The following is a 72,089-nucleotide window of genomic DNA, read 5'->3' on the forward strand; positions in this document are numbered from 1 at the left end:
CTCCTTGGGGGAAAGCCTCAGAAGAATATGGTGCACCCGAACTACAAAAAAAAGAGGGTTGAAAGGAGAACAAGTGAGTCAATGGATAGCTACATGCAGGTCTGCATGAAAATATGGATAGGAGTAGATAACGTTACAATCCAGAGGAGCAGACCAAATATAAGAGCCCATGTAGTTCAACTCTCCCGAGACAAAGAAGTACTGGGACTTCCAATTGTGTATAGAAGAGCTGTCCGGCGTAAAAAGCTTATAACTTGGTAAAGAGTTGAAGTAGTACAGCTCCTTCTCTACAGAGTGCGTTCACATCTGGAAGCAACTCCTGAAGAGAGGAACTGTAGGTTGATTGCCCAGACGAAGCAAGAGGACGGCAAAACAGGTGAGCGAAAGGTAGGAGTTCGGAACCAATTGTAAGGGCATTATTCGATAAAAATGTAATTCATTAGAGATAAAGGGGGGGAAAGGGAGTTTAAGACCTAGGTCCAAGTAATCTGTATACAGGCAGAGTTCCTCGGAACCCGGATCAAGGGCTAATTCTGAAACAGATGGCAACCTAACAGTAATACTCTGGGGGATGGCAAAAAAGTAATGAATATTTTGCAAATCGGAGGGGGTGAGGTTGCAACAAGCGCTCCTCATTGTAGTCGGAGCCCGCAAGGGCTGCGAGGAAGACTCCATCAGGAAAGCAAAATGTGAAACAAACAAAGCAAAATTTTTACAAACATATCAAATGGGCGAGCCTCCCGCGAAAATAGGGAAGGAAGGATGCCAAAACAGATCAAACCAACAAATTTTGCGTAAAAATAGCAAAGTTACCATACAAGAAAAGATCAAATAGGCAAAGTGAATGCAAGACCAGTGAAGAGCATGAAGAACAACAAAGCAAACATACAATTCAACACAAAGATGGAGAAAAGGAACAAGGGAGAGCGTACCTAACGACAAGTAGGGGACCATTTAGATGAAGATGAGAAACGAATGAAGGGAGGCCGTGTAACATCCTCAAAATCTTAATATAAAATGAAACATAAACAATAATAACATCAACCTGAACCCGTGGGTAACGGGGATAGCTTGACATAGACACCGAAAACCTAAGCAGTAATAATATAAATTTACATCCATCAACCATTAATTACATAATACCAGAGTTTACTACATTCCCAAAATACAGTATTTGAATACAATTTCCAAAGCATCAAAATAGACCTAGGATCTACAACAAAAATTTCCTAATCCTAGATCAAAGCTTACCCTTCTAGTAGGGAAGCTCAACTTACTCAATAGCGGCCACAACCCGCCGGTCTCTCAGGGTCTCCTGAAAAATTAATTAAGTTTGGGGGTGAGACACATCTCAGTAAGGGAAAATAAACTAAATACAGCTGTGTAGCAACATGAATATTTATTACAATTATACATATACAGTATATTTCATATATCTGCAAACATTCATCATAAAATACTGAATCATCATATATTTTCATATTTGCTCATAAATCATATCGTACATAAAAAATCTGTTATAACTGATAATACTAAAAACATACCTAGGATGAATAGCTAGTTGGTGCATGTATTACCCCCTATGACGTGTTGTTCAGCCCGAACGCTGGACCCGACAATGGCTGGCCGACTACTGCCGAGTCAAAAATGTTTGTAAGTACGATGGGCCCGCCACAACCTAGACCGGACTGTCAGGTGGACGTCCACACTCTACTGAAAGCCCTCATCGACTATCCATCTCCCACCCCCTCATGGGATGGTTAGCACTAATCTAATCAAAGATATCTGATCTATAAGCTATGGTACTGTGCTCCTGAACTGAACTAAACTAACATCGAGGTTCTGATAACATATAATACATGATAATATATCATCTTTCATAATTTCATAAATACGGCCTCGCGCCGAAATCATTTCATAAATACGGCCTCACGCCGAACATTTCATAAACACGGCCTCGTACCGATTCATAAATACAGCCTCACGCCAAAATCATGCATAAATACGGCCTCATGCTGAACCTTTCATATATACATGGCCTCATGCCAGAATCATTTCAGGTATATATACATTCTGAAAATAAATCAATTATCATGTCTTTGTCAAAATCATCATAACATACTATATCTTTTCGTAATACCTGAAAACATGCTTTTACTCGTAAAATCTTTCATATCATAATACTTTTCATGAAAAATAACATTGATGCCACACAAAACTACGTAGATCATACATTTCATTCTAAAATCATAATTTTCGTATAATAGCATTATTTTCTCAATAACATACATTTTCTCAATAATATTCAAATATTGTACATATTTTTCAGAAAATCAATTTTCTCATAAATAATAGAAATTTGCATGAAAAATATCTGCTTTAGTTTATTCCCTTACCTGGCTACTGAGAAAGCCCCTAAAATATCCTGATCTAACACTCGTAGGATTTCCTTATAAATACCCTAAAAACGAAAACTCTCAGTATTAAACTTTCGTATTTTCACGTGTATATCATTTCATATAACTACCGTAAGACCAAATTTAGCTTAAAAAGTCTTACCTCAACTCAGGGATGAATTCCAACTTGCTTTCATCAATGATCCGCTCTAGCATATTTGGAGAGAACTTCCTCAGGAGCGTCGTGGTGGCTTCAAATCGTCGATCCAGCGAGCGACGGAGCCAGAATAGAAGAAAGAAGAGAGAGAAAATGTAGAGAGAGAGAGAGAGAGAGAGAAATTTTTGTAAATTTTTTACGTCTAATCCGGGTTTTTGATATTTATAGGACTGAATTCATCAACGAGCCACGTCATCCCGTCAACGAGTCGTCCAATAATTTCGTCAACAAAACCCACTCCTCGTCGATGAAATTTAGACTTACTTCAAAACCTCTCTCGAGATTTTCTCGTCAACAAATCTTACCTTCGTCGACGAGGTCCTCTTATACCCTCATCAAAGAATCCCCTGTGTTCGTCGACGAGGCCCTAACAACTTCTCTCGATTATTCCTTCCAAAGTGCAATGTCATCGACAAAGTCGACTTCTTCCTTCTGTTACTATTTTCATTTCCCTTCCTCCTTATTATTTAGATCCCATTATTATTTGGGCTGTCACATTCTCCCCTCGTTATAAAATTTCGTCCTCGAAATTTACTATTCATGTAATTTATCACCCGATTGATCATCCTCAACGGAGAAATTCTTTAGGACTTAGAACCCTGCACTTGAGGACACTTCCTAAAAGGTGTCGAGACCTCATACCCAATTCATCATTCCCTATGCAAAGTAACCATTCTCCTCATCCAAATTGAGTCATCTACTTTGAAATTAGGGCATCGGCCCTAAAATCCAAAAATGGTGCTGTTCACGATGAAACCGAGGTCTTAGGTCGCCTCAAAGCCTTCTTGATTATCTCATTTATGCGAGTAGTTTCATCCAAATTATTTTGATTATCTTGTTCACTTTTGTTGACCCTTCGCGGTCCCACTCTTATTGACCCTTCACGGTCCCACTCTTATTGACCCATCGCAGTCTCACTTTTATTGACCCATTGCAGTCCCAACCTTATTGACCCATCGTAGTCTCACCTTATTGACCCTTCGCGGTGCCCCTCTTACTGACCCATTGCGGTCCTACTCTTATTGACCCATCGCGGTCCCACTCTTATTGACCATTTGCGGTCCCGCTCTTATTGACCCTTTGCGGTTTCACTTTTATTAACCCTTCATGGTCCCACTCCTATTGACCCATCGTGGTACCACTCTTTTTTACCCATCACGGTCCCACTCCTATTGACCCATCGCGGTCCTACTCTATTGACCGTTCGCGGTCCCCCTCTTTTTGACCCATCGCGGTCCCACTCTTATTGACCCATCGCGGTCCCACCTTATTGACCCTTCGTGGTCCCAACTTATTGACTCATCGCGGTCCCACTTTTTTAACCCTTTGTGGTCCACTTTTATTGGCCCATTGTGGTCTCATTCTTATTAGCCCTTTGCGGTCTCATCCATGTTGATCCTTCACTGGTCATTTTTAGGAAGTCACACTTTGGTTTCTTTTGTTACCTTTGGGTAGGTCTAAAATCGGCAACTTTTATCTTTGTAGGTTTGTTGTTACAACTAACATAGCAGAGTTCCTACTTTTACTTTGAAGTAACAAAACTTACAAAAAGGGGCAGCTGTGGACACCCTATTTTTTCCCGGGTCAAATGCAACAAAATTATTTTTACTATTATTACTATTATTATTTTTCTATTGTTATTATTACTATTATTATTAATATTATTATTATTTTTTTATATTATTATTATTATTACCTTATTATTAGTATTATTTTTACTATTATTACTATTATTTTTAATATTATTATTATCTTTAAATATTATTATTATTATTGGCATCATCACTTTTAAAATTATTATTATTACTTTATTATTATTATTATTATTATTATTATTATTATTATTATTATTATTATTATTATTCGCAAAAAAAAAAACAGCAAAAGAAGAAAAAAAAAAAAAAAGAGAATAGGGCGGCATATGCTTAGGGTTAGAAAATTTTTTCTTTATAAATGGCAAAGGAGAACATACACATCGCGGGTGGAGTCACGCAAAAATAAAAACCACATCTTTCTCTCTCGCACTGGCATCTCTCCCTCGCTTTCTCTGCATTCTCACGCTCCCAGCAGCCCTGCAACTGCAGCCCACCAGCCCAGCATCGCCAAACACGGAGAGCAGCCCAAGGCAGCCACTGCCCCTCTCCTTCCTTCGTTCTCTTCCTCAGCCTCTCAGCGTACTCCCATCTTCGGCCAGCTTCCAGCCTCCCCGAGCACCGCTGCAACTGTTGCCACACGCCCAGCACATCCACGCCGAAGCAAAACCGAGAGGCCACTCCTCTCTTTTCCCGCAAGTCGTCACACTTCTCTTCCCGCGCCGGACACCCATGGCAATCCCAAGTCGTCTCTCCTACAATGACGATCTCCAGCCACCCCACTGATATCAAATCGGCCCACTGCTTCGACGCCGCCGGAGTCACCAGTCGCCCCAACGTCCACTGCTCCGGTCATCTTCAATCTCACGGCCATCCCTCGACTATGCAGCAGTCAGACGCACAGAGCAACCAGTAGCGTTCGCCAACAACTTGCCTGCAAAGTCAAGCTCCGATCAGACACTACCACGGCCGTCTGCTCCCTCCACGCTGAACTCCAGCCACCACCGACACCCAGCAGCAGCTGCAGCCACTCCGGCGACCCTGATCCATCTCCGATCCAACCCACAGCCACACGGTCTATTATCTTTATGTTGCATATATTCATGGTCTATTATTCTTAGTTGTTATTATTATCCTGTTGTTGTATACTTATGTTATACCGCATTTTTGGGGCATTGTTATTTTGTTTGATTCCATATTTACATTTTTATTGTTGTTATATTAGGTACATATATATATATATTGGGTAATAGTATGATTTAGGGTCAGGTATTGATATGATAATATTTTAAGTCTTTTTATTATGTTTTATTATATATATATATATATATATATATATATATATGTTTAGTGTTCTTGATTTATTGTTATCATTTAAGTTAAACTTTTTATTATTGTTGTATTAGTCACGTTATATCGTGCTTATATTTATCTAGGGTTGAGATTATTATTTGTTGTAGTTTCAAAGTTGTTTTATGATAATGATTATATATATTTTAGGGTTGTTATTGTAAGGTTTTAGTATTGTAATGTTTGTTTTAATGTTTAATATCTATACTCTATTTTTCTTATTGTTATATTTTAATTAATATCCATGGTGTAGGATTTACAACACTATAAAATTTGTTTGAATCTTGACATTTATGTTTACATTTTTGTTGTATTTTTGGCTGAATGATTATTATTACTGTGGAATTTTTGGTCGTTTTGATATTCAAAATAGGAATTTTGTTATTGATATTAATATTCACATCGTAGGGTTTTTCATTGTTGTCGTATTTATGTTCACGTTCGTTTTTTGTAGTATTTATTGTATATATGTTAAATGATTAATATGAGTGTGGTAGAATTCTTTCGATATTATATATTTATTATATTAGTATTTTGGAATTAGCATTTCAATAATATAGTATATCTATAATTTTGGTAACGTTGTATTACATATTTAATAACTTAGTATTTTATTGATATCATATATTTAGTAAATTAATATTTTTATATGTATATCACATATTAGCATTTTGGTAAATATTACATAGTTAGTATTTTCCTATTTTTGTGATTTAGTGTTTAATTGATAGATTAGTATTTTAATCACATGTTTAGTATTAAATATTATATTTAGTATTAATTATCTTTAGTATCTTAATATATTTTTCATTAACTATTTTTAATATATTAATATATTTAGTATCTTAATATAATGGGTATTAATTATTTAGTATTACTTATCTCCAATATCTTAAATATATCTAGTATTACTTGTTTTTTTTTTTTTTTTTTTTTAAATGTGTAGTATGACGTATGTTTAGTATATTAATATTGTATTACTTTAGTCTTTTCCGGTATATATACTCATGTATTTTATTACCAATATATATATATATATATATATTTTGTATTTTAGCATGTATAGCATTACTTAATAGGGTATTAATATTTATCATTATTATTATTTTGGTTTATATCATAGGTTGTGTTATTTTTAGTATTTTATATTTGTATTAACTTAATCATCATTGTTATTATTATTATTATTATTATTATTATTATTATTATTTAATTATTTTCAATTTTATCCCTATGATTGCAATTAAAAATGGTACAAGCTCTTTCGGGTTTCACGTACCTTTGGTTCTGAGGGAATTTACATAAATATTACGTATATTTTTGTATAATGTGTTTACTTATTTACTTTGCATGTGTATTTGTAAATTCACAAAAGGAGTAATCTAAAGACTTTTTAAACTTACTTAGGAATAATTTCACAATTAATTAAGTACCGTTCGTCAGAACGGGCGCGTAGGGTGTGCTTGTACCTTCCCCTCGTGTAACAGAACTCCCGACCCCAACTTTGGTAACGTAGACCCATTCTACATTTAACTGGGTAGTAATTAGGTGTTCTAACCACACTAAAAGGTTAGTGGCGACTCCATTCTCTTTTTTTTTTTTTCAAAAATTTAAACCACAATTTTTATTTCGCCAGCCCGGGGCATACGCGCTCTAGGATGTTGCAACAGTTTGGCGACTTCGTCGAAGACCTTTGAGAGTTGAGCCAATAATTAATTAGGAATTATCCCAATTTAAATTTATTGTGTCTTTTAATTACTCCACTTCATTTTGTAAATAAAATACTCTCATATTTGAATAAAGTGATTTGTGAAAATTATAACACATTTGATTTAGTAAAGACATATGTTTCCATAGTTGTAAATATCTTTGAGTTAATATTTGTTACTATGTTTGAGTAATATTCCCATATATGTAGATATCCCTGGTTAATGAGAATATTTAGTTCCCATATAGGTAGGTATCCTTGATTAATATGAATACTATGTTTCCATATATGTAGATATCATTGATTAATGAGAATATTTAAGTTCCTAAGTAAGTAGGTATCCTTGATTAATGTGAATTAATGTTCCCATTTATGTAGAAATCCCTGATTAAATCTGAATATTTAGTTCCCATATAGGTAGATATCTTTGATTTATGGGAATATTTAGTTCCCATATAGGTAGATATCCTTAATTATTGTGAATATTTAGTTCCCACGTATGTAGATATCCTTGATCAATGTGAATATTTAGCCCCCACATATGTAAATATCCTTGACTTAATGTGAATGCTTGTTACTATGTTTGTAAATATTCTGGATTTAAGGTAAACATTTAGTTTCCATATTTGAAAATACCATCGATTTAATGAAAATATTTGTTTCCATGGATGTTTGAATAAGCATGTGATTAATTGTGAATAAGCGTGTGACATGCATATGGGGTAGCAGGGATTACTCTAAATTTGAATTCACACACTTTTACGCGCCTTCTACTTGGGCTTTACCTGTAATATTGTTTGTCCCCATGTGGCAGGGCTTGTGTGGACCCACGAACCACTCCGCTCAGCTTGAGATTTGTCCAAACCCCTTATGGGCGCGGATGAAGCTCAAATTGGGAACCTATTGTTAATAGGGTTAGAGGCTACCCACACATACTTGTTTATAGTTTTCCATAACTAGGATAGAGCCATGAAGAATCTCGTATATACTAACCCACCCTAAGTTGGGATAGAGGCCACATCATTTTTCACATTTATGTAATTGAGTTTTTTGTATATATATGCTTTTTGTGTTGTACGTGTTACACATTTTGCATCCATTTAAGACATGCATACTATTTAGCCATTATTCTAAAAAAAACCCAATAATCAGACTATGACCCATCCTTTCAAAGGAAAAACAAAAAAAAACAAAAAAACACTATCTTTAGGCATTTTAAAAGATGGGTTGGCTCAATCTTTTTCAAATAACTCGGACCCAACTTTAAAAAAAAAAAAACAAATCTAGGCCCGATTTTTTCTAAACAAAAACCTGGCCCAGGTTTGATTTTCAAAAAGAGGCCAAACCGAGATTTCAAAACTGGGTCTGGGTCCTATTACCTAAAAATCCAGGCTAACATTTTTTAGCGATCCAAGCCCAACTCCTTTTAAACTAGGGCTTGATCTCATCATAAAGTAGCCTGAAACCCATATTTTAAAATACTCGAGGTCTAAGTGCACATTAAAGTCCACAAGCCTACATTGAACAAACCCAATGGGTTGACTTGCCTGGGTTGACCCCGAACCCAGATTATAACCTGATCCTTCGTAGGATCTAAGGTACGTGGACCATCATCAAATAAAGGAATGGTCGAGGGAGAGATTGAATTGAATCAATAGTCGGCTTAATCATAAAACCTTTCATTAGTCGATAGGGATTTTTTCAGAATTCTAACAAACTAGTTATTTAGGTTACATCGCATTCATGCATTTCATGCATAATTTCACGCATCGCCATGCATGATAGGCTGCATACATGTTCATATCTCTATTTGTATGTATGTTTGCACTAGTTACATCCATGGATAAACACCCATTGCATTCCATGGTCATGCATTAAATACTCATGCATTCATGCATTACATAATCATGCATTCGTGGCACTAAAAGAGGAAGTTTTGATCTGCAACTCACTTAAAGAAAGAAGCAACTTGAGTAATCAAAATAAATATTGTGACCACCACTCACCCGTACAACACCAGGCAAAAGGCAAGAGAAATAAGCGAACAACTGGAAAATAGGGTCCTGGGCATAAAACAAGGACAAGAAGAATTAGTTGAGAAAATGAGAAAAATCCTAGAATTGTTGATGAACAAAGGAAAAGCTATACAGAATGATCCTGAGCAGATGCGAACCCCACTAATCCTCCAGGGTTCACCTCGGTTCATGGAAAAACATCAGCTTCACTACCTATCGTCATGGGGAGGCCAATGCTAGCACAAAGGTTCCCAATGGCGGGAACTTCCCCGTTAGTAACTTCTGATATGGGGATAAATAGATCTGAGTCAGAGCATCGTTGTGAAGTATTGGAGGAGCGCTTGAAAGCAATTGAAGGGTATAATACATTCGACTTCGTTAATCCTAATGACCTTTGCCTGGTGCTGATGGTCACTCTATAGCCAAAATTCAAGATGTCGAATTTCAAAAAATTCGATGGAACCCATTGTCCTTAGACCCACTTGCACCTCTATTGCTATAAAATAGATGTACACATAGACGATGAGCAGTTGATAATGCATTGCTTTCAGGATAGCTTGATTGGAGTGGCGATCTGATGGTATATTCAGCAAGATGAAGCTTGATTTTGTACTTGGAAAGATCTAGCGAATGCTTTTATAACTCAATGCTGCCATGTGATAGAAATGGGACTTGATCACATGACCCTACAAAGCATGCGAATGAAACCTAACGAAACATTCAGAGAATATGCGTATAGATGGATGAACATGTCCATCCAAGTGAGCCCTCCCATGGAATATAGAGAGGTCATCTCCCTATTCGTGAATACATAGAAAGATCCCTACTTTGGGAATATCTTAGCGGTAACCCCCTATGACTTCGTGGATATTGTTTCTACTGGAGAGAGAATTGAAACAACCATCAAAGTTGGAAGAACCAAAAGTGATGGCGTAAGAACTGATCTGAGCAATAGGAAGAAAGACGAGGAAGCACAGATGATTCAAGGGCATCCTTACCAAAAGGGTAAGACCCAGTGGATGAATATGAACTTTTCTTACGAGCCCACACTCCATCAGATAGTGTAGCCCGGTGTGTAACCCCAAGTACTTTCCCTCGAGCCTAGGTCTGTTACAAGGTAGCTGAATGTTTAGGACAAGGGAGGGGGACCCCCGATGGAAAGAAAGAGAAAAGAAATTCAACCTATTTCGATGAATTATGTAGAATTGTTCCTGCAATTGGTGTCAATTCAAATGGTTGCACCGGTACAAGGATTGTTACTGCAGTCCCCTTTCCCAAGGTGGTATGACCCAAATTCTCGATGCTAGTATCATTCTGGGGCAATAGGTCATTCAATTGAAAAATGTTGGCATTTTAAGCATAAAGTACAAACCTTAAGAGATTTGGGTCTACTGGCGATTGACATGAAGGAGCCCGTTGTGCAACGTTAAAAGAATATTTTTCAAGTTCAGATCAGTAAAGAAGTACAACAAGTTTTGGACCAGAGATATTCAGCATGTAGTCTGAATGAAAGGGTTTACTCTTTGACCATGGAAACTGAGATATACAATTGGAAAGCTTTTGATCGTCCGCCCCCTTTAGGGATGCTTTTATTTTCTTCTTTTTCTTTATTTTGGTGTAATTTGTTAACGATTGTGTCTTGAAAACATCCTTTTCTATCAATGAAATGAAATTATGCATTTTCATATATCACTTGCATCGAAAGTCCAATTTCCAAAATTTTGTTTGCTCGTATTTCATGCTAAGATAAGGAAAACAAGTATTCATGAGCCAAAAGCAGATGTTACTTATGGAAATTCAAGCTAGGAGATGGAAGTAAAGGAAGATGAAACAATGTTCATCACCTTATGAACTCAAATACTACAAAAAAGTGTTTTGAAAGCCTCAGCAAAATATCTGTTGGTTCCATGAATCTTATGTTGGTCTGGTAAGCATGTTTTGATCGAATGATAGATGGTCATCTTTGGCAGACTAGTTATCCCTAAAAAGAACCAAATATTGATTTACCATTTGTTAACCCATTTGAGCTTAATTGTTAAACTATTTTTTCTTAAAAGTCAGTTCACCAGAAATTTAACTTGGGTTTGGGTGTCTTAGCATTTGGCAAGTCATTTGAGACAATAATCATTACCAAAAAAATGGTAGGTCATTTTTCTACTGCCCAAAAGAAAAGCAAAGAAGAAACCCCTTGCAAAGCCCTTTTTGAGTATGAAAAATTCAATTATTAATTAATCCGTTAAAGGATCACACCCCATACTGGGGCAGTTTTAAGAAAAAAATCAGTCCTAAATGGAATTCAAATGAAAATAAAGTTAAGATTCTTTCATAAAAGGAAAAGCAAAAGTTGTTCTTAACAAGAAGAATAAGATGAAAAAGTGAAAAAGAAAAAAAGAAAGGGAAGGAAAGAGAAAGAAGAAGAAAAAAGGAAAGAGAGAAATGAGGGACATACAACATATGTGACCTTTGACCAAATTACCCTTGATAAAGTCGACAATTTTTGCCTTATTTAACTCTTTTCTTTTTTAACCCATACCCTTAGCCTACATTACGGTCCAAATGAAAGTCTTGACCAAATTGGTATACATTGTTGTCTTAAATGACCTTTTAGACTAAAAAAAATGTCTGAACTACGTAATAACCTGATCCTGAAAAAGTACGTAGGCAGCTTGTTCAAGTGATAAGTTCTGTTAATACCTTGTAGAAACCCCGAATTAGGGCAAACTCGAGTTCAGTCATATGAAGTTCCTGAGTTAGCTAAAAATATGAACTAGACACAAGATTAGATGACCAAAGATGGGGTTCAGATAACCGAAGAGTCGAGTTTAGATGACTGAGGTCCAAGTTCAGTAATCTGAACTGCTTTTGCCAGTTTCTATTTCTCACCAGAAAATCTTCAGACGTCTGAGCTTATTCTTTAGACGTATGAAGTAATTCTTCAATCATCTGAACATGAAGTTCAGTCATTCGAAGTTGTTACTTCAGGCATCTGATCAGAACTTCAGTCATTTGAATAGATTGCTTTCTAAATTTTCTATTTCAATAATAAAAAATGGTTTTCTCTCTTTCTTTTATTCTTTATAAAACTTATTCCGGGGTTTTTTAAATAGGTCTCTAAGTCCATATGATCCCCTAAAGAACTTCAAAATATATTTCAATAGATATTTAAAATTTGAAGTACTTACATAAAGACTTCTAAGACTTTTCACATTCTAGGTTTCTTGAGTCTTCATGCTTTGTCTTTCTTTGAGCTCTTTCTCTTTACTTTTCTTTTGCTCATCATCCATGTCCTCATTTTCTTCAAAATTTAAAATATCATCTTTAAATCCACGCTTTGGCTCTTTTATGCTTCATTTGATCCTTATGAGCACTTTGACCTTTCTTTCTCATATATGAGCCCTAAGATAACATTACTCACACAAATACTTTAAATTCCACTTATTTTTTAGCATAAAAAATAAGATAACAAGATTTTAAGCCTTGTAAGGCCAACAATGTCTCCCTTTTTTATGATAACAAATAAGGAGCAAAAATTTGAGTAAGTCTTAAAAAGGCTCACCCTTTCAATAAGCATCATATTAACAAACTTAACAATATCATGATCAATTTGAAAAAGTCTTTTACTATCATGCTCATTAATCAAAATCACATTATTCAATATTAATATCAATCAACATCAAGTACTTCTCCTCCTTTAGATATATTATTTCAATAAGCTTCCAATTTTTAATATCATGCTCAATTTTTGCTACCTAAAACTTCTCCCCCTTTTGACATCGATCAAAAAGAGTAAGACTTTAAATACTAAGGCTATGTGTAACAATAAAAAAATATAGTTTTTTAAAAATTCAGCATGCATAATAATTCATGATACCAGTTATTTATTTAATGATTCCAATTTAATAATTAGGAAAAAAACAAAATACAAGCAATAAGTCATAATACTCCCCCTGAATTTAATACATTCAGATTTGATACCAACTATGCTTATAAGTTTATTGTCCATGCTTCATATATTGATTCATATCTTGTATGTTCTCATGAACACACTCATCAAATACCAATATCATTTTATCATCAATATCACAACATGCTCATGAGTTCAATTATGCTTATCATTCTTAAATATCAATTTGTGATACCAATTGAGCCTTTTAAATTGTGATACCAATTAAAATTTTTAAAATGTGATACCAAAAATACTTTATAGATACCAAAACTAATATCGCATCATGCATAGTTCATGAATATCAAAAATATATTTCATAGCTCATGGATACCAATATAAGGAGCAGTAAGTATATCAATGTGATTCATCAATAGCATGTATGGTCAATAATTAATCTTATATCAAAATTCATGATTTTACTCAATAATCTCATGCTCAAATTTTCAACATAGTGAGCCACAAAATTTCAATATAAGTCAAGTCAAGTCATATCATACACATGTAGCATATAGCATATCATATAGGCATGTAAGCATGTAGCATATAGGCTTTCATTCTCAAATATCTTTTTCTTAATCAAGGCACTTATGTAATACGCTCAATTTGATAGTTCTTAATATTTTTCTTAAGTTAAGCCTTGTAAAAAAATCATCTTATGATTTTGGCCATCAATGTCATTTTGAATTCGTTATAATAAGCTCTTAAATTCATCTTTAAGTGTTTCTATTTAGTTACTTTCTCAATTTTTTAAAGGGAAATGACTTAATTCATAGAGTTTTTCATTTATGAACTAGTCTTTCATCTTGGTACCCATACTTTCTTGAGTCTGCTTGGTTTAATAAAGGATGTTTCTTTAACTCTCCATATTTGTTTAGTTTTCACACCTTTTCTCTTAAATGGACATTCAAATTTTATATGCCACTTTTTCTTACATTGATAGCATATTGTATTAGTGTAGGTATTAGAAGTTGTGCTAGTATAATCTTTGAATATTTTCGAAAAATAGCCCATATAAAGATTATTTTTCCTTATATTTTCAATTCCATTAAAACCAATGCCTTCTTTATTTAGAGACATTCTTTGTGACCCTATCATTTTGTCAAAGTTTGTTTTTCCTTTTGTAAAGTTATAAATGATCATTTCTTTATCTTCAATTTGATTTTTGAAATTACTTATTTCAATGTCTTTCTTGTTATCAACCTTCTTTTGTGATTTCTCTAATTTTAGAGATAATTTTCTTATTTTATTCTCTAATTCAGAAATATATATATATATATATATATATATATATCTTTCTTATATTCTATAGAAGATAGGAATCGAAGGTCTTCTATCATTTTTTCATGTTTGCATTCTAGTTCTTTAATTTTCAAGTTTTTTTCTTTTTCAGCAAGATTTTTACATTCTAACTCCTTTGTTATAGCTTCATTTTTACTTTCTATTTTCTTGTTTCCTGAATCCTTTTCTCTTTCAGCAGTTCTAAGAGATTCCAACTCTTTCATCATTCCTTCATTCTTGTTTTTCAATGAAGTATTTTGTTTAGTTACTTTAATTAGCATCTTAGGAACTTTGAATAAATCATTTTGAAGTTCTTCATAAGATAACATGCTTTCAACATTGGATTCATCACTACAAGAATTATTTGGAGATTTAGATGAGGAGCTTTTCTCATCATCCCAAGCCATAAAGCACGTATAAGCAACCTTTTGGTCACTTGATTCAATTTCAGAACTACTTGTACTCATCATGTCCCAAGTAATTGCTTTCATGGCCTTTTTCTTTTTCTTCTTAGGCTCTTTCTTAAGTAGTAGTCGATATTCTGGTTTTATATGTCCAACTTTGTTGCAATTGCAACATGTAGGAGTTTTATCCTTTGATTTCTTGCTAATATCTTTTTCTTCTGATTTGGTATCATGATTTCTTCTTTTAAATTTGTTTCTCCTTCTTAGTATCCTTGCTAGTTTTTTAGATATGAAGGCTTCTTCATCTTCATCGATTTCACTACTTGAGTTTTCTTTTAAGGCTTTAAAGGCTATTCATTCTTGGACCTTAGTTTTTCCACTCTTTTCATTCATTGTCATTTCATATGTGAGTAAAGAACCTATAAGCTCATCTAAGGAAGTGATTTCAGATTTCTTCCTTTCGTTATGGCAGTGACTTTTTTCCCATTTAGGTGAAAACCCTCTAAGAATTTTCCTTAACATCTCATAAGTAATGTAGGTTTTTCATAGTGCATTTAGGGAATTGATTATATGAGTGAACCTAATAAACATATTAGTTATGGATTCATCCGAGTTCATCCTAAAAACTTCATATTCACTTGTAAGCATATCGATCCTATTATCCCTAATATCTTTAGTGCCTTTGTAAGTGGCTTCAAGCTTGTCCCACATTTCCTTCGCTGATTTGCAAGCCATTACTCTATTAAATTCATTGGCATCTAAAGCACAATATAGAGCATTCATAGCACTAGAGTTTATTTGCAACATTTTATAATTTTTTTCAGTTATGTCTTTCTTTTTCTTAGCTATTTGTTTTCCATCTACTAATGTGGTAGGAATTAGATCACCATCCGTGACAACCTCCCAAGATTTCCCATCCATGGTTTGAAGGTATATTTGCATTCTCTTTTTCCAAAATATATAGTTGTGTCCATATAAGATTGGTGGCCTAGTCGAAGATTGTCCCTCTCCAAAGGGAGCTACATCTAAGTGAGCCATTTAGATCTTTTTATAGCTACTAATTAAGATTTGCTATAACCCCGCTTTGATACCAAATTGAAAAGTAAGGTGTAGTCCCAAGAGAGGGGGGGCGAATTGGATTATAAAAAATTCTTTTAATTCCTTTTAAGAATCCTTAACCTTCTTTTATTTCTTTGAATTAATTCTTGACTTGTTTGTTTAATTCTTTAATTACTCAAGAACTTAGTTATTTTAATTCAATCAATCAACACAACTATGTAAACAACCAAGCAACCAATCCAATCATTTAAGTAACCAAGCCAATCATCCACAACTTTAAAAACAAACAACCAAATGATTTGCTAAGCACAAGTTACCTGCAGCACAATTTAGATTGATGGAAATTTGTAAGATTCAACACTTTTTGAAATATAAACACCAACTACTCAATATCAAATTTTAAACCATTTAATCATAATATAGCTTTTGTTGTTAGCCCTGGTTATAAATTTGAATTAAGCCTTGTAGTGAATGATAATTTGTGTTTGCTAATGTGAAGCCTTGTATTAATTGATTTGCTTAATATGATATGTAATATAAGATCCAACACAATATTCACACTTTTCCCAATATTAAAAATTCAAATAAACTCTCAGTTAATTTATCTTTAGGATGTTTAACCAAGTAACGTACTTCCGTATGGTTTCCACAAGATATGGTTTAACCAACGTACTCCCTTTCAGTTTCCGTAACCCAAATCAAAATCAGACTTCAAGTTTACTTGATCTCCAAATATACGTAGTATATATGATTTCCAATTTAAACCATCCACACAATTTAAATATGCTGAAAATAAAAAGTAGGGAAAAAGAGAGTGAGACTGAGATTTTTACGAGGCTCGGCTAATACCCAGCCTACGTTCTCTCCTTTAGTAAACCACCAAAGGATTCACTAAGCCTATTCCTTTAATGGGCGGAACATACCTTTACACACTCCTTCAATAGGCTAGAGCCCGCCTCTCCAAACGATGTACCCTCATTCGATCACTCCTTCAAATAGGCTAAAGCTTGCCTCTCTAAGCAATATCCCTTTGCTTAGCCAACGATCCAAACAATCCTTGGAACGTCAAAGAACTACAAGAAACAAGGTATAATCTGCATACAAATATACTCTCACAAAGAACAAGTTAGTACAATTCCAGCACTATATACTTCAATGTAGAAATATCAATATGAAATATAATGAAGCCGAAGTGTTGAATTCACCAATATCCTTCTTGGATAAGGATTAGAAGTAAGGAATTTAGAAGAGGAAGGATCAACACTTTAGAATATCTTAGCAAAAGAGGTTTTTAATGAGTGAACAAAGGAACTTTGTAAGAACAAGAGTGCTTTCAGCTTCTCAAACATATTTTTCAATTTATGGTCTATTTTGATTTGCAAAACCATGTAATTATAGGCTTTTAAAAGGGTTTTCTTATTGCCCAAGTTTACTTGGAGTATTTCCCAAGTTTTTAGAAAGTTTGGAGCCCAAGCAACTAATATTTAAAAAGTAAAATTTTTGAAAAATATGCTCATTAACAGTGTTCAGAAGGCTGAACACTCGAGTTCAGTCATTTGAATTTCCTGAGCTAGATAAAAATATGAACTAGACACAGGGTCAGACAACCAAAGATGGGGTTCAGATGATCAAAGAGTCGAGTTCAGATGACCGAGGTCCAAGTTCAGTCATCTGAATTGCTTCTGCCAGTTTTTGTTTCTCACCAGAAAATTTTCAGACGTCTAAGCTTATTCTTTAGATGTCTGAAGTAATTCTTTTATCATATGAACATGAAGTTCAGTCGTCTGAAGTTATTACTTCAGGCATCTAATTAGAACTTCAGTCATTTGAATAGATTGCCTTCTGAATTTTCTATTTCAATAATAAAAAATGGTTTGCTCTCTTTCTTTTATTCTTTATAAAACTTATTCTCGGGTTTTTAAAGTGGGTATCTAAGTCTATATGATCCCCTAAAGATCTTCAAAATATATTTCAATAGATATTTAAACTTTGTAGTACTTACATAAAGACTTCTAAGACTTTTCACATTCTAGGGTTCTTGAGTCTTCATGCTTTGTCTTTCTTTGAGCTCTTTCTCTTTGCTTTTCTTTTGCTCTTTTGACTTCTCATTTTTCTTTAGCTTATCATCCATGTCCTCAATTTCTTTAAACTTTAAAATATCATATTTAAATGCATGCTTTCACTCTTTTAAGTTTCATTTGATCCTTATGAGCACTTTGACCTTGTTTTCTCATATATGAGCCCTGAGATAACATTACTCACACAAATACGTTAAATTCCACTTGTTTGTTAGCATCAAAATAAGATAACAAGATTTTAAGCCTTGTAAGGCCAACGACTGGCATGAAGTTTTTTCGTTGAAATAGCACGTGAACACAGTAAAACATCTATTTTGTGCATATGGCCTTTTGATTTAGTAAATTGATGTCCTAAATGCATGATCATTCACCATTCATTCAAAAAAAAAAAAAAAAAGACCAAAAAGAAAAATTTAATTCTTCAAAAGCTCCAAAAGTAGGACACATGGTCAAAATGGCTTAATCATCCACACATTTTCCAAAAGAGGATCCTTCTGAAATGTAGGTAAAATGGTTAGGAATAGTTACAAATGCACCTAAATGCAGCAAACTCCATGTTGAGTTCCAGTGAAGCCGATTTAGGCGTCTTCATGTCGGAGCAAAATTTGAAGCCAGGATCAGTAACGAACGATGGTAACTGGGGGCAAAATTTGGGTTGAGTTTTTTCTGGACTAATTTTGATGCCTTCATATCAGAGTGCATGATGAAAACATAGCCGAGATCTGTAGACGAGGATTAAAACTAGGGTAGTTTTTGAGTTCCATTGCAGCAAATTCAAGAGCTTTCATGATAGAATAAAAGTTGAAAATAGGGCCATGACTAGTGCCATGTAAACACTGGGGCAAATTTCGGGTGCCTTTTGGAATTTGAAACATGGTCAGAATCAGCGGCAACTTGGAATTTGAAAGCACACCCAAGATCAGAGATTGGGTTATCAATTACAAGCATGTGGGAAGAAAGAAAGTTTATGTGTCAGCATGCATTCTATGCCTTGCATAGGAAAGAAAATACAAAGGGCATCTCATGCAACATGCATACGCCTTTGCATTCATGTATCATTATGCACACATAAACATAGCAACATATGACTGTATTTTAGCATCTCAGGTAGCAACATGCATACATATAGCAATAGAGCACCATTCATTCATACTTGTCTGGTTGAATAAACTTTGGAATAATCCTTTTGCATCCTTGATTGAGTCATTCTTGTCTTGACATACTTGGAAACTGGGGCAGCTGACCCCATGCACAAATTGATATACTTTGAAACTGTGGTAGCTGATCCCTAGAATTAGTTAAGGCATTGGTGGTTGAGTCTCAAAGAGGGTAATCCGAAGACAGCCAAAGAACCTCAGTACTTCATTCCGAATGGATAATCCCTGGTGGAGTAATTCTGAGCCCTACACTTAAGGGCATTTTCCAAGAGAATCCCGGGATCGTGCACCCAATTAATCACCCTCAGTATGGTAACCATTTTCAAAAATATTGACCTTCCAAAAGATCTGGGAACCTAGCACCCGATTGATCATCTCTAGTGGAGCAAATTTTCAGGACTTTACACATGAGCTTATTCTTCAAAGAGTCTTAGGATCTTGCACTCGATTGATCATCCCTAATGAAGCTAATTTTCAAGACTTAGAACCCTACACATGAGCTTATTCTTCAAAGAGTCTAGGAATCGTGCACCCGATTGATCATCCTCAGCGGAGCAATTCTTCAGGACTTATAACCCTAGACTTGAGGACACTTCCCAAAAAGTGTCGAGACCTCGTACCCGATTCATCATTCCCCATACAAAGTAACCATTCCCCTAGTCCAAATTGAGTCATCTACCTTGACATTAGGGTATCGGCCCTCAAATCCAAAAATGGTGTTGTTCACGATGAAACCGAGGTGTTAGGTCACCTCAAAGCCTTCTTGATTATCTCATTCATGCGAGTAGTTTCATCCAAATTGTTTTGAATAACTTGTTCACTCTTGTTGACCCTTCGCAGTCCCACTCTTACTGACATATCGCAGTACATCTCTTATTGACCCATCGCGGTCCCACTCTTATTGATCCATTGCGGTCCCATCTTATTGACCCTTCGTGGTCCCCCTCTTACTGACCCATTGTGGTCCCACTCTTATTGACCCATCGTAGTCCCACTCGACTGCTATCAAACTGGCCCACTGCTTCGACGCCGCCGGAGTCACCAATCGCTCCAACATCCACTGCTCCGGTCATCTTCAATCTCACGGCCATCCCCCGACTACGCAGCAGTCAGACGCACAAAGCAACTAGTAGCATTTGCCAACAACCTCCCTGCGGAGTCAAGCTCCGATCTCACACTACCAAGGCCGTCTACTCCCTCCATGGTGAACTCCAGCCACCACCGACACCCGGAAGCAGCTGCAGCCACTCTAGCGACCCTGATCCATCTCCGATCCCACCCACAGCAACACGGTTTATTATCTTTATATTGCATATATTCATGGTCTATTATTCTTAGTTATTATTATTATCCTGTTGTTGTATATTTATGTTACACCGCATCTTTGGGGCATTGTTATTTTGTTTGATTCTATATTTACATTTTTATTGTTGTTATATTAGGTACATATATATATATATATATATATATATATATATATATTGGGTATTGTATGATTTAGGGTCAGGTATTGATATGATAATATTTTAAGTCTTTTTATTATATTTTATTATATATATATATATATATATATATATGTTTAGTGTTCTTGATTTATTGTTATCATTTAAGTTAAACTTTTTATTATTGTTGTATTAGTCTCGTTATTTGGTGCTTATATTTATGTAGGGTTGAGATTGTTATTTGTTGGAGTTTCAAAGTTCTTTTATGATAATGTTTATATATATTCTAGGGTTGTTATTGTAAGGTTTTAGTATTGTAATGTTTGTTTTAATGTTTAATATTTATACTCTATTTTTCTTATTGTTGTATTTTAATTAATATTCATGGTGTAGGATTTACAACAGTATAAGATTTGTTTGAATCTTGACATTCATGTTTACGTTTTTGTTGTATTTTTGGCTGAATGATTATTATTATTGGGGAATTTTTGATCATTTTGATATTCAAAATAGGAATTTTGTTATTGATATTAATATTCACATCGTAGGGTTTTTCATTGTTGCCATATTTATGTTCACGTTCATTTTTTGTAGTATTTATTGTATATATGTTAAATGATTAATATGAGTGTGGTAGAATTCTTTTGATATTATATATTTATTATATTAGTATTTTGGAATTAGAATTTTAGTAATATAGTATATCTATTATTTTGGTAACTTTGTATTACATATTTAATAATTTTGTATTTTATTGAAATCATATATTTAGTAAATTAATATTTTTATATGTATATCACATATTAGCATTTTGGTAAATATTACATATTTAATATTTTTGTATTTTTGTAATTTAGTGTTTAATTGATAGATTAGTATTTTAATCACATGTTTAGTATTAGTTATTATATTTAGTATTAATTATCTTTAGTATCTTAATTTATTTAGCATTAACTTTTCTTAGTATATTAATATATTTAGTATCTTAATATATTGGGTATTAATTATTTAGTATTACTTATCTCCAATATCTTAATACATTTAGCACTAACTATTCTTACTATATTAATATATTTAGTAACTTAATATATTAAACTATTTTCAGTGCATTAATATATCTTAATATATTACGTATCTTTAGTATATTAATATTGTATTACTTTAGTCTTTTCTGGTATATATATACTCATGTATTTTATTACCAATATTTTATTTTAGTATTTTAGCATGTATAACATTACTTAATAGGTTATTAATATTTATCATTAGTATTATCAGTACTATTATTTTGGTATATATCATAGGTTGTGTTATTTTTAGTATTATATATTTGAATTAACTTAATCAATATTTTATTATTATTATTTTTTTATTATTATTTTTGATTTTATCCCTATGATTGCAATTAGAAATGGTACAAGCTCTTTCTGGCTTCACTTACCGTATATATATATTCCCTCAAAACCAAAGGTAAGTGAAGCCAGAAAGAGCTTGTACCATTTTTAATTGTAATCATAGGGATAAAATTGAAAATAATAAAAAATATATATATTACGTATCTTTTTGTATAATTTGTTTACTTATTTATTTTGCATGTGTATTTGTAAATTCATAAAAGGAGTAATCTAAAGATTTTTTAAATTTACTTAAGGATAATCTCATAATTAATTAGGTATTGTTCGTAAGAACGGGGGTGTAGGGGGTGCTTGTACCTTCCCCTCATGTAACCGAACTCTCGACCCCAACTTTGGTAACGTAGACCCATTCTATCATTTACCGGGTAGTAATTAAGTGTTTTAACCACACTAAAAGGTTAGTGGCAACTCCATTCCTATTTTTCCCAAAAATTTAAATCACAATTTTTATTTCGCCACCTCGAGGCACACGTGCTCCGAGACGTCATGACATTTATATCAGCTGATCATTCAACAATTCATGTTTCAAAGCTTTAACTAAACAATGAATCCAACTAATTTCCTTGATTCAAATTAGTATTCAACAATATCCCAACTTTAAGCAAGTTCTCAGTAAATAGTTAAACAATCACGTAATTAATATGTTTGCAATAATTTAAAGAGACTAAGGGAAGAAGAGAAGAGTACTAGATTTTTTACAATGTTCGGCCAGCGGCCTATGTCCTTGCCCCAAGCAATCGCCGTGAGGATTTTCCATTCCAACTTATTTTCAGGCTAAGTTACAACCTCTCCATATTAGGTGGAGATCCCTTTCTAACAAGAATACCCCTTCTCATTAGCCAACGATTCAACAACCTTGAATCGTAAAAAATAACAAGAGAAACAAAAACAACTTGTGTACAAAAAAACTCTCAAAAAGAGCATATTAGTACAATTTAAAATCAATATACTTGAATCAATAATCTATATAGGAAGAAGAAGCTCAGATGATTATCACCAAAATTCTGATTTAGGATTGAAATTCTCAATAGAAAATTATCAGAAACCGTGAGTAGTATCAGCAAGAACACCATAGGTACTTCAGCAAAAGTATTAGCAAGATAGCTTTGAGGAGTAGAAAGAATTTTCTTGAATGCTGATAGTTGTTGTTATGTAATTCTTGAAATTAACTTGTATTTATTGAGTTAAAAAATAAATTTTTTGTATTTCCCAAGTTACTTGCAGTGTTTCCCAAGTTTTGACAAAGTTTGGAACCTAAGAAATCAATTTTGGAAACATTCCCTCGCTTTTTTATAATTTAAAATCCTGAAGGTCAATCGACTGTGACCTGTGGTCAGTCACCTGATCTTTTACAGTTTAGTTCAGCATATTTTCTAAACACAGAATAGGGCAGTCGACTGATCTTGAAGGGTTAGTCACCTATCTTAGTTTTGTTGACTTTTTGAGTCTCATCTCTATTTTGATGATAACAAAACACAATTATCTCATCTGTGCATTTAGTACTTGAATAGGTTTATACTTCAAGCATGCACACATGACAAAGGAAAAATGGAAGCTGTAAGGAATATAAAGGTCACATACCTTGGCCCATTCCATACAAGAATTCTAGAGCAAATAAGTGAAAATGTGTTTTTATTTCAGTTGTATTGTTTTGAATTAAATTTGTATATGCATGATCACATGATTTAGTTGGAAGCTCGAAATGACATATAGATCGACCTTAGGATGCATGTTTTTCATGACATATTCACATGCATTCACCTAGGTTGGATCAGGCTGATTAACAGGTAGCTCGTTGATGATTCCCCTAGTCTCATCGACGAATGACTAAAGGCCACTCGTCACTAAATGCTTTGCTCTCATTGACAAGAAAATACCGAAAGCTAAAAAATCTTAGACAATCCACCCATCAAAGAACCAATGTTCTCGTCGACGAGTCTGTCGGGAAGAATGGCCCTCCAGCGCTCAACGGGAAAATTTTTTATTAACAAAAATATCTTATAATGATACAACAGTCAGGATATGCCCATACGAGAAGATGCTTATAAATATCAAACCCAAAACCTAGTGTTACATCCTTTTGGCCAATACTCTTCACATAAAAACATTCTTGGGCATTCTTTACATTGATTTTCAAGATCAAAGGGCATTCACCCATATCTTTTGCAAACATCTTGGGTATTGAGGTTTAGTGAAACAAGCTTTAGTTTTTGAGCATTCAATCATCATATTAAAAGTATTTCTTCTTTCACATTCTTTTATTTTTAATATTTCTTATTGAGAGCAAGAACTCTAGTTCTTCATCGATCTATCATTTGAAATATTTCTTTGGGAAAAAGTTTTGCTAGAGTTTAAATCTTTGAAAGCATTCGTGTTTATACTTTTTTCAAATATTTCATCGTATTCCATTATTGCAAAAACTGAAATCTCTTAATATATATTTTGTGGAGAAATTTTTTAAATAAAGTTTAGATCTTTGGAGCAAATATATCATATATATTTTTATATACAAAGATCATATAATTGATTGTTGCAAAAATATTATTGACAACATCACATACATTCATTGAGCTTTCAAAGTTTTATCATTTGAGTATGTATTAGGATTTTATTGTACTTATTAGCTTGTTGAGAAGCATTTGAGTGTTTAAGAATTTTATTCATCTATTGTATTAACGATTCGAACTATGAACTGGAAAGAAGGAAGCTACGCCTTTTGTAAGAAGTAGAGTAGATTGCCATGCCCCGAACCCGCGAGTGGGTCCTAGGTGTGAATATAGTAACCTAACCTGTCTCTGTATCAATTCAAACATACTTGATACGATACAATAAAAGGGGTCCGACCCCTATACATATACACATACAAATCCATGCTCATCCGATACGCAGCAGAATACGGTCTTTTTATACACATACAGTATCATACCAGAGTCTATATAAGCTAGGATATACATTCTCATATTACAAAACATACCCCGAGTGTCTACCGAAACCATCACGACGACCCGGTGACAAAACTCGTACCTAAATAGGCACTAATAGTAGCTAACAACACCCTCGCTTCCAACTGCTAGGATGTTAATTGTGGCTACCTGAAGGACCTGAAAAACATTGTACGTACATTTGGGGTGAGACACTTCCCAGTAAGGAAGAAAATAGGTTATATCAGAGTGTGGCACACCGGTGTTATTTTACATAATTCATAATACTATAAAAATACGATACAATTCGAAACATTTTCCTACAGTTACATACAATTACATACAATTCCAATATTTTCACAAAAACCATTCTAGTACATACGATACCCAAAACATACGGTCAGTGTCGTCACACTAGTACACAACTACACAAGGTCACCTAAGTCTCACAACGATTACATTGCTACATATGTAACTACGCTGCGACGACCAAGGCCCACAGTGATTACATTGCTCCATACTTAACTACACAAGGTCACCTAAGTCTCACAACGATTACATTGCTACATACGCAACTACGCCACGACGACCAAGACCCACAGTGATTACATTGCTCCATACGCAACTACACAAGGTCACCTAAGTCTTACAGCGATTACATTGCTACATACGCAACTACGCTACGACAACCGAGGCCCACAGTGATTACATTGCTCCATACGGTGTAGAACACACCCATCGGTGACCAGACGGAACATACTGGTGATATTTCACACCCCGGATATAGAGCCGGCTACTCTCGCCCACGATAGTTAACCGGTACATGGCGTAGCGTATGGTAATTAGCCACTACAGAGCTATTTCGGTGTACGATAATTAGTTGCCCCTAGCCGATTTCACAAAACCTGGAATCATTTTGGATCTCACGTTCCTATACATTTTAGCGTATGATAATTAGCCGCCACTAGTTGTTTTACAAATACCTGGAACAAATACGTACAACCATACATACCACACTTATTTTGTTTACTATAAATCATATCGTTTTCCATTTTCAAGTATACAATTTATGCAAATATGGATAAAATTCATCTCAATAATATAGTTTAAACAAAACGAACGGTTTTCCAAACAAAGTAGAGATGATACCCGAAATCCTCAAACTTTCCTAAAAACTGTAATTCGATAATCCCATATTTTACCCTATAGATTTTCCCGCATAAGTAGCCAAAACATACATACGATCGTAACCTACAAGCTTACCTATCCCGATTTCAAAAATAAACTGATATAAACAGAATCCCCATACCTTAACTTGAATTCCAACTACGAACTCTACGGTCCCCAAAACTATGAACCGAGACTCCAAAACCTACAAACCATAGTACAATACCTAGTTACAATTCGTACTACTATACAAATATTGATTTAGAAATGAAATCAAGCCTTACCTCGATTTTAGCCCGAAACCCGAAAACGCTCAAACGAGATTTTGATCCATTAGAAATGTAGAGAATCCTTCCCTGATCCTTGCGGTAGCGTCCGATTTACGAATCAGGCGACAAACTGTGAAGAAATCGAAGAGAGAGAGAGAGAGAGAGCGCTTCGAATTCTAGCGAGAGAGAAAGAGAGAGAGAGAGAGAGAGAGAGAGAGAGAGAGAGAGAGAGAGGATATTAAGATTACTTAGCTTAGAAGCAGTGGAACTGATATTTATAGCCCTTGACCCGAGTGGATTCGTCGACAAATTGGTGTCCTCATCGACGAGCCGGATATTTCATTTCCTCCGAACCTCTTGGCATTCCCTCATCAACGAGTCTCTGAATTTCGTCAACGAGGAGCCTTCAACCTTTGTCGACGAACCCTGGCCTCATCAATGAACCCTGCTCAATTTACCATTTTATCTTTCTTTTACATAATAAATCCATATATCACGGTTTGGGTTCTCACAACCTCCCCCCCTTACAAAAATTTCTTCCTTGAAATTTGCAATCTCTCATTATGAACACATTCATACTACTACATACATACACACTCAGGCGAAGCGGCGACCATTTATACGCAGTCCCTCTACGATACATACATACATGCTCTAGAGAATACGATGGCCATTTATATGCAGCCCCGTCATGATACATACATACATACTCTAGAGAATACGACGGTCATTTATATGCAGTCCTGTCATGATACATGCATACATACTCTAGAGAATACGACAGTCATTCATATGCAGTCCCGCCATGATACATACATACATACTCTCACTTATGGCGGAGGAATACCGTGATTACATACATACGTGGCCTCGGGAGTTTACATTACAACAGGACTCTCCCAAAGACTAACCCCAAAATACAATGTGATAACAGAGGATTGCATACATACATACATACTCATACCACTCTGCTATCCAACTACTACTCAGATCAACTGCGGATACTTCGGCGTATTTCTGTTTCTAGTTCACAAGAAGCTTCCTCAACCTCGTGGTTTCACCACAATACCTTCACCAACAGTATTTATTTGGTACAAACCTTCTGAACTTTATGGTTCAGAACCTGAACAGGTATTTTCTCATACGCTAAAGTATCCTCGATTTCCAACTCATTATAACTGATAACATGAGATGGATCCATCACGTACCTTCTTAGCATGGATACATGAAACACATCGTGGACCCTCGAGAGTGCTAGGGGTAGTGCAACTCTGTAGGCTACCAGACCCACTCGTTCAATAACCTCGAATGGTCCGATATACCTCGGGCTCAACTTGCCTTTCCTTCCAAATCTCATCACTCCCTTCATCGGAGTGATCCTAAGGAATACTTTGCCCCCTATCTCAAACTCCAACTCACGGTGGCAAACATCCGCGTAACTCTTCTGCCGACTCTGAGCCGCTCTAATCCTCTCTCAGATCAAACCTACTTTCTCAGACGCCTGTTGCACAAGTTCAGGTCCTAAAACCTGACGTTCACCGACCTCATCCCAATACAAAGGAGATCGACACCTTCGACCATACAAAGCCTCTAACGGTGCCATTCCGATACTAGACTGGAAGATGTTATTATAAGCGAACTCTACAAGTGGCATAAACTGTATCCAGCTACCACTGAAGTATAACACACAAGCTTGCAACATATCTTCTAATATATGTATCGTCCTCTCTAACTGTCCATCAGTCTGGGGGTGGAATGCTGTACTGAAAGTAAGCTCTGTCCCCAGTGCTTCTTGCAAGCTTCTCCAAAATCGAGAAGTAAACCTCGGATTCCAATATGAAACAATGGACATCAGTACACCATGCATTCTCATAATTTCATGCACAAACAAGTCTGCTAGCCTACTCAAAGGGTAGCTGACCTTCGTCGATACAAAGTGAGCAGATTTCATCAACTTGTCCATGATTACCAAAATAGCATTCTATCTGTGACGTACTAGCGGCAATCTGGTAAGAAAGTCCATAGAAATGTGCTCCCATTTCCATACGGGAATAGGCAAAGGCTGCAATGACCCTGCCGACCTCTGATGTTCAACTCTCACCTATTGACATGTCACACACTGTTCCACGAACCGGGTAATATCCCTCTTCATACCACTCCACCAGAAGGACTCGTGCAAATCCCGATACATCTTCGTACTACTCAGATGTACCGTATACAGAGAACGATGCGCTTCCACCAGAATCATCCTTTTGATCTCATCGTCATTTGGAACACACAGCTTGGTCCCAAACCTCAACACACCTCCATCAGAGATGTTAAAATCTGCAGCCAAACCCTGTTGCACTTTCTCCACAATCTCAACTAACTCCACATCATTAGCCTGTGCGACTCTAATACGCTCATACAAGGTCGGCTGAATCACCAAGTTAGCAATGAAAGCTTGATGATCACCGGACACCAACTACACGGCAAGGCTTTCCAGATCCCGTCTGACATGATGCTAAGCTACAACTACAGTTACTGCTGCATGCTCTGACTTCCAACTCAACGCATCTGCTACCACATTAGCCTTTCCCAGGTGATAGTTAATCGTGAAGTCGTAGTCTTTAATCAACTCTAGCCACCGCCTTTGCCTCATATTCATCTCCTTTTATGTGAAAAAGTACATGAGGCTTTTTTGGTCAATGAAAATCTTACACTGAACACCGTACAGGTAGTGTTGCCGGATCTTTAGGGCATAAACTACAGCAGCTAATTCCAAATCATGCATAAGGTAATTCTTCTCATACTCCTTAAGTTGCCGAGAAGCATAAGCTATCACCTTACCTTGTTGCATAAGCGCACATCCCAAACCCTTCAGGGACGCGTCGCTATAGATCACAAACCCCCATCCCTCAAAGGAATGGTCAATATTGGAGTAGTAACCAGCTGGTGCTTCAATTCGAGAAAGCACTGCTCACAATCACTAGTCCAGCCAAACTTCACCCCCTTCTTAGTCAATTGTTTTAGAGGTCCAGAATATTTAGAGAAACCCTCCATGAATCGATGATAATAACCCGCCAGTCCTTGAAAACTCCGAACCTCTTGCACACTCTTTGGTCTAGCCCAGTCGACCACAACTTCAATCTTTTTAGGATCAATGGGGATATCGCCCCTAGACACCACATGGCCTAAGAACGCGACCTAATTCAACAAGAACTCAAACTTCTTTAGCTTGGCGTACAACTTCCTTTCTCGTAGAATCTGTAGCACCAACCTCAGATGATTCTCATGCTCTTTCGAACTCCTTGAGTATACCAAAATGTCATCAATGAACACCACTACGAACTGATCTAGGTACTTATAAAACACCCTGTTCATCAGATCCATAAGTACTACTGGCGCATTGGTCAATCCAAACGACATAACCAAGAAATTATAGTGGTCGTATCTGGTTCGGAAAGTGGTCTTTGCTACATCCTCAGACCTAACCCTCACCTGATGATACCCTGACCGTAGGTCGATCTTCAAAAAGATATGCTTTCCCTCCAAGTGATTAAAGAGATCATCTATACGAGGTAAAGGGTAACGGTTCTTCACCGTCACTTTGTTGATCTCATGGTAGTCAATGCACAAATGCATCAACCCATCTCATGGTAGTCAATGCACAAATGCATCAACCCATCCTTCTTCTTGACAAATAATACTGGAGCTCCCTAGGGCAAAACACTCAGTCGAATAAAACCCTGGTCCAATAGTTCCTGCAATTACTCCTTCCACTCTCGAAGTTTTGTTGGAGCCATCCAATACGGAGTTTTAGAGATCGGTGCCTTGCCAGGTTGCAACTCTATCGCAAACTCCACCTCACGATCTGGAGGTAAATTGGGCAAGTCGTCTGGGAACACATCTGGAAACTCATTGACCACCCGAGTATCCTTAAGTCTCAACACATCCCGTGGAGGCTCCTTCACGCAAGCTAGGTACCCGTGACAACCATTCAAGAGTAACCTCCTCACCTGTAATGCCAATAAAATCTATGGTGTCGAACACACACACAATCCCACAAGCTCATACTGCTGCTTCGCAGGAGGTCTCAACACTACTACCTTCTTACGACAATCAATCACCACATAGCTGAAGAACAACCAATCCATTCCTAGTATAACGTCGAAACCCGACATGTCGTATACTACAAGATTTGCTGGTAGCAGTCTCTCCTGAATGACAACTGGGCAGTTTCCTAACATCTTACTACAAATCATTACACTCCTAGTCGGCGTAGTCACAGACAACATCTCATTCATCACACAGGTTTCTGCCTCACACAACTTCATGAATCTAGCAGATATGAACGAATGGATTGTCCCCAAATCAAATAAAACAACAGCTCTATTCGAAAGCAACAACATGGCACCTGTCACCATGTTCCCAACGTGTTTCGCATCTACTGGAGTAAGTGAATATACTCTCGCTGGAGCCGTGGTTGCCTGGTGGTTCCCCCCAAGGCATCTAATTACTCCCACGGTTCTGACTCTGTGTAAGCATAATCCTACTCTGTTCTTGAGAGCTCTTAGCAATGTTGCCTGACTTTCCATAGTTGTAGCAGACACCCCAGAATGGCTAACATTCGCCATCCTTCCATTTACTGCACTTAGCGCATGGTGTGAAGGATGGATCCCCTTGAGAACTCAACCGCTCTGTGTTTTGCCGATAACCAGAGCTGTAGTTCTTCTTCTTCTTCCACTGACCCTGCTAAGGACCACTCTGAGGACTAGAAGATACTGGCCTCTTCCCTTGATCCTGCGCTCCTTCATCTCCTCGAAGGTCGGTCTCAACTATGATGGCTTTATCCACTAGAACAGAGAACTCATGAATTTGCAGCATCCCCACAAGATGGAGGATGACTTTCCTTAGACCCCTCTCGAACCTCCGAGCATTCTCGTGCTCATTCGGAATCAAGTATGGCGAAAATGAAGACAACTCGATATATCTTGCAGCATACCTCTGCGCTGTCAAAGTTCCCTGCGTGAGGCCCGAAAACTTATCAGCCTTCGCGTCCTGAGTGGAGACTGGAAAGTATCTCTCGAAAAATACCTCTTTGAAGCAGCCCCAGATGGACCAGCTCTCTGCCTCTCAAGTAGACTCACTGCCGTCCACCATTACCTTGCCTCTCCAATCAATTGAAAGGTAGCGTACAAGACCTTCTGCTTCTTAATGCAGTGGAGGACTTCCAAAATCTGCTCGGTCTTCTCGACCCAGTCCTCCGCCACTATTGGATCAAGTCCTCCAATAAATGTCAGAGGGTGCATGCATGTGAACCTCTTGATGGTACACCCCGCATCAGTAGGAGAGCCCTCGCGTCTCCTAACACTCTACCTAATTTCTCGGATCACCTGTCTCGCTAAACCATGAGACACAGAAGGAGACTCATCATGTCAACTATTACTTTCACAGGTCTAAGCCTGTCCTGTCACACCGACACGAATCCATCAATGGTCCGCCTTACCTTTACTGGAATCGTCATTCTAGGAAAAACACGGAATACCGCTGACAAATCTTGATCTAGCAACAGAACAACCCTCGACCAACACTACCCATTTCTTACATCCTATACTCTGTTATGTACACATCAATACTCCTAGCCAAGTCTACATAACCTAGTAACCCAGTTAGCTCTGATACCAAGCTGTCACACCCTGAACTGGAGAGTGGGTCCTAGGTGTGAATATAATAACCTCTCCGTATCAATTCAAATATACATGATATGATACAATAAAAGGGGTTTGACCCCGTGGGGTACATAGATGCCCTATACACATACACATACAAATTCATACTCATCAGATACGCAGCGAAAAATGGCCTTTTTATACATATACAGTATCATACTAGAGTCTATATAAGCTAGGATATACATTCCCATATTACAGAACATACCCCAGGTATCTACAAAAACCACCACGACGACGCAGTTACAAAGCTCGTACCTAAATAGGCACTAACAGCAGCTAACAACACCCTCGCTTCCAACTGTTAGGATGCTAATTACGGTTACCTGAAGGACCTGAAAAACATTGTATGTACATTTGGGGTGAGACACTTCTTAGTAAGAAAAAAAACAGGTTATATCAATGTATGGCATATCGGTGTTATTTTACATAATTCATAACATTATAAAAATATGATACAGTTTGAAACATTTCCATATAGTTTCATACAGTTACATACAGTTCCAGTATTTTCACAAAAACCATTCCAGTACATATGATACCCAAAACATACGTTCAGTGTCGTCACACTAGGACGCAACTACACAAGGTCACCTAAGTCTCACAGCGATTGCATTGCTACATACGCAACTACGCCGCAACGACCAAGGCCCCCAGTGATTATATTGCTCAATAAGCAACTACACATGGTCACCTAAGTCTCACAGTGATTACATTGCTATATACGCAACTACGTTGCGACGACCAAGGCCCACAGTGATTACATTGCTCCATACGGTGTAGAACACGCCCATCGGTGACTAGCCGGAACATACTGGTGATATTTCACACCCCGGATATAGAGCCGGCCACTCTCGTCCACGGTAGTTAACCGGTACATGGCGCAGCGTACATTAATTAGCCGCCATATAGTTGTTTCGGTGTACGATAATTAACTGCCCCTAGCCGATTTCACAAAACCTGGAATCATTTTGGAACTCACGTTCCTATACATTTCAGCGTACGGTAGTTAGTCGCCACTAACTGTTTTACAAATATTTGGAACAAATACATACAACCATACATACCACACTTATTTGGTTTACTGTAAATCATATCGTTTTCCATTTTCAAGTATACAGTTTATGCAAATATGGATAACGGTAATCTCAATAATACATTTTAAACAAAATGAACGATTTTCCAAACAAAGTAGAGATGATACCTGAAATCCCCAAACTTTCCCTAAAATTGGAACCTGATAATCCCATATTTTACCTGATAGATTTCCCCAAATAAGTAGCCAAAACATATATACGATCGTAGCCTACAAGCTTATCAATCCCGATTTCAAAAATAAACTGATATAAACAGAATCCCCTTACCTTAACCTGAATTCCAACTACGAACTCCACAATCCCCAAAACTACGTACCGGGACTCCAAAACCTACAAACCACAGTACAGTACCTACTTACAATTCGTACTACTATACACATATTGAATCAGAAACGAAAATCGAGCCTTACCTCGATTTTAGCCCGACACCCGAAAATGCTCAAACGAGATTCTGATCTATTAGAAATGTAGAGAATCCTTCCCTGATCCTCATGGTAACGTCTGATTTGCAAATCAGGCGACAAACGGTGAAGAAATTGAAGAGAGAGAGAGAGAGCTTTGAATTCTAGAGAGAGAGAGAGAGAGAGAGAGAGAGAGAGAGATGATATTAAGATTACTTAGCTTAGAAGCAATGGAACTGATATTTATAGCCCTTGACCCGGGTGGATTCGTCGACGAATTGGTGTCCTCGTCGACGAGTCCGCCATTAGCTTTGTCAACAAGTCAGTGGCCTCGTCGATGAGCCAGATATTTCATTTCCTCCGAACCTCTCGGCATTCCCTCGTTAACTAGTCTCTGAACTTCGTTGACAAGGAGCCTTCAACCTTCATCGATGAACCCTGCTCAATTTACCATTTTATCCTTCTTTTACATAATAAATCCATATATCACGATTCAAGTTCTCACAAGGAAGCTGTGCATCTTGTAAGTAGCCGAGTAGAAGGAAGTTATGCCTCTTGTAAGCAGCGGGTTTGTAACGGGAAGCTCCGCCCGGGTTTAAGGAGCAAATTAGTGGAATCCTTGGGTGTTTTGCCCAAGGTGAGGATGTAGGCCGAGTTTGGCCGAACCTTGTTAAAAATTCTATGTTTGCACTCTCTCTCTCTCTCTCTCTCTCTCTATAAATATATATATATATATATTACTCTTTATTTTTTTGCACTTATACTCATCTTATATCTATTGTGCATGTTTTAAATATTGGTATATATGAATATCTAAAATAAGTGAGAATAATTGGGTAATACTTAATTAATTGATATATCCACTGATTAAATCAATTAAGTTGTATAATACTGAAATCGGTGTATATCCAAATGTGTGCTTTTGTGGTTGGGTTTTCAATTAAGGATTGAAATACCAAAATATTTTTAAATACCCAATTCACCCCCCTCCCTCTTGGGATTACACCTAAATTAATGTTGGTATTAGAGCTAGGTTGCTTAAACTTAGAGGTTTCTTTTTAAAGGATCACGATGGGTTATGTTGGTGTATTCCCACTCGGTGAGGGACAGTCTTATCTTTGTCCTCCAATATTTTGCAGTGAAATTTGTTTGATTTGGAAACTAAAAATGAGTGTTTTTATAAAATCAATGGACTGGAAGGCATGACAAGAAATAGTTAAAGGAATTAGTATGCTAATAACTAGAAATGATATGCATGCAAATTCAAATGCCATGGATATGCCATATCGTGCTTTATAGCCTAATATTTTTCATGAAATTATGGCATGTACATGTGCGAAAGATATTGAGGAATAACATGACAGGGATTATGGAGAAACCCAGGAGAAAGAAACCACAATTCTAGAAATATCAAGTTCAAATGATCAAGAGGTGGCAAATTGTAAACAAACTGAGTTAGTTAAGGAGGAGGTATATGTATCTTAGCCTATTTCAATTAATGATTCATTTATTGATTCATGTGATGATTTTTGCAATAAATCTTATGAAAAATCATGTGATGAATCTTGCATTATATTGTGTAAAGAATCATGTGTTGCATCATCTATTGATAATTCTGATAGTGACTCATGTAGTGTCTCTTGTGACAATATTTGCCATTGATGCATGCAATAATTGAAATGATGGATATTATGACAATTATTGTAATGGATCATGTGTGGAATCATCTGTTGATAATTCTATTAATAATTTGTGCAATGATTCATGTGATCTTTACTTTAATAAATTTTATGTTGAATCATGTGTTGAATTGTATAATGAAAGCATCTCTTCGTATGGAGATCTAGAAAAAGGCTTAGTTAAACTGCATAAGCTTCTAGCTAGGATATCTAAGAAGAAAATGTGTTTGAAAAATGAAAATGAATGGATAGCTAAACAATTAGAGGAATTAAAAGATTATCCTGCTATTCTAGAAAAGAAGAAAATCATGAAGATTCTGAATATCACTTGTTTAGATGGAAAAATATATGAACATCCTTAAACAATTTCCAAGGTTACAAGTGAAAATAGTTTAAATAAACCCTTAGAAGTTAAAAGAAATTATATTTCCAAAAAGGGTTCAAATCTATCTAAAAAATCTCATAGCTATGCCTCATTAAACAAGAAGAGAAGAAATAAGCATACTTTCTCACAAATATACAAAACTTGCTCATTTTGTAAAATGAAAGGGCATACCTGATATAAGTGTCCATTTAGGGGTGTCCGAGACAAAGACAAGAAAATGACATGGGTAATCAAGAAAGGTTCCAATTGGAATGACATGATCATTTTGTTCTCTATTTTTTTTTTTTAGGAATAATTATGGGATAGGTGATGACTAAAAGCTTAAAAATGGTTTGTGTCTAAAAAGTCAAAAATTAGTATATGCATTTATTATACAAAATTTTAAATACGAAGAATTTTAGAAAATCAAGCCAATATGATTTCTTTTGAGTAATATCCAATCTGAACTTAATATATATATCATAATAATTGGATAAAATATAAAAATATTGGCTAAAGCTTGCTAATGTTGATTTGTTCAAAGCAAAAGGTCGTAAGCTTACCTAGATAAATTATCAAGAACCTTACACTTCCAAAATGAGTAAAATAAATCATAATTTCTATATCAATCAAGTGCTTATTAAAAGATATCCCATTATAATCAAATCAGTAGAATTCTCTAAGAAATCCAAATGGTTTATCAAGACATTTTAATAAATATTCCTTTGTGCTTAAAATATAAAATTCCCTATTTTTGATTTACGCTAAAGCTATCTCTTCCATAATAAATCTTTACCATACCACAATCATATCCAATAAAGATTCATCTATCCTGGGCTCGTACCCGTGCTTAAAATTGAAGACATACTTATAAGGTACGGTCCAATTGTGGGATAATCAAAAATAAATTAAGAGCAACATTTGTCTTACCTAACAAGTTGGACATATTCACTTCCGCAAAAATATTACGAACAATGTCCACTCATTATAATTACTCTTCCAAACTTAATAGCAATTTAATTGATAAGAGTATTTGTAAAATTTCACTTCACAAGAACTTTAAGTCAAATCTATTAGAAGCTTTTGAATATGTCAAATGGCTAAGTTATTTGCAATAGGTTTCAATATATATAAAAAATGCTAATATCTAATAAACCTAAATGTTGAGATCCATAAGAAAAGAGACAATATAGGCTCTTTCGTCCTTTAAGCTAAAACATTCAACGCTAAGCTCAAATCATTGAAAATCTTAAAACACTTGGCCACAATCTTGAAAAATGGTAAAGGCATAAGAAAGCAATAGTGCATAACTCAGGAGGAGCATTCTTTTTAAATTCATGACTCTATGCTCTCATAATTTTTTTTTGTGCCCATATGTATTTATGAAAACAATAGTGTAAATTACTATCCATATTATACTATATGATAAAACTTCTTTAATGGATAGTTTATAGTTTATGATTTGTTAGTTGAGCTACCTGATGACATGCTTAATCCGAAACGCCACATGCATGGCTGATGCAGTGATGAAAATTGCATGCTGGTAGATATTTTAGGTTGTTGCATGCTTAAGATAAATTACTTGTTGAAAGCAAACATATTTTAGGAACATGTTTTTATGGAAAATGATCAATTTATAGACAGCATGTTGCCATAATTTCGTTAAATCTTTCCAAAATAAAACCATGCGATAAGATGATTTGATAGAATAAATGTTAAAATATTTTTGAAAGGATGAGTGAATGTAAAATGAAAATTTTATCATCATTCGATAATGCATGCTTGAAAATTATTAGGGGAGCTAAGCTCCGTTCCTAAGGAAAAAGCATAAAGAACTCATATGTATCATGGTATCAAAATAGTTGGTGTAAGATATTTTGATTGCTTATACGACTTGAAATTATTAGTGAAATTAATCCTTGATAAGTATAAGCATTTCATTTCATCAAAGCAAGTATTCAAACTCATAGAGGGAGCATTTGAAAATTATTTTTTATCTTGTAATGCTCATCAATATTTTTATGCTTAGACATGCATTGCTTTGTATTGTGGTATGTGCATTAAAGTCTGATAATTTTTCTATAAATCTTAAATGAACATATTTTACTTTGCCACAAAGGTTCAAAAGTTTCCGTATGATCTTGCATTTAAATTTTCTATATTTATGATCCATATGGTTAATCTTTCTAACTATATTTTTTTTTTTGGGAATGCTTGTCTATGATTAACTAGAAAATTGATGCTTGCTTGATCATTCTTATTAAAGTTTTTTTAAAGCATCTTCCCCAGTATTTATTGAAAATCATAAGGGAATATTTATATAGATGTATGTGTATTTGATTTTTAATTGCAGGAAATGAACTTATATATAACATATCTTGGTTTTTGCTTGTGAACTTAAATGCTTCATGACTTATGCTATTTCTTTTCAAAATCTTATCTCATAAAATTTTTAAAATACTAAATTTGTTAAGGGGCAAAGCACTACTGATTTGTTGATTAAATATGAAAATACATGTGAACTAGTTATACTAAAATTATTTGCAAACCTACTCTTTGCTATCATAAGCCGCATGTTTTGAACTCCATTCGTTTGCGGGCCTACGTATTGTTTGAACTGTAATGGCTTGTGAATATTTCCAATATGAGCTGGTTTCACTTATCATTTTAGACTTTTAATGGCCAGTTATACTTTCTTTATGAGCTTAAATGGCAAAAAGGGGGAGAGTTTCAAAAAAAAAAAGGGGGGAAGTTTTTTTTTTTTTTAAAGCTAAATAAAAAAATTTTCAAAAGGGGGGAGTTAATTTTTTTAACGCTAAGAAATTTTTTCTCAAACTTGTCTTTCACTTAGCTTAACGCTTTTGCTGATACCAATGGGGGGGGGGGGGTTTGTTGAGCAAAATGACAAATATTTTATATACTCCTTGCATTTTAAATTGAGTTGAACTCAAAACTCTCAACTTGAAATTTTTCATTGTCTTCTCTCTTGATATGATTAAACTACAACGTCTACTTTGAATATATACATTTTGCTATTGTTTTTGTCATGATGAAAAACGGGTAGATCGTTGACTTTTTGAGCCCTATCTCTGTTTTGATGATAACAAAACATAATTATCTCATCTGTACGTTTAGTACTTGAACAAGTTTATACTTCAAGCCCGCACACATGGAAAAGGAAAAATGGAAGTCGTAAGGAATATAAAGCTCACAACCTTGTTGCCCATTCCATAAGAGAATTAAAGATCAAATGAGTGAAGATATGTTTTTATTCGAGTTATATTGTTTTAGATTAAATTTGCATTTGCATGATCACATGATATAGTTGGAAGTTCAAAATGACATATAGATCGACCTTAGGATGCATGTTTTTCATGGCATATTCACATGCATTGACCTAGGTTGGATCGGGTTGATTAACAGGTAGCTCGTCGATGATTCCCTTGGTCTCGTTGAAGAATAACTGAAGGCCACTCGTCGCCCAATGCTTTCCCCTCATCGATGAGAAAATACTGGAGCTCAAAAATCTCAGACAATCTACCCATCGACGAACCAATGTTCTCATCGACAAACGAGTGTTGAACACTCGTCGACAAACGTGTGCACTTGTAGATGAGTCTATCTGGAAGAACGGCGCTTCAGTGTTCAACAGGTAGATTTTTTATCCAATGGCCAAGATACGCCCATACGTGAAGATGCTTATAAATATTAAACTCTAAACCTAGTGCTACATCAATTTTGTCAATACTCTTCACATAAAAACATTCTTGGGCATTCTTTACGTTGATTTTCGAGATCAAAGGGCATTCACTCATATCTTTTGCAAACATCTTGGGTATTGAGGTTTGGACAAACAAGCTTTAATTTTTGAGCATTTAATCATCATATTCAAAGTATTTCTTCTCTCACATTCTTTTATTTTTAATATATCTTATTGAGAGCAAGAACTCTTGCTCTTCATCAATTTATCATTTTGGGAAAAAGTTTTGCTAGAGTTTAAATATTTGAAAGCATTCATGTTTATACTTTATTCAAAGGTTTCATCGTATTCCACTATTGCAAAAACTAAAATCTCTTGATATATCTTTTGTGGTGAAATTTTTTAAATAAAGTTTAGATCTTTGGAGCAAACATATCATATATATTTTTATATATAAAATCATATATTTGATTATTGCAAAAATATTATTGAAAACATCGCATACACTCATTGAGCTTCAATGTTATATCATTTGAGTATGTATTAGGATTTTATTGTACTCATTAGCTTGTTGAGAAGCATTTGAGTGTATACAAATTTTATTCATCTATTATATTAACGGTTTGGGCTATGAACTAGGAAAGAGGAAGCTACGCCTCTTAAAAGCAGTGGAGTAGGAGGAACTTTTGCCTCTTGTAAGCAGCGGAGTAGGAGGAACTTGTGCCTGTTGTAAGAAGTGGAGTAGGAGGAAGTTGTGCCTCCTGTAAGCACTGGGTTTGTAATAGGAAGCTATGCCTGGGTTTAAGGAGCAGATTAGTGGAATCCTTGGGTGTTTTGGCCAAGGTGAGGACGTAGGCCGAGCTTGGCCGAACCTCATTAAAAATTCTGTATTTGCACTCTCTTTCTATCACTCTTTATATTTTCACACTTGTATTCATATTATATTTATTGTGCATGTTTTAAATATTGGTATATATAAATATCTAAATTATGTGGAAATAATTGGGTAATACTGAATTAATTGAGATATCCACTTATTAAATCAATTAAGTTGTATAATAATGAAATCGGTGTATGTCCAAATTTGTGCTTGTACGGTTGGGTTTTCAATTAAGGATTGAAACATAAAAATATTTTTAAATACCCAATTCACCCCCACTCTTGGGATTACACCTAATTTAACAAGTTATGTTTGTTGTTCTTAAAAACATAGAAAATTTCAGTTTCCTGATGATGTTTCATCAGTTGTCTGTCCTCCATTTAGCTTACGTGTTTTTCAAGTTTTGATTTCAAAACTTTACTTGGATCTTGGAAAAAAATATAAGCAAGACCTTAAAATTTTTTTTTGTGATTTTAAAATAAGGTCTCTAGGTCAAAGATAATTCTTAATAGCTTTATACATCAATATTGAGTTGTTTGAAGTACTTACATATGATAGAGCTTCTTAAACACTAAGTCTTCATGCTTCAACTTCCATGCTATGTCCAATCTTGAACTTCTTCCTTCAGTATGCTTTAACTTCCTTCATAGCTCGTTGACTTGAGTGCATACTTCATCAACCTCTTCAAACACATAATCTTGATCTCATAAGCTCTTTTTGAGGTCCTCAAATATGCTTTAACAATCATGTTAAATACTCTTAATTTTTTATCATCAAAACAAGATTAAGCTTTGTAAGGCCAACAAATCTTGCTTTATTTCTAGTTGGGACTTTATTGTTGTTCAATATCTTATTTGAATTGATTGTTGGATCGACTATTATTTTTGTTTAAGTTATTATTGTGTTGAGTTTGTTTTATTATTGAATGGCTTTTGTTAGATTAATGAAGCTCTTACTATTAGGTCATTATTTGAATATTTAAATATTTAGTTGTTGGGTTTATTAAATTTCCTTATAGTCATTTTATTATTTGAATGAACCATTCAATGAGTGATATTAGTTGTGCTGGTTTTGCCATCGTTTATTGACCATTATCTGTTTCTTGCTATTAACTTTATGCATGTTATGTTCATAGTTTATGTTTTGTGTTGTTTTAATTTCATTATAAACTCTCAAAAACCCAAAAATATGAATCTGAACCGTGTTCAGTAAATGTTTTTTTTTTTAATAAATTTTCTCCTTATTGTTTTAACGCAAGTTTGAAATTAATCTACATTCCTTGAGAAGACGATTCGGCCTTTTGGACTAATTATTACGCAACATAACTCCTATACTTGGGATAGCCTTTGCGCTGCCCATTTTAAAGTGAGTCAAGTTTTTAGCACCATTGCTAGGGAATTTCATATTTAGTTTCAAACTAGTGGTTTCTCTTTATTTTGATTTTTCTCATAATAGAAAAAAAATTTATGCTCATTTTGAAGAAATTATGGTTGTACCTACACCATGCACTCTTAAAGATTTTTTTGCAACCCACACGAACCACTACACCATCATGCATTTCTTTACCTAATGATGGACATCATTTTGTGATTAAGCGTGGGATGTTGTTAGTGATATCTCAGTTCCACGGGATGAATTCTAAGAGTCCTTACTAACACCTGACGGACTTTGATTTGGCTTGCACTACTTTTATTGCTAGAGCTGGCATTGATGAATTTGTCAAACTTCATTTGTTTCCTTTCACTACTTTTATTACTAGAGTTGGCACTGATGAATTTGTTAAACTTCATTTATTTCCTTTCTCTTTAAAGGATAAAGTGAAGATTTTGTTTAATTATTTGAGGCCTAATTCTGTCTCTAGTTGGACTAATATGCAACATGAATTCTTACATAATTTTTTTCCTTTTCATAGAACCCAATTTCTTCAAGAGCAAATCATTCAATTTATACATAAAGGTGATGAGAGTTTCCAAGCTTCTTGGGAAAGGTTTAAGGAGCTGATAAGCATTTGTCCACATCATGGGTTTGATTCTTGGAGGCTAGCCAACTATTTGTACATAGATCTCACTCCTAAATGCAAACAGCTTGTTCAAACCTAGCCAATTATTTGTACATAGCTCTCACTCCTAAATGCAAACAGCTTGTTCAAACCATGTGCAACTGGGAATTCTTTAACAAATAATTGAATCAAGCACTCTCATTTTTTGATTACCTAGCTGAAAGTGCCCAATAATGGAATACATGATCTGATCAAGTACCAATGGCAATACAACCTCTCAAAGCAATTGGTGGTGGAGGTGAATATGAAATCAAAGAGGAAACTGATCTCTAGGCTCGTATTACTACTTTAACTAAAAGGTTAGAGGTTATAGAATTAGAGAAGGTGAAAGCTGCGAAAGCAATGGAGGTGTGTTCTCTATGTGCCGATTCTAGCCATAAGACTCAGGATTGTCCGATTATGCCAATATTACAGTAGAGTGGGTCTAATTAGATGCAATTAGTGAATTAAGTCAACAAAACACCAATCGGCCTTTCTCTAACACTTGTAATCCGGGATGGAGGAGTCATCTAAATTTTTTATGGAGGAATGATCAACCTAGTAAATATTCTTCACGTTTTTAGTAGCCTCTCCAGTCCTATGCACCACCTTCTCAGTCGACATATTATCAAGCAACTTCTCAGCATCAAATTTCTCTGAACTATTCACCCCTAGGATTCCAATCTAATGTAGCTGCTCAAAATTTTCAGGTCCTAAGACCAGCTCCATCGGAGAAGTCTCTTAATGATAGCATGGCACAAATGGCTAATACACTTAAAAAATTTATACAAATTTAGGCCACAAATAAAACTCAGACTTCTCAAGCCATCAACGATATAAGGGCCTATTTGACTAGGCTAAACACAACATTGAGTGCATTAGAGAAAGGTGACTTCCAACTCGTTTTGAATTGTGCTTCCAAGTGTAGAAGTTTCAAGTTGTATCAAGGACAAGCCAAATACCATATTCCATAGGGACCACTGATTATCAAAGTATTTGTAACAGTTTAATGAAAACCTATTGATGTAAAATGCTATGTGAAATTCTTTTTGGATTTTTTTTATGTTTATGAAAACAGTAAACAAAATGGGAGGTACTTTAGAAAATGCTAAAATGAAATTGAACTTTCACTAAGATTCCAAAAATATAAATCCAATGACGCAGCCAAACAAAATAGATTCACTAAAACAATTTATCAGACACTTGGGTTACGGGTTCAACATCTTTTTTCTTCCACTATTTACTAATTTCCTCGGCTTTACTCTTTTTCTTATTAATCCAATCAAGGCATTAATAAGATGAAATTTTCAAACATAAGCTCGTGTAAATTTTCCACATCAAAATGAAATAAAATAAACATGAAGAGTAAGGTGTACTCCCAAAAGGTGGGGTGAATTGGGTATTAAAAAAATTCTTTACAAATTCCTTTTAATAAGTTCCTTTAATTACTTTTAAATCCCAGCTTTTCTTTTCAGCTATCACACCCAAACACAATGATTAAGAAATCCTTTGAACTTTAACCAATCTCAATTACACAAGTATAATTGGTTTGCATTGGCCTAAAATCAATCCAATCAATAAGATAAGCTTAACTATGCAATAAAATAGAAATTTCAATAAGCCTTCAAATTCAAATTTTGATATCGAACAAGTTACTTCCGTTTAAATCTGTCAGAGTACTTTGATATTTATCAACGTACTTCCTTTAATCAAGATTTCCGCAAACAACGTACTTTCTTTAATCAAGATTTTTGTAATTGGCAAAGTCAAATTAATTTTTAGCAATTAAACTAAGCATCCATGCAATGTATAAATGTAGAAAATTAAAAAGAGTAGGGTAAGGAGAGTGCCACCGTATTTTTACAAGGTTCGGTCCAAGACCTACATCCTTGCTCCAAGAAAACTACTATGAGGATTTTCCTTTCAAACTTTTTTATTAGGCCAAAGTTACGAACTCTCTAACAAGAATCCCCTCTCGTTAGTACAATGATCCAATCCCCTTAACCATGAACAAATCTACCTAGCAAGAATCCCCTTTCTCTAGTCCAACAATTCAACAACCTGAGCTGACAAAAACAACAATATACAATTTGTGTACAATGACACTCTCAAAAAAGCTAATTAGTACAATTGAATGCACAACAGAAACTACTTGAATTAAATATCAATATAGAAAGAATTGAAGCTTAGAATTTATCACCGAGTTCTCTTTTAGATTTGAATTTCTCACTATGTGAGCAAAAAATCATGTGATTTGACCAGCAATGATTTCAACAAAGAAAAAACAAACTTCCACAGAGTGTATGCAGTGAGAGTTTGAAGAGTATAAACAATATAGCTTGAATGTTGTCTCCAATTGATTGGCGTGTGAAATTCTTTAGTTTCCCATGTATTTATAGATGAAAAAAAGCTTCTATTTCGTGTTCCCCAAGTTGCTTTGAGTATTTCCCAAGTTTTCATAAATTTTGGGGTCCAAGAAATTAAATTTGGAAAATTTTATTTGCTGTTTAAATCTTACCGTTACAAAGCATAGTCGATTGCACTATCGGGGTCCGTCGCCTATGCTTTTAAAAGCCAACGAGATTTCAAAGTCATAATGGGGTCAGTCACTTGTACTCATGGGTTTAGTCGACTGTGCCTATTCTGTTTGCACAATTCATTTCAATACAAATGTATAGTCACCTATCCAAATCAGGTCAGTCGCCTGTACGTACCACAACATATGCTTTTTCAAATTTGTTTCCAAAACTTTTGTTAACTTTTATACTTGTCATATTGTTTTGAGATTTTTAAAATTATTTTTTTGGGGTTTTCAAAAATTTTCATCTCTTAGTCAATAGTGAAACCTAAAAGCTGCAATGCATCCATATCAACATTAAATGAAGTACTTACATAAGACTCTTTAAAACTTAAACATTCTAAGAACTAACTCTTCATGCTTGTTTTTCTTGAGTCCATTTTGTCTTCATGCTTCAATATGCTTTAAAATTCATCAGATTTTTCTATCTCTGAGTCTATGCTTTAAATATACTTTAAGCTTTCATTTGGCCACTTGTCTTTGGAACATTATATTTTAACAAATCTTGTGAGCACTTGATCTTTGAACTTACATGCTTGATTCCGGAAAATAAGATTCGTAAGCCTTGTTAGGCTAGCAATCACCCCTTTTTTATGATGAAAAATAAGGAGCAAAATTTGAGTGAACCATAATAAGGCTCCCCCTTATAATAAGCATACTCTTAACAATATTTGGAAAGTAAGACAATCATTCTTATGATAGTATATCAGAGAGTATCAAATTTAGTTCTTATGATAGTATATCAGAGAGTATCAGATTTAGTTTTAGATTCCCCATGTAAGTTCATTTGTCAAGATCTATGGTCAAATAATAATATATGTCTCTGTTGTGCCATATTTAAAATTTTATATGTCTTAGGTTTGTCACAGTTTTGCTAAAAAAGTTCTCCCCCTTTTGACATCAATCAAAAAGTGTTGACCTTATAGGTTACACCCGATTTTGATAAAGACAAATACTTGTTGTATTTTGTTAGCTTTGGTGCAACCCCAAGAAGGGGGGGGGGGGTGAATTGGGTATTTAAAGTTTATCACCTAGGTCTACTGGTTTTAACAATAGTGTAACACGACCTAGGGTCATTCTATGCGATTAACAAATAAACATACACGTGCAGTAAAGAAAGTGCGAAAATGTAAAGCACATGCATGATATGTTATCGAGGTTCGGCCAAATTGCCTACGTCATCGCCTAGGCAAACAAGCACAAGGATTACCACTATAATGCTCACTTAAACGGGTGGAGCGGCGCCTAATACAACCAGGTCAATTTAAGGGGCTGACCTCAACCGACAGGCCTTAACAGGATGGCGCACCTAGCTTTCCTAACCGGGTCTAATCCAATCTGGGACTATTCCACAGAGCTAGTCTCCCTTTTCAGGTCCGCACCTGGAATACAACCAATGTGTGTTAAAGTTTGTACATAGAAATTTGCTTCTAGACAAGCAGATGTGTGCACCAGTATCGCTCAATCAATTATGCAAGCACAGATGATACGTAAATATGCTCAGTGCTTTAATCTGTGCTAAACACTCAATTAACATATAAGATTTCAGTTCAGATATAGAGTGTATACCCAAACGATATTTGAAACATACTATGTGAAGAATGCAATATCAAAATAGGGTTTCAAAATATGCTAAGCAAGTTCAAGCAAACAAACTCAACAATATACTCTAATATTCAAAGCACAATAGAGTTGTTTATATCACTAGCTTGAAAATAATTTTTGCACACACAAAATCTAGGTTTAGGTACCTTGCAACAACAATGCAAGAACCACAACCTTCAAGGTTGTTCCACACCAAATTTATCAAGTGAAATTGGTGGAAGAACCTTAATGCTAAACTCTCTAAGAAAATCGATCAACCAATAATACAAGTGAGAGTTTAAGCTATGGATATTAAACACACTAGCCTTGGAAAATACTCACAATGCTTGGAGAAATCAAGAATGAGGAGTATGTGAGTGTTTGGAAGTATTATTTGGCTAATAAAAGGTTTTGAAAGATAAGAGAATTTTTGGCCTAATCAAGTTTTCTAATCCTTGCTAATTACGACAAATGAGTGAGTATATCGCAAGGAGGAATTTTTGACCATTGGGGATATAATGGGTATAATTTTAATTTTTTTTTAAAAGCATTAAGAATATTAAACCCTTTTACCTCATTTAAAAATTTAGTAAAAATTATTTTAACCTGCGAGTTTTGGGTGCCTGACCAAAGGTTCGAGTGCTCGAACAGACACAATCAAAAATACAACTTTTAATGATTTGGGTGCCTGAATGATGAGACGGTCAGCTGAAACAAAGTCAGAAGCAAATGTTTGATAGTTCGGGTGCCCAATTCATAGTTCGGTTGATTGAACCAGGCAGTTCGATCGCCCGAGCTTGTATTTGAACGTAAACCATCAGTCGTACGAGTAGTTGAAAAGTGCCCTAATAGGCTTTCTTGTGCTTGAGGAAGGTATGTTCAAAAAGGTTCAGGTGCCCAAATACCAAGTCAACATGTTGACAGGTTCGATCGCCCGGGCTGCTTTACAAGGTAAAGGTTCAGTCGCCCGAACCCTCTCAGCTTTTCCCATTAAGTGCATTTTATCCTGATTTTGATTCCCCTGATTAAGATAAGTGATGTAGGGGAATTTGTGCCCTTAGTGCAGGTACCAAAGGTTCAACTAAGGTCGTTTTGAGCATACCTACCTACCATGCATGATGCAAATTATTAGAAGCCATACACATGCACAGTTCATAATAAATTACATCCCAGAATGAAGAAATAATCAAATGAGTATAAATTACAACACAAAGATCTTCATCCTTTGGCAGGAACACCGCACGCCATCATGATATGTCTTTTAGTCTTGAAGCATGCACAAGGTGATCCTACATGCAATTCTCAATACAACCATTAGTACCAAGAGTATTTGTCATAATCAAAACTGGGTGTGACCTATAAGGTAAACAATCTCCCCTTTTTGGATGATGACAAATACTTTATACAAAAGTGGGTTAAGCCAAGAAGAGCTCCCCCTGACTTTATGCATAAATATAGTTAAAGTAATGGGTAATAAGAGATGTAAATAAAATGGAGCATAGTAATACCCACTTTTGCCTCTTCTCCCCCTTTTGGCAACAGCAAAAGGGGTTAAGAAATAAAGCGTGAAGGCAAAGTATGTCCTTTAGATACAAAAGATATATTGGGAAAAAAAATTCAGCAACAAGTCGCTTGAATATAAAACAATCCCAATTATAACCGTGTACCTAAGTGACCTGTTTGGAGTTATAATGGATAGTATATAGCATATTTCAATCAATTAACCCGAACAGAATATGCATCGAGGAAGTATAAGTGGCATGCAATATATTAACAATCTCAATGTTCTATGCTTCCCCAATGGATGATTATTCAAGGACGAAGATTAATTTTTCATTTAGCTTTCACTCATCCTTTCAAAAATATTTTAAAGTTAATTTAATCATAATCATCTCTAGTTGCCAAAACAAACATGTATGCCCAAAAGGTATAGTATAATTAAAAACATGTGAGTCTGATACCAATTGTTATAACTACGTGGTAGAGAAGATAAGAACTATTAAAATACCACTAGTTATAAGGACATATTGTTTTGATACCAATTGTTATTGTATTTTCCAAAGGATATAAAGGTGAATGCAAAATACATATTTATTTTCCCAGAGCCTAATGATTTTAAAGGTAAAAGATTCCCCCTAAGACTATGCATTTTTTGTTATAAATTGACTTGAGTAAAATTCACAAATTATTTTTGAAACACACTGAAGTTTTAAGGAGTTTAGCATTAAGAAAATGAAATTAGGTTATGTGCAAAGGTTTCAAAATTTTTTGGTAGCATTTTGTCTAAAGATGTAAGCAATCCATAAGAATCTCCCAATATTCAAGCGCGTTAAATAAATACGCACAACCAGCCCCAATGAATTTAACAATTTAACGCAAATGAGCCAAGCATAAGTATCTCGACTTTAAGAATAAATCACATTTGCACACAACAAAGAAAATCATCTCAATTATTTTGGGCAAATGACTGCAGAAAATTCGGTAGCATGCTAGTTGTAAACAGGACATTTCCCAAAATTAACCTACACAAAAACGATTCTCAAACAAGCAGTATTTCAAGAGTACGGCATGCTAGAACCTATAATCTACCAGCAGACAATTCTCATCAACTGCTTCCTCCATGAAGGAGGCTTTTTATACTAAACATATATTTCAATAGAATAGTCTTTTAAGCACAAGCACATGCAAATAAAAATACTACAGATATATATCATAATCAAAAGCACAGTCACCATATCATAGTATCTGCGTGTGTGTGGTGAATGTGATCATCAAAAGAAACAAATATAAAAGCTACTTTAAAATAAAATACCGACCAAATGAAAAATGTATCTAAATAAAACATAACAGATGATCAAATAAGGAGCTCTAGCATGACGGAATGGATCCTTATGAAGCACTCCTAGTTCTCCCCGTCGTCCTGATCATCATCCTCCTCCTCATCGCTCACCTCCATCTAGTCATCCTCCCCAATGTCCTCGTCATTCATCTCTCGCAGCCACTTACCAAGGATATGGAAGTTAGCCCGAACTTCATACTGGAATCCGATGAACTCGCTGTAAAGGGAATCAAGTGTGACCTGTGATGAAGACACCTACTCAGTCATGGAGACTCGGAACTCCTGAAATGAGGCACAGAGATCAGTGATGGCCGCCATGATCTCGGTGCTAGATGGTACATGGGGCAACTCCTGTGGAACCTCCTGAGCTCCTAGGTCTCTCTCATGTGCAGTGGGTAACCACATGTTGCCAATAAGCTCGTAACCCATCAACTTTAAGGTGGTGACCTATTAAGTCTCTCTCTAACAAATATCTTGGACAAAATCCCACCATAGGGTAGAATGATCCTCTTTCCAATGGTTTTCACAAATATCCACCATAGGATCAATCTAGGCAGGTCTAGCTTTTTCCTGGTGAAGAGGCACCATATAACAAAACAATCAAAGTAGGACATATGATCCCTTGATCCTGACTTAGGCAAGATGTTATAGGAAATCAAGTGGTGACCTTTGCCTCTAGAGTCAAGGATATGTAGCTAAGGGTATAGTTCAAATCAGCTACATGGTTTGTCATAACTAAATTGAAGAAAGTGCTCACTGTGAAGTCTTGCTCAGCCATCCAGGTGGAGGAAGATTCAGGACAGATGAAATCGCCATGCTGGATCTCAAAAGTCTCTACCAGGTAGGCATCATCAAAGTGGAGATCCGTCTGGAGTACCCTGGAGTAGTAGCCTGGCCATCTTGAGCAAGATTGACATAAAAGAGCCGGATGAGCAGCAGGTACATCCACCTAGGCTGAAAGGCAATGAACTCATACCATCCTTGATATAAAAACATGTCAAGAACGTTGTTGAAGTGAGTTTGCATGAATTTGATATCAAGAAATTTTCCCATAATGGGATCTCTGAGGCAAAAAATTTTCTCGTACTTAATTCATCGATCGGGTGTGGGAAATCACTCGTCTAATGCAACACCCATGAAAACACATCTCTGTTCTCTAGCCAAGGAGAAAAATCACAAGTAAGACTGGGCTAGGATGTGAAAGGAAAAACTAAAAAGGCTCTCAAATTTGTGGAAGAAATGAACCAGTTTTTGCAGAGAACCAAATATATCAACACGGCTCGGACGTTTGAACATGAGTTCAGTCGCCCTAATAGCTTTAAATATAGGAACCCTTTAAGACTTTTTGGTAGCCCGAACACTGGTTCAGTCGGCTGAATATTAAGCACGATTTTGTATTTTCGAGAGTCGGCCGCCTGAATTGATTTTGAACTATTCTAATCGGTCGCCCGAAATCTCGGTTTGGTAGCCAGAATATGTGGTCAGGGAGTCGATGACAGTTCAGCAGCTAGAGATGATTTGAACTTGAAGGTTAAGCCACCCGAAGTGTGGTCAACGGCTTGGTCAAAATTCTAGTTCGGTCGACCGAAGTACACATGTACTGATGGGTTCGGTCCCCCAACCTTGGTCCACTTGTTCTTATTTGATTAGTTTTTCAAAGCAAGAGACCCTATGGAATACCTGTAGGATTTAAGGCAATGAATGATATGGCTTCAGGAAAAGATTTTTGACTTTAATTTCTAAACCTCAAAGTTGTATAATGGACAAAGTATGCTTAACGTTAGATGTATATTTAAGAAAGGGTTAAAAAATTTGAAATTTAAATACAAGGCAAACATGCCATGTCCATTTAGGAGTGAATTTTCATTCAAATAGCCAATAATTTATATTTTAACCAATAAGAATATTCATTTAGTCTAGATTGGTTTTATACTTGAATTCACATTTTGGCTTAATTCCTTAAGACACTTAGTATGCTCTTAAATGGTGGATATACTAAGATTATATATTTATCAGCCTCGAGCCTCTTCCTAACCCCTTAGAAAATGCTACCCCCTAATCCTAACTACTAAGGAAGAGCTGTGTGATCATGTAATTCCTATGTGAGCAAGTTCTTCCTTAACTTTCAAGGGGTTTCCTTTTTAACAACCCATACCATCTTTCTTCCTTTTACTTCCGATGAGTTAGGGGTTGGTGATTCCTTAATTTTCCATACCTGTTTGGGCTTCACACCTTTTCTTTTAAATGGGCAATCAAATTTTGTGTGCCCCTTCTTTTTACATAAGATGCATATGGTGTGAATGTATGGACTAGAGGAGGTACTAGCATATTGTTTCGATTCTTTTACAAAGTATCCCATGTATAGGTTCTTCTTTTTTCTATTTTCAATTCCATTAAAACCTATACCTTCTTTATCTAAGGTCATCCTTTGTGAACCTAAAAGTTTGTAAAAATTTTCTTTACCTCTAGTGAAAGTATGGATGATCTTAGATTGATCTTCTATTTTATTTTCTAGATCTTGCATTTTTGAATCTTTCAAGTCTTTGCAAACACTTTATAATTTAATAATCTCCTTAGTCATATGATTTGCTTTGCATTGAAGTTCTGCAATAAGAATATCTTTATTATTATCATTTGAAATTTGAGACCTTACTGCTTTCAATTCTTTTTCCAATTTTTTATTCTTGTTTACTAACTCTTTGATTTTAAAATCATTTTCCCTTTCAACAAGAACTTTTGATTCACATTCTTTCTCACATGCCCCATACTTGTTCTTCAAAGTAGTATATCTTTTGTTCGCTTTAACGAGTGACTTATGAATTCTAACATGTTCAATTTATAGTTCTTCATAAGTAGGCATGCTCTTACTATCACTACTATCATATGATTCATAATCAGACACATTATTCATATTAGCACATGAATCATTTTCATAACTATCTACTAAAGTAGAAGGGACTGAGATAACCTCATTATCAGTTAAAGCAGCAAAACACAAGTTACCTCCCTCGAGATTAGTGGATCCTGAGTCGCACAGAGAGATAACTTCCTTTAGTGTGGAAGCACCATATCTCCTTTCAAGTTCATCCCAAATATGTTTAGCACTACTACAAGCCATCACCTCACATAAAACATTAGATTCTAAAGCATGCAGTAGGGTATTCATGGCATCAAAATTTACCTGTACTAAGTCATTATCATGATCATTCAGTTCACACTCAGATTTAGGAACAATAGTACACCCAATAGATTTCATGGGTACACAATCACCTTGATCAATGATTTTCCAAAATTTCCAATTCAAAGCTTTTACACACACAGTCATTCTAAATTTCCATATAGCATAATCATTACCATATAATACAGGTGAGTGTGTGACTAGTCTTCCCTCACATGAAGGGGATGCACTAACATGAGCAATCATGATCTTTTACTAAGTGACGTCTAAGTCTAAGTTACGAGGCTTTGATACCAATTGTTAGCTTTGGTGCAACCCCAAGAGCAGGGGGGGATGAATTGGGTATTTAAAGTTTATCGCTTAGGTCTACTAGTTTTAAAAATAGTGTAACACAGCCTAGGGTCAATCTATAGGATTAACAAATAAACATACATGTGCAATAAAGAAAGTGCAAAAATTTAAAGAACACACACAATATGTTATCGAGGTTCGGCCAAATTGCCTACGTCCCCGCCTTGGCTAACAAGCACAAGGATTACCACTATAATGCTCAATTAAATGGGTGGAGTGGCACCTAATACAACCAGGTCAATTTAAGGCGCTGACCTCAAATGACACGCCTTAACAGGATGGCACACCTAACTTTTATAACCGAGTCTAAGCCAATTCAAAACTATTCCACAGGGCTAGTCTCGCTTTTTAGGCCCACGCCTGGAATACAACTAATGTGTATAAAAGTTTGTACACAAAAATTTGCTTCTAAACAAAAAGATGTGTGCACTAGTATAGCTCAATCAATAATGCAAGCACAGATGATATGTAAATATTCTCAGTGCTTTAATGTGTGCTAAACACTCAATTCATATATAAGATTTCAGTTCAGATATAGAGTGTATACCCAAGAAATATTTGAAACACACTATGTGAATAATGCAATATCGGATTAGGGTTTCAAAATATGCTAAGCAAGTTCAAGCAAACAAACTCAACAATATATTCTAATACTCGAAGCACAATAGAGTTGTTTGAATCACTAGCTTGAAAATGATTTTTGCACACACAAAATCTAGGTTTAGGTACCTTGCAACAACAATGCAAGAACCACAACCTTCAAGGTTGTTCCACACCAAATGTATCAAATGAAATTGGTGGAAGAACCTTAATGCTAAACTCTCTAAGAAAATCGATCAACCAATAATACAAGTGAGAGTTTAAGCTATGGATATTGAACACACTAGCCTTGGAAAATACTCACAATGCTTGGAGAAATCAAGAATGAGGAGTATGTGAGTGTTTGGAAGTATTATTTGGCTAATAAAGGGTTTTGAAAGATGAGAGAATTTTTTCCCTAATCAAGTTTTCGAATCCTTGCTAATTAAGACAAATGAATGAGTATGTATGGGCAAGAAGGAACTTTTGACCATTGGGGATATAATGGGTTTAATTAGATTTGTTTAAAAATCATTAAGAATATTAAATCTTTTTACCTCATTTAAAAATTCAGTAAAATTTATTTTAATCCGCGAGGTTCGGGTGCCCGAACAGACACAGTCAAAAATGCAACTTTTAATGGTTCGGGTGCCTGAATGATGAGTCGGTTCGCTGAAACAAAGTCAGTAGCAAATGTTTGATAGTTTGGGTGCCCGACTCATAGTTCGGTTTACCGAACTAGGCAATTCGTTCGCTCGAGCCTGTATTTGAATGTAAACCATCGGTTGCCCGAGTAGTTGAAAAGTGCTATGACAAGCTTTCGGGTGCCTGAAGACCAAGTCAACATGTTGACTGGTTCAGTCGCCCGAGCCGCTTTACACGCAAAGGTTCGGTCGTCCGAACCCTCTCAGCTTTTCCCATTAAGTGCATTTTATCCTGATTTTGATTCCTTTGATTAAGATAAGTGATGCAGGGGACTTTGTATCCTTAGTGTAGGTACCTAAGGTCCAACTATGGTCATTTTGAGCATACCTACCTACCATACATGATGCAAATTATTACAAGTCATACACATGCATAGTTCATAATAAATTGCATCCCCAAATGAAGAAATAATCAAATGAGTATAAATTACAACACAAAGATCTTCATCCTTTAGCACAAACACGCATGCCATCATGATTCGTCTTTTAATCCTGAAGCGCGCACAAGGTGATCTTGTACGCAATTCTTAGTACAACCATTTGTACTAAGAGTATTTGTTATAATCAAAACTGGGTGTGACCTATAAGGCCAACATATTTGATGGATGTTTGAAGATATGTGCAGGTATACAATTGGAAAATCAAAATGATGGCACAAGAAATGGAAGTTGGAGGCCGTGAAGACATTATTTATGTTGTATTTAATTTCTATATTGATTATGGGTCTGTAATAGTAAATAGGATCTGGGCTGTAACAATTATATGCATCACCTACATGATATGATAGGTAAGCTCAAAACAAAAAAGGCCTATAATGACCTTAGGACACTCATACATGCATATATATATATATATATATATATATATATATATATGGTTATATGGAAAGGGTGATCACATAGGTAAAAAAACCGAAATACACTTAAAATGCATGTTGGGTTGACCGTACTTTACAAGTACATATTTGTCTGTTAGCCAAACCGGTCACTGGGTCAACTGTTTGACCATTGCCTGGTCGACCGAACATAGCTCAGTTTATTTCACTCGGTCAACCAAACTCCCTCTGAGTCAACCATATGACCATACGGTCGACCAAGCCAAAATCTTAACCCAACAACCTGGTCAACCGTACCCACATGTGGAAGAATCCAACGCTCCAGTTGACCAAACTTGGACAACTCGGTCAATCGAACCTTGCCTTCGGTTGACCAATGCTCTCGGGTTACCCTAATATTTTTACAGTGGTTAAAATAATAAAATAGGGTTAATTTGGTTAAAATGTTTTAAAACAAATATAATGATTCCCTATGTCTCCTGAACGGCTTTAATCAAGGGGATGTCTATATATACCCCCTCATTTGGAATAATTAACATCCGATTTGCAAACTTGATTAGTGAAAATTCTCTGAATTCCAAAATATTTCTTACTCACTTCCAAGCCTCCTACACTCATACTTACCTTGCCTTATTGCCAAAAATTCGTTTGTAAGTGTGAATTGCGTGTTCTTGTCTTATAGGTTTGCTTTCACAAATTTGTGATTGATTGATATTATTTTGTCTAAGAGCAAGACCTCAAGTTTTCCTAGGAGACTTTGTTAATAAGTCTTTCTTAAGAAGATCACCTGAGCTTCTGAGTATTGCACTATCATTGCAATATGTTAAGAAATTCTTATTTGATTTTGGTTGCTAAAAATATTTTCAAATCATTTTCAAATATCTCGTGTGTTTCATTTTGAGAAAAATTCTTGGAGAGATATTTGTTCATGTTTTAAAAATCTTTGTTGCAACATTCCTTGAGTAATATTTTTTTTAAACATAGAAATCAAATCCTTTTGCAAACAAAATCTATACAGCTCTTGAGGCTTATATGTTCAGAAAAATCATTTGTTGAGATATCTAAAGTGTAGCAAGTATCTTTTTTCAAGCATTGTGATTGAATATATTTTGTGATACAAAGATCATATTTTTTGCACTCTCACGCACTGATTGCAAAGCTTGCATAAATATGTGAGAGTAGACATATTAGACCACATTGAGCTTACTTCATTATATCATTTGGTGGTGTATGTGATTGATTATATCGGGTACATATCTGCTTTACATGAAAGCATAATCACTGTACCATTTTATTGTGAACATACTTTGTGTTTCTAGGTGTGGCCTAAGGGGGGGCGGTAATTCAACTCGGTAAGAATTGAGTGTAAAGGTTGAGGTTAGCCCTATGCTAATTGACCTAATTTGTTTTGGTGCCGCTCCACCCTTTAAGTTAGCATTATAGTGGTAATCCTTGTGCTTGTTAGCCAAGGTAGGGACATAGGCAATTTGCCAAACCTCGATAACACTTTTGCATGTCACTTCTCTTTACTGCTTTCTAGTGCATGCGTAGCTAATTAAATTGTGTTATTTATTTTTTGGTACATATTATACTTGATTTACTTTACTTTCACTAGATTGACCATAGGGTTGTGAATATACTGCTGTTGGGATATTGACCTAAGGGATTAATTTTAAAAGAACCAATTCACCCCCCTTTTGGGATCACGATAAAGCTAATAATTGGTATCAGAGCCACATGGCATAGACTAGTACTTATTTTGCAAAAGATCTTATATGGCTCATAGCTCCATGATCCCTTTCCTTGAGGGACCATCTTCCACATGACCTCCGATTTTTAGTGGTGTTAATTACACCTTTTGAAAATAGAGGATGCTCATCTATCTCCAAAATACTGATTGGAAGGTGTGGAGGATCGTCTCTAAGAGAAATTATATTCCTATGAAAATAGAGGGTACATCTAGAGCTCCTAAAACTGAGGAAGAATATGATGATAAGGATACAAAAAGTATTAGTTTGAATGCCACTGCTATGAACATTCTGTATTGTACTCTTGATGTAAATGAGTTTAATAGAATTATGGCATATGCTGTTGCAAAAGAAATCTGGGATAAGTTCGAAGTTACATATGATGGTATTAGGGATGTGAAAGATAGTAGGGTAGATATGTTGACCAGTGTATATGAGGCCTTTAAGATGAATGTAGGTTAGTCCATTCAGAGCATGTACACTAGATTCACACACATCATAAACTCACTACATGCATTAGGGAAGACCTATCCCACATATTTGATGATTAGGAAGATCCTTAGAGGCTTGCCTTCTGTTTGGGAAGCCAAGGCTACAACCATTTCTAAGGGTGGAGACCTTAAGGCCATGACTCCATATGAATTGATAGGTTCCCTAATCCTCTCTGAATTGGCTATAAATGAGAGAGTTAATGAACACAATAGGAGGAAGAAAGTGACTGCATTGAAAACCTCCACTAACACATCTAGTGAGTGCAGCGAACCTGAAACTGATGATGATATGACCATGCTAACTAGAAATTTTAGCAAATTTTTCAGAAAGAATAGAAAACCATGCAAAAGATATAGAGAGCCTACATCTGAGAAGGGAAAGTCTAGCAAAGGAAAAGAAAAATCAAATGCTTCCACGTGTTACAATTGCAACAAAGTTGGGCACATTAAGCTGGACTGCCCACTACTGAAAAATGAGGCCAAGAAAAAGAAGAAAGCCATGAAGGCAGGGACATCATGGGATAAATTAAGCAACAGTGACTCAAAATCAGACCACGGCAACTCAGAGGTCGCTAATCTGTGCTTCATGGCATACGGTGATGAGGTATCGTCCTCTTGTTCATTATCTTCATATTATTCATTTTATGATTGTGAATGTGAATATATTTGTCTGTCTAAACTGTTAAGTAAAATGATAAAAAAAAAAATGATGATTTGAAAAAGAAATGTGAAAATTGGTCAAAATTGTTTTGTATTGCATAAACCTCTCATGTTTTGATTTTAAAGAAAAAGATGTGACTATTGTTGAGCTTGAGAGGAAATTGGAGGATAGCTCCAAAACTACTTTTAAATTCACCGAGGGCAAACGCAATTTTGAAAAACTACTTGGTGCTCAAAGAAATTTTCCAAGTAAAGAGGGTCTAGGTTTTAATGGCATTAAAAATGTTAGACGACCTAATCTTTACTTGGGACATTTCACACGTGAATCAAAATCTCAAGTCCCACATAAAGATCCTAAGTGTAGAATGAAATATTTTAAATGCAAACAAATCGAACATCAAAATTAAGATAGCTTCCCAAGAGGGGGAGTGGATTGGAATTTTTTTTTAATTTTTTTTTTCAATTTTAATTCTTTGTTTAATATCAACAACCACAACAAGTAAATATAAAAAACAATTCAACCACAACCAATCAAGATAATTAAAAGAACTCGATCTTTGTCTCAATAGCCTTGTAATGAATTGTAAAGTACGCTGAATTTATATAAGCCCTGTGTTTATTCCAAACTCACAAGTCTTCTTTATGTTTAGCTTTAAACAAACTTTTAGATTAATAAGTTTAGGTTGATCAACCAACGTAGTCCCTTTCGGTTTCTGCAATCAATGTTGATCAAGCCAAAAACAAATTATCCTCCGGTCTATTTAACAACTAAACACTCAGAATTTATCAATTAAAAGCATACACGCAGATTATAAGTCTTTGTTGAAAAAGTAAAGAGTAAGGAAGAAGAGAGAGACAAGATTTTATAAGGTTCGGCTTATACCTAGCCTACGTCCTCGCCTTTGGCAAACCACCAAAGGATTCATTAGTTTAGTTCCGTTGACGGGTGGAACAATACCGATTACAAACACTTCTTCTGTTAGGCTAGAGCCCACCTCTCCAAACGATATTCCCTCATTTGGTCCAACGATTCTACAACCTTGAATCATCTATGAATAAGAATCAAGATAAAGAGATTTTATGTACAAGAAAACACTCTCACAGCAGAGTAGGTTAGTATAACATTCAGCACAACAATACTTCAAAGTAATTCAAATATAAAAGAATTTGAAGCTCAATACTTAGTATGAATCACCAAATATCTTTCAAAATATGAAAGATTCTGACTTTGAAAGCTTTGCTTCGGAGATTGAATTAGTAGCAATTCAGTAGTTGAGCACAAGAGAGTTTGAGAGCCTTTGAGAACTTTAATTGCTTGAAAATTGCTTGGGTGTCTTAAACCTTTGAAGATTGGGGCTATTTATAGATGTTTAGAAGCAATTCCTTACCCCGAAAGTTTCTTTAAAATAGTTTCCAAGTTTTTTAAAATAATAGTGTCTAAAAACTTTGTTTAAAAATTCTTCCCGTAGAGAGTTTTTAAACTAATGTTCGAGTGGCAGTCGCCTACCACGACTTCACAGTCGCCTGTCATAGAATAAACTCACAATACAGAACACTAGTAGTCGCTTGCCAGAACCAAGGCAGTCGTCTGGCATGTTCACTCAGGCACCTGGCAGGTTCAGGCAGTTGCCTGTCTTGCTACTGTCTCTTTGAAAAAACCTTTACTTAATTTGGCAGTCGATTGCCATATCATGACAGTCGCCTCGCCCTTCTTTAATTCAAAAGTTTTTCTTTTTCAAAAAACCTTTCTTTTTATTGATTATAAGAATTATTCTTTAGAGTATAGAAATATATTTCTGAATATTTTAAGAGCTTAAATTCAATTTATATTTGAAATTAACTTGCAGTACTTACATTTAGAACATCTTAAAAAAAAATGATCCTTTGATCTTCAATCATGTTCTTCTATCATCTTTGAGTTTTCAATCTTCTCTTTGAGCTTTCACCAGTATATCTTTAATCCTTATGCTCTTTAAGATCTCTTTGTAATCCATAAGCTTTATTATGCTTGAGCTTTGTCACTTCCTTTAAGCTTTGCCTTTTTCCTAAAAAACTTTCACTTGAACCACATTGAACACATCATGATTGTTATCATCAAAATAAGAATTGTAAGCCTTATTAGGCCAACAATCTCCCCATTTTTTATGATGAAAAATCGAGAGCAGAAATAATAAAAGTAATACTCATGACTCCCCCTATCAATAAGCATGATATATTTTTATATTCTATGCATATAAGTACAATATGATCCATCCATTCCATCCATTCATAAACAACAAGATATGATCCATATAAGTACAACAAGGCATAACATATTTTTGCACTTACTTCTCTTAAACATCTCCCCCTTTGGACATCAATCAAAAAGGAGAAAAGAATACAAAAAAAGAGAAGTGCTGCAATACAAAGTATTATTTTGAGAACATAAGGAACATACTATCCGATAAAGCTTTAATACATAAAAGTGATAAATAACTCATAGATGAAAATACATCAATCAGAAGCTTCCATAGATTCACTTTGATCATCTCCTTCTTCTTGTTCACCAGATTCATCATCACTTGATGTAGTAGAGCTGATATTCATCGGAGATTTGCCTTTAGAGGAACTAGCCAACTGTTGTTCAATCTTATCAACTCGCTTATCAATACTCTTGAACAATGAGTTTCTATAGTAGAAACCTTCTCTTGCAGAGTACCAACTCCACATTTCATTCTATCATTGAAAGTCATATAATGATTAAAAAATGGAACAAACCATGAAGGAGTTTATGGATCAATTTGAACTGACGATGCAAGTATGGAAGATGGAGGCGGTGGTGTAGATGATACATGATGATGTCCCTTATGAAACCATCCTTGAGGAGAGTTCTTATATCCCATACGTTTAAGAATAGTTTCAGAAAAAATATCATAATGGTTTTGCTAGTGTAGTTAAATGATGGTGTAAGAATATTAAAATGAGAAAAAACCATATTTAACATCCCAGCATATGGTAGAACAATACGAGAGGCATCAACTTTCATAATAATCCACTGGATAATTAGGCTTGGAAGATCCATCTTTTTCCCTTTGAGAATACACCACATTACAAAGCAATCTAGGAATGAAATATGATCATGAGAACCAGAATGTGGTAAGATGTTGTTTGTAATGAGATTGTACAGAATTAGAGCTTTCAGATTAAGATGTTTGTGAAAAGGTGGATGCCCAAAATTAACAGGAGTTTCAGTCATGACTAGAGGCAAAAAATTTTGTGGAGTAAAACCCTAGGACAAAATCCATTGTTTCTCAACAATGTGAACCTCAAAATCTCCTTGCTTAATTTGAAGAATTTTTCCCAAAGATATGGGAGTTAGATGAATATTTTTTCCAAGAAGATTGGTTTTGATCCCATTATCACATCGTTCCATATTTGCATAGAAAATATGAACAACATTGGGATAATATCCTTTAGCTTGATATTTAAGAAACCTATCCCATCCAATATCCTTAAAGAGTTCCATGATTTGTAGAAAATCCAAATTGAAGAATGTTACATCAAGAACTTTACCTAAAATAGGTTCAGCTGAAGCAATCTAATTCCGATAAAGTTGCTTAGCATGTGGAGTCACTAACCATTTCTCCACCTCATCATTATGGATCCTTGTTGAAGACGAAGATCCCTTGATACCAATTGATTTGGATCGTGGCATATTTGTATGGAGGAAAAGAATAGAGAAACCCTAGGTTAAGAAGGATTAGAACCTTTGTTTCAAGCTGATTTGAATAAGATATTTGTATGGAAAAAGATAGATAAGGGAAATTTCAGAGAGAAAAATGAATGAGCAGGTGCCTGATGGAAGTTAAAATGACTTAAGAAAGGTTTTAAACCCTACCCGCGGAGAGGCAATCGCCTGCTAGAATGTGACGCCTGTCCATGTGGAATCTGAAAAGTCAGTAGTCTGGCAGTCGCCTAGCACCTTGGTGGCAATCGCTTGCCAAGTATAACAGAGTTTAGTTGACCTCTCAATTATGTAATATGCCCAATTCTCTTCTTATAAATATAAATCGCTCTTCAGATAAAGGTTTTGTGAATATATTTGCTAATTGGTCATTTGAATTTACAAATTCTAGCATTATATCTTCATTTTGCACATGATCTCTCAAGAAATGATATCTTATATGTTTTGTACTTGAGTGAGATACTGGATTTTTTGAAATATTAATGGCACTTGTGTTGTATCATTTTATGGGAATAGTTTGATATTGTATTTTGAAATCTTTTAGTTGCTGTTTTATATACAATGTTTGGGCACAACAACTTCCTGCAACTATGTATTCTGCTTCTACTGTGGATAATGCTACAAAATTTTGTTTCTTTGAAGACCATGAAACTAAAGAGTGTCTTATAAAATGACACGTTCCACTTGTGATTTTTCTATCTATTTTACATCTAGCAAAGTCTGCATCTAAATAACTAATCATTTCAAATTCAGTTTCCTTTGGATACCATAAACCTAGTTCAAGTGTGCCTAATAGATATCTGAGGATTCTTCCAACCACTGTTTGATGTGATTCCTTAGGAGTTCATTGAAACCTAGCACACATACATACACTAAACATAATATCTGGTCTGCTTGCTGTTAAATAAAGTAAGCTTCCTATCATTTCTTGATAGTGCTTAGTATCTACTTGTTTCCCTTTTTCATCTTTGTCAAGACTAGTTGAAGTGCTCATAGGAGTTCTTATAGGTTTACTTTCTTCCATATCAAACTTCTTTAACATATCTTTGATATATTTAGTTTGATTTATGAAAGTTCCATTTTTTGCTTGTTTGATTTGTAAACCTAGAAAGTAATTTAATTCTCCCATCATACTCATCTCAAACTCTTCTTGCATTGATTTAGAAAATTCAATACATAAATCCTCATTGGTTGCCCCAAAAATAATATCATCAACATAAATTTGTACTATAAGCATGTCTTTGTTTTTGTTTTTTATAAACAACATACTATCTATCCTTCCTCTTAAGAAATTATGTTGGATTAGGAACTTGCTTAGTCTTTCATACCAAGCTCTAAGAGCTTGTTTTAATCCATATAGAGCTTTAGTTAACTTAAATACATAATCTAGATTTTTTGAATTTTCAAAACTTGGAGGTTGTTTTACATATACTTTTTTATTGATATATCCATTTAAGAAAGCACTTTTTACATCCATTTGATATAATTTGAAATCATTATAGGTTGCATAAGCTAAGAGCATCCTAATTGCTTCCATTCTTTCTACGGGGGCAAAAGTTTCATCGTAATCAATACCTTCTTCTTGATTATATCCTTGAGCTACTAACCTAACTTTATTTCTTACAACAACTTCATTTTCATCCTTTTTATTTCTAAACACCCATTTAATTCCTATGATTGATTTGTCTTTGGGTTTCGGTATAAGGTCTCATACTTGACTTCTTTCAAATTGATTTAGTTTCTCTTGCATTGTTATAATCCAAGAGTCATCTTTTAAAGCTTCATCACTATTTTTGGGTTCTTCTTGAGATAAAAAGGCATAATGATTACAAATATTTTTCAAAGAAGCTCGAGTAGTTATACCTTTTGAAGTTTCTCCAAGTATTTGTTCTTTTGGACGAATTTTAGAATATTTCCATTCTTTAGGTAGTTCATACTTTCTACAATGTTTTCATATGAGGTCTCTTTAATATTTTCTTCCTTTATTTTAAGATCTTCTTCTTTTTGCGGAACATCTTCTTTTTCATCATTCTAAATTTTATTTTCATAAATGTTGGATTCATCAAATGTTATGTGTATTGATTCAATGAAAGTAAGAGTTCTCCTATTATAGACCCTATAGGCTTTGCTATTTGTAAAGTAGCCTAAAAAGATACCTTCATCAGATTTTGCATCAAAATTTTCAAATCATCTTTAGTGTTAAGAATGAAGCATTTGCACCCAAAAACATGAAAGTAAGAAATATTAGGTTTTCATCTTTTACATAATTCATATGGTGTTTTATCTATACTTGATCTTATAGATACCCTATTTATAATATAGCATGCTGTGTTTATAGCTTCAGCCCAAAAGTATTTAGGTAAATTATTCTCATTAAGCATAGTTCTTGCCATTTTTTGTAGAGTTCTATTCTTTCTTTCTACAGCTCCATTTTGTTGTGGAGTTCTAGGTGCTGAAAAATTATGAGATATTCCATGTTCATTACAAAATTTATCGACTTCCTTGTTCTTAAACTCTTTTCCTTGGTCACTTCTAAAACTTGTTACATTATAGCCCTTCTCATTTTGTAGTTTCTTACATAAGGAAATTAATATATTATAAGCTTCATCATCTTTGTTAGATAGAAATAATACCCAAGTAAATCTTGAATAATCATTCACTATTATAAAAGCATATTGTTTTCCTCCTAGGCTTAAGGTTCTAGTTGGACCAAATAAATCTACATGTAAAAGTTCTAAGGGTCTTTTAGTAGATATAGACTTTTTCTTTTTAAAGCTAGTTTTAACTTGCTTTCCTTTTTGGCATGCGTCACATATCTTGTCTTTTATGAATTTGGTATTTGGTAATCCTTTTACAAGATTTTTCTTTGATAATTTGGATAATAAGTCCATGCTAGCATGTCCTAACTTTCTAAGCCATAGCCAACTTATATCATTCATGGCTGCCAAACAAGTTACCTTTTGATTTGTTAGATTTTCAAGATTTATACAATAAACATTATTTATCCTAAGAGCTATAAATAAGATTTTATTTTCTTTAGGATTCTGAATAACACATTTTTATTTCTTAAAAATTATTTCAATCCCTTTGTCACTTAATTGGCTTATGCTTAAAAGAATGTGTTTAAACCTTCTACCAATAATACATTATCAATAGTAATAGAAGGTTCTTTACCTATTTTCCCGATGCCAATGATCTTACCTTTGGCATTGTCGCCGAAGGTGACATGTCCTCCATCCTTTTGTTTTAGTGATGCAAACTTGGTTCTATCGCCGGTCATGTGTCTTGAACATCCGCTGTCCAAGTACCACTTGTCCGTTGATGATGTTGTCCTAAAACATACCTACAATGGAGGATTCATTTGGTTAGTTTTAGGAATCCAAATCCTTTTAACTTTATTTATTTTGTTGTTAGATCCATTATTGACTTTCCATTCTCCTTGTATTTTCACATACTTCCTTTTTAGTGGGCAATCAAACATTACATGACCTTTGGTCTTGCACATATAGCAAGTAGTGTGTTCATGTTTGTTGTGTGAGGAAGTGCTAGCATAGTGTTTGGCTTCCTTTACAAAATATCCCATGTATAATTTCTTATTCTTTTTGTTTGGTTTACCATTGTAACCTATTCATTCTTTATTCTTATGCAGCCTTTGCTGTCCAATCATTTTTTCAAAATTATCTTTCCTTTTAGTAAAATTATATATAACTTGTTCTTTATCTTCTACTAATTTCTTTAGTTCATTTATTTCTTGATCCTTTTTACTTAAGTTTTCTTTATGAGTTTGGGCTAATTCTTAAGTTACTTTACTTACTTCTTCCTCTAATTTCTTCATACAAGAATCTTTTTTCTTCTTCAATAGTTTTTAATGATTCAAGTTGCTTCAGAAGTTCTTTATTTTGATCTTTCAAGGTTATATTTCTTTTGGAAATTTTTATAAATCTTTTATGTAAAGAAAATAATTTAGCTTGTAATTCTTTGTATGAGGGCATACTATCACATGACTCGTCATAAGATTCATTGCTATATTCGGTTGAAGAGTAGTAGGAGTCTACCTCTTCATCATTTGCCATGAAGCACACGTTTGCTATCTCTTGTCCACTTGATTCGTTTTCAGTTTCGATGGAGCTTGAGTCATCCTAAGTAGCCTTAATAGCTTCCTTCTTTTTCTTCTTGTCTTTCTTAAGCAAAGGGCAGTCTGGTTTGATTTGTCTTGGTTTCTTACAATGATAGCACATAGGAGGTTCATTTTTACTATTATTTTCTTTTCTACTTGATTCTACCTTTTCAATTTTTCTTTTGTTGATCTTCTTAGGAAATCTTTTATTCCTTCTATAAAACTTTCCTAACCTATTAGTGATGAATGCTAATTCATCTTAATCTAAGTCACTTGATTCACTTTCTTCTTTGTTTGAGCTGTGACTTGATGCTTTTAGTGCAATATATTTCTTATGCTTTGGTTCAGGATTTCTTTCTTTTAGAGCCATTTCATAAGTAAGAAGTGATCCTATGAGTTCATCTAAGGAGGTGGTCTTAAGGTTTCTTCCTTTGGTAATCGTTGTGGCCTTAGGTTCCCATATTGAGGGAAGGCCTCTCAAAATTTTCCTAATCATTTCGTAGGTGGTATACGTTTTTCCTAAGGCACTTAAGGAGTTAATTATGCGAGTGAATCTTGTGTACATACTTAATATGGATTCATCTGAATTCATTTTGAATGCTTCATATTTGCTGGTTAACATGTCTATTCTATTGTCTCTAACATCTATAGTTCCTTCATATGTGACTTCTAATTTGTCCCATATTTCTTTAGCTGTTTTACAAGCCATTATTCTATTAAATTCGTTAGCGTCTAAAGCATAATACAAAGCGTTTATAGCACTAGAGTTTATTTGAAGCATCTTATAATCTGAATCAATCATATCCTTTTTCTCTTTTGGAATATGTTTTCCATCTATTATTTTTGTGGGAACAAGGTCTCCATCCACAACTACTTCCTATGCTTTCCAATCCATGTGTTGGAGGTAGATTTGCATTCTCTTTTTCCAAAAGGTATAGTTGTGTCAACAAAAGATTGGTGGACGAGTTGATGATTGACCCTATCAAAAAAGAGCTACTCCTATGTTAGTCATTTAGATCCTTTTTATAGCTACTTGCTAGGAATTTGCTATAACTAGGCTCTGATACCAATTGAAATTAGGATAGCATCCCAATTGGGGGGGTGAATTGGAATTTTTTTTTAAAATTATTTCAATTTTAATTCTTTGTTTAATATCAACAACCACAACAAGTAAATAAAAAAGCAATTCAACCACAACCAATCAAGATAATTAAAAAAACTCGATCTTTGTCTCAATAGCCTTGTAATGAATTGTAAAGCACGCTAAATTTATATAAGCCCTGTGTTTATTCCAAACTCACAAGTCTTCTTTATGTTTAGCTTTTAAACAAACTTTCAGATTAATAAGTTTAGGTTGATCAACCAACGTAGTCCCTTTTGGTTTCCGCAATTAATGTTGATCAAGCCAAAAGCAAATTATCCTCTGGTCTATTTAACAACTAAACACTCAAAATTAATCAATTAAAAGCATACACACAGATTATAAGTCTTTGCTGAAAAAGTAAAGAGTAAGGAAGAAGAGAGACACAAGATTTTACGAGATTCAGCTTATACCCAGCCTACGTCCTCACCTTTGGCAAACCACCAAAGGATTCACTAGTTTAGTTCTGTTGACGGGTGGAACAATACCGATTACAAACACTCCTTCCGTTAGGCTAGAGCCCGCCTCTCCAAACGATATTCCCTTGTTTGGTCCAACGATTCTACAACCTTGAATCGTCTACGAATAAGAATCAAGATAAAGAGATTTTTTGAACAAGAAAACACTCTCACAGCAAAGTAGGTTAGTACAACATTTAGCACAGAAATATTTCAAAGTAATTCAAATATAAAAGAATTTGAATATCAATACTTAGTATGAATCACCAAATATCTTTCAAAATATGAAAGATTCTGACTTTGAAAGCTTTGTTTCGGAGTTTGAATTAGTAGCAAATCAGTAGTTGAACACAAGAGAGTTTGAGAGCCTTTGAGAACTTTGATTGCTTGAAAATTGCTTGGGTGTCTCAAACCTTTGAAGATTGGGGCTATTTATAGATGTTAAGAAGCAATTCCTTATCCCCAAAGTTTCCTTAAAATAGTTTCCAAGTTTTTTAAAATAATAGTGTCCAAAAACTTTGTTTAAAAAATCTTCCCGTTGAGAGTTTTTAAGCCAACGTACGAGTGGCAGTCGCCTGCCAAGACTTGACAGTTGCCTATCATAGAACAAACTCACAACACAGAACACTAACAGTCGCCTGCCAGAACCAAGGCAGTCGCCTGGCATGTTCACTCAAGCGCCTGGCATGTTCAGGCAGTCACCTGTCTTGCTACTATCTCTTTGAAAAAACCTTTACTTAATTTGGCAATCGCCTGCCATATCATGACAGTCGCCTGGCCCTTCTTTAATTCAAAAGTTTTTCTTTTTCAAAAACCCTTTCTTTTTATTGATTATAAGAATTTTTCTTTAGAGTATAGAAATATATTTCTGAATATTTTGAAAGCTTCAATTCAATTTATATTTGAAATTAACTTGAAGTACTTACATTTAGAACATCTTAAAATAAAATGATCCTTTGATCCTCAATCATGTTCTTCTATCATTTTTGAGTTTTCAATCTTCTCTTTGTGCTTTCACCAGTATATCTTTAATCCTTATGCTCTTTAAAATCTCTTTGCAATCTATAAGCTTTATTATGCTCTTTAGCTTTGTCACTTCCTTTAAGATTTGCCTTTTTCCTAAAAAACTTTCACTTGAACCACATTAAACACATCCTGATTTTTTATCATCAAAATAAGAATTGTAAGCCTTATTAGGCGAACAGACATATTCAATTTGATTTCCCACTTAGGAAAAAGCATGTGAAAATTAGAAGAGTGTGGGTTGTTAAGGGTGATCCAGTTACTAACCCCCATGGACCGAAAAAAATTTGGGGACCAGCATTAGTTACTTAGTCTATTTTGTAGGTATGTTTAAGAACGTCTTCCTCCAAGGATAGGTTGTACCTGGATAGCGGGTGCTCACAAGAACACGACCGGCAACAAGGGAAAATTTGTGTCAATCATTCCCAAGGATGGAGGATATGTGATGCTCAGCGACAATGCAAAGGGGCGAATCATCAGTGTAGGTAAGGTTGGTAAGGATCCTTCCCTTGTAATTGATAATGTTTTATTAGTTGATGGACTGAGGCATAATTTGTTGAGCATAAGTCAATTGTGTGATAAAGGATATAAGGTATCATTTGAAAATGATAAATGCATAGTTGAAAATAAATCAGACCACAAAGTTCTTTTTACTGCAGATCGCCATGAAAATGTTTACAGTACCACTTTTGATAACTTAGTTTCACAACAAGTAACTTGTTTTTCTGCAATAAATAAAACTAGTTGGTTATGGCATAGGCGCTTAGGACATGTTGGCATGGACTTATTGTCAAAACTAGTAAGAAAAAAATTAGTAAAAGGTTTGCCTAAAATGTAATTTGTGAAAGACAAAATATGTGATGCATGTCAAATGGGTAAGCAAAAAAAATCTAGTTTTAAGAAAAAGAAATTCATATCCACCACTAGAGCACTTGAAATGCTTCACTTGGATTTGTTTGGTCCTAATTCTGTGCAAAGTCTTGGTGATAAATCATATGCTTTTGTCATTGTTGATGACTTTTCTAGATTCACATTGGCGTTATTTCTTTCACATAAAAATGAATCATGTGAACAGTTTACCAAGCTTTGTAGGAGAATTCAAAATGAAAAAGGTTTTAAGATAACTCATATAAGAAGTGATAGAGGTATTGAATTTAAGATTGAAGGCGTAGAAAATTAATGTGACCTAGAGGGCATATCATATAAGTTTTCTACACCTAGGACCCCTCAATAAAACAGTGTGGTAGAAAGAAAGAATAGGTCATTACAAAAAATGGGTGGAACTATGCTGAATGGACGTAACTTACCTAAATATTTTTTGGGACGAGGTCATAAATACTGCTTGTTATGTTATGAATAGGGTGTTGATTAAACCACCAATTAATAAAACCCCTTATGAATTATGGAATAACCATAAACCTAATATTTCCTATTTTCATGTTTTTGGTTGTAAATGCTTTGGGCTTAGGGATAATGAACATCTAGGGAAATTTCACTCTAAATATGATGAAGGCATTTTTCTAGGCTATGCTCTTAATAGTAAAACATATAGGGTTTTCAATAAAAGAACATTGACTGTCATTGAATCTATCCATGTTGTGTTTGATGAATCTAATCCATTTTTCTAAGAAATATGATGAAAATGATATTGACATTAGAAAATGCTTAGATAAATTATCTATTGAAAACAATGCAAGTGAAAATTTAGAAGTAAATGATAAATCATCCAAAGATAATGAAAATGAAATTCAGGAGTTGCCTAGAGATTGGAAATTTATTAGGAACCATCCTATAGATCAAATCATAGGTGAACCATCTTGCGATGTAGCCACAAGATCCTCCTTGAAAAACCTTGTGAGTCATTCTTCTTTTTTGTCCCAAAAAGAACCTAAAAATATTAAAAAAGCCATAGAGGATGAGTCTTGGGTGATGTCCATGCAAGAAGAACTTAATCAATTTGAAAGAAGTAGAGTGTGGACCCTAGTTCCTAGGCCTAATGATCATACAATTATCGGAACCAAATGGTATATAGAAATAAGAAAGATGAGAATGGGGTAGTAACTAGAAATAAAGTTAGACTAGTTGCCCAAGGTTATAATCAGGAGAAAGGGATTGACTTTGATGAAACATATGCTCTTGTTGCTAGGTTAGAGGCCATTCTTATGCTACTTGTTTATGTTGCTTTTACAAATTTTAAATTATTTCAAATGGATGTTAAAAACGCTTTTCTAAATGGCTATATTAATGAGGAAGTATATGTTGAATAATCACCTGATTTTGAAAATCATAAATATCCAAATCATGTTTACCAGTTGTTTAAGGCCTTGTATGGATTGAAACAAGTTCCTAGAGCTTGGTTTGAGAGGCTTAGTGGTTTTCTACTAGAAATGGGTTTGCCCGTGGCAAGATTGGCACTACTTTTTCATCAAATCCAAAAATGATGATATGCTCCTTGTTTAAATTTATGTGGACGATATCATTTTTGGAGCCACTAATGATGAGTTGTATAATGAGTTTGTCAAATGCATGCAAAGTGAATTTGAAATGAGCATGATGGGTGAACTTAGTTTCTTCTTAGGGCTGCAAATTAAACAAGCTAACTACGGAACTTTCATATTCCAATCTTAATATGTCAGGGACTTGCTAAAGAAATTTAATATGGAAGATTGTAAAATTCTCGGTACCTCTATGAGCTATTCCATTAAACATGATAAAGATGAGCAAGGAATTTCCGTTGACGTGAAATTGTATCGTCGCATGATTGGGAGTCTTCTATATCTCACTGCTAGTAGGCCTGATATTATGTTTTGTTAGAATTGGTGTATTCCCAAAAGGGGGGATGAATTGGAATTTTAAACTTTTCTCCTAGGTTGAACTTGATGTTAGCAGAATATTACAACCTAGGGTCTTTCTATGCAGTTCCAAATACCCTGATAAATATAATATACGAAAATTTAAATCAAGCGCATCATTCACATAATAACATACACATGCGGTAAATATAAAGTGCGAAAATATAAACAAACACACGATATGTTATCTGGGTTCGGCCAACTGTGCCTACGTCCCCGCCTCTAGCTCACAAGCATGAGGATTCCACTAAAGGCTCACTTAAGGGTGGAGCGGCACCGATTACAACTAGGTCAATTAGCACAGGGCTGACCACAATCTTTACAACCAGGTCAATTAGCAGGGCTGACCTCAACCTACACGCCTTAATAGGATTGCGCACCTAGCTTTCCTAACTGAGTCTAAGCCAATCCAGGACTATTTCAAAGGGCTAGTCTCCCTCTTCAGGCCCGTGCCTGGAATACAACAATTTTGCTCAAACAAGAGAATGGTACAGTAATTGTGCTTTTGTGTAAAGCAGATATGTACCCAAGTACGCTCAGTCATATACACCACAAGATGATTTAATATGTAAGCTCAGTGTGGTCCAGTATTTCAACTCTCAAACATATTTTCTATCAGTGTAATGAGTGCGTGAGAGTATCAACAAGCAATCTTTGTGTCAAAAAATATTCAATCAAATGTGTTCACATAAGATGTCAATTGAGTCTTAAGTATGTCAATCAATAGAATCTCTCAATCACGAATATAGCATATATGCTCGATTTGCAAAAGATATGTAATCTTTGTATTCAGCAAATAATATGTAAGTGAATAAATATTACACAAAGATTAATATCACAAACACAAATATCTCTTCACAAGTATATCAAATATAAACCACACAAGATATTTGAGTAAGTTTAGAAAACGTTTTGCAACCCAAAACAAATATAAAACTTCCTA

At 35.0% G+C, this 72,089-nt stretch overlaps 1 non-coding gene across 1 annotated transcript; it reads right to left on the reverse strand.

Annotated features, from left to right (window-relative positions):
* Nucleotides 1-42,166: 42,166 nt before the first annotated feature.
* LOC131145251 (small nucleolar RNA R71) lies at nucleotides 42,167-42,272 on the reverse strand. Its single transcript, XR_009134039.1, has one exon. It is a non-coding gene; the product is annotated as a small nucleolar RNA R71 (small nucleolar RNA).
* Nucleotides 42,273-72,089: the final 29,817 nt, after the last annotated feature.

This window comes from Malania oleifera, chromosome 12 (genome assembly GCF_029873635.1).
Source record: "Malania oleifera isolate guangnan ecotype guangnan chromosome 12, ASM2987363v1, whole genome shotgun sequence".
NCBI lineage: Eukaryota > Viridiplantae > Streptophyta > Magnoliopsida > Santalales > Ximeniaceae > Malania > Malania oleifera.